The 72,089-nt window shown below is 44.0% G+C and overlaps 1 protein-coding gene across 1 annotated transcript; it reads left to right on the top strand.

The window, feature by feature from the left end:
• Window positions 1-47,985: 47,985 nt before the first annotated feature.
• Window positions 47,986-48,297, top strand: LOC123450321 (MFP1 attachment factor 1-like; the record flags this gene model as incomplete). The annotated part of the gene is made up of 1 exon (XM_045127637.1): window positions 47,986-48,297. A coding segment is annotated over one exon (312 nt), but the record flags the coding sequence as incomplete, so codon positions are not given.
• Between the last annotated feature and the right edge of the window lie 23,792 nt (window positions 48,298-72,089).

The raw sequence follows: 72,089 nt of genomic DNA on the forward strand, positions 1-72,089 counted from the left end.
CCGAATATCGCTATTTGGAAGGACTTTGCTGAACTTCATACCAAACAGTGAATTATTCTATTAGGAACTCCATTCCAGAACAACTTTCTAAAGTTCGATAGCGCATGCGTCTGTTATTACCAGGTAATGATGAAGCCATGGACCATGATTTCATCGTTACCTAGTAGAGAGAGGCGCATGATGCTATGAAGCTTTACAAAGTTGTTTTGTAACGGAATTCCGAATAGGATAATTAGCTTTTTGGTACGCAGTTCAAAAAGAGCCATCTGAATATTGCTATTTGGAAGGACTTTGCTGAACTTCGTACCAAAAAGCGAATTATTCTATCAGGAACTCTAGCTTAACCTACATCTAAAAGAAATTCACTTAAACATGTACAATCTACAATCTATTAATATTCTATAATTTACAAATATCACTTAAATCACTACAAATATCACTTAAGCATTTATATGCTTAACTAATTTTTGTAGTGATTTAAGTGATATTTGTAGATTGTGATAATTTGTATACGCTTAAACACTAAGTGTGACCTAAACTAAAAGACCCTAAACTAACTTACTTAAATTTACATAACCCTAAACCAGCTAACACTAACCTATTATAATTAACACTAATTAACTACCTAACCCTAATAATACGAATTTACATAACACAAAAATAACACAAATAACCTAATATACTAATTAAGCATCTACCTAATCTACAAATAACCTAATTAATCTACTAATTAAGCATCTAGCTAATTAAGCATCTACACGTACGTACGTATATGTAGCAATTGCATGCACGATCGACGATCGATCGAGAGAGGAGAGGAGAGAGGCTCACCGGTGGGGCGACGACTACGGCGAGGAGTGGCAGGGCCACGGCGATGGCGCGACGGTGACGGCGACAGCGACGGCGAGGAGAAGGACGGCAGGGCGACATAGGGCGCGACGGCGAGGAGGCAGGGCGACGGCGGCGACGAGCAGTTCGTCTGAGCGTGAGAGGAGAAAGAGAAACATCGGGCGATTTGGGTTGAAAATTTCCAAGTCCCGCTTAAATATGCGCAGCTTTAGTCCCGGGTCGTGGCTAGTACCGGGACTAAAGACCCCCTTTAGTCCCGGGTTGAGCCATGACCCGGGACTAAAGACCTCTTTTTGGCCGCCTGCCAAAAAGGGGTCTTTAGTCCCGGGTCGTGGCTCGACCTGGGACTAAAGGGGTTCTGTAGTCCCGGTTAGCGCCCCGACCCGGTATTAAAGGGTTGGCTGGCTCCGACGCAGCGCAACGCAACCTTTAGTCCCACCTTGCCTAGCGAGGAGCGTTGGCAGTGCTTTATAAGCACCGTTGTGTGTTCTCTTTTGAGCTCCTCTCTAAAGCAGGCTTACGGGCATAAACGCGCTTTGTGTGCCTAAATTTAAAAATTGAAAATATATGTGAATTTAAAAACGAGATTCAACCTAAATTCAAAGTGAGCTCACTTTGAATTTGGGTTGAATTTTCTATATAAGTTGTCATATATTTTCAATTTTGTTCCATTATTTTTGTTTTGTTCTTTGCTTTATTTATTTTGTTTTTTTCAACTTACACATAAATATTTAGTTTTCAAATTTGAATTCTTTGAAATTTGTGAACAACTTTACTTTCATTTTTTGTTATTAAAGATTTTTTTTCTCTTTTATTTTAGTTTTCTATTAAAGATTTTAACCAAAAAACTTTATGAAAATTCTTTTGAGTTGATCTTTTTTTGTTTCTTTTTTGTTAATGTTTTACTTGATCCTTTTTAACAAATAAGCACTTTGATAATTTTAGTTGATTATTTTTAATTCATTCATTTTAGTTAATGTTTTTGTTGATTCTTTTTTGTTGACTCTTTATTTTGTTTTCTATTAAATATTTTAACAAAAACACTTTATGAAATTTCTGACTTCATTTGGTATTTTTCGTGCATTTACTTTTTTATTTGAGCTAGTTGACCCTGAAATTGAAAAGCACTACAAATGAACTCTGAAAATGTTGAAAGTTTGCATGGTATCATCATTTCACCCACATAGTATGTGCTAAAAAGTTGAGATGGGTACGACAAAAACTGGATGCACTTCGTGTACAAAACGGACAATCTCTCTCGAAGTATCACGGTTTCGAACGAGAACTCATGTGTTACAAAAGGATTTCATTTTTTTGAAATTATTTGAACTCCATACTTTTTGTGTGTTCAAAATGCACCATTCAAAGGCACATCACAAATTTTTAACAATTTCTGACTTCGTTTGATATTTTTCGTGCATTTACTTGTTTTTTTAGCTAGTTGACCCTCAAATTGAAAAGCACTACAAATGAATTCAGAAAATATTGAAAGTTGGCATGGTATCATCATTTCACCCACATAGCATCTGCTAAAAAGTGGAGAGGGTTACGACAAAAACTGGATGCACTTCGTGTACAAAACGGACAATCTATCTCGAAGTATCACGGTTTCGAACAAGAACTCATCTGTTACAAGGTGATTTCATTTTTTGAACTTATTTGAACTCCATACTTTTTGTGTCTTCAAAATGCACCATTCAAAGGCACATCACAAATTTTCAACAATTTCTGACTTCATTAGGTATTTTTCGTGCATTTACTTTTTTTTAGCTAGTTGCCTTGAAATTGAAAAGCACTACAAATGAACTCTGAAAATGTTGAAAGTTGGCATGGTATCATCACTTCACCCAGATAGCATGTTCTCAAACGTTGAGAGGGTTACGACAAAAACTAGATGCACTTCGTGTACAAAACGGACAATCTCTCTCGAAGTATCAGGGTTTCGAACGAGAACTCATGCGTTACAAAGGGATTTCATTTTTTGAACTTATTTGAACTCCATACTTTTTGTCTGTTCAAAATGCACCATTCAAAGGCACGTCACAAATTTTCAACAATTTCTGACTTCATTTGGTATTTTTCATGCATTTACTTATGTTTTTGCGCTAGTTGACCCTGAAATTGAAAAGCACTACAAATGAACTCTGAAAATGTTGAAAGTTGGCATGGTATTATCATTTCACCCACATAGCATGTGCTAAAACGTTGAGAGGGTTACGACAAAAACTGGATGCACTTCGTGTACAAAACGGACAATCTCTCTCGAAGTGTCACGGTTTCGAACGAGAACTTATCTGTTACAAAGGGATTTCATTTTTTGAACTTATTTGAACTCCATACTTTTTGTGTGTTCAAAATGCACCATTCAAAGGCACATCACAAAGTATCATTAGTATACATCACATAAAGTTTAATACATTAGTCCACATCACATAAAGTTTAACACATTACATAGATTTATATTTCGATCCCTTGCCTATGATCGCTTTGGCCGTAACCATGGAGCATCTTCATTATTTAACGGGATGCTTGGCTCAATTCTCACTATGAAGGGCAGAATTTCATCAAACTCATTATAATCTACTGACATCTCTGTCTTGTCCTCGATCCCCACGATGTTTCTTTTCTCTGAAAGAACTATGTGACGCTTTGGCTCATCGTCCGATGTATTCATTTGCTTATTTTTCTTTTTTTGGTCTGGAGGACATGTCTTTCACGTAGAAAACTTGATCCACATCATTGGCTAGGACGAATAGCTCGTCTCTGTAACCAAGATTCTTGAGATCAACTATTGTCATTCCGTACAACTGGTCTACCTTTACCCCTTCTCCATTCATGTTCACCCAACTACACTCAAACAAAGGGACCTTAAAAATAGGTCCATAGTGAAGTTCCCATATCTCCTCTATGTAACCATAGTATGTGTCCTTTTTCCCATTCTCGTCTGTCGCATCATAGCGGACACCACTGTTTCAGTTGGTGCTCTTCTTTAGCTTGGGCGGTCGTGTAAAATGTATTCCCGTTTATCTCGTACCCTTGGAAATGTAATACAGTTGAAGAAGGTGACGCGGCCAACAAGTAGAGTTGATCTCCAACAGTGTTGTCATTCATGAGACGTGCACGCAACCAATTGTCGAAAGTATCCATATGTTTTTCTTCAATCCAGGAGATAGCCTTCCCCGGGAACTCGGAGCATACAAAATTCTTGTGCTCCTCGATATACGAAGCCACGAAGGTGGAACTTTTTAGAACCGTGTAGCACTACTGAAATTTAGAAATTTGTCATCTGCCATGGCAGACGGCAAAGGGGGCAACCACGGACGGCAAAGGCTTTGCCGTCGGTTAGCAGACGGCAAACTAGACCGTAGAAAAATCCGGTGAAGAGGTTCTTTGCCGTCTGCTTTTGTAAAGTGGACAACAAAGATTCTTTGCCATGAGGGGGCAGACGCCAAATTAACTGGGACGGCATATACTGCAACGTCCCCGTTAAGTGTTAATGGCAAGCGTCTTCTCTTTGCCGTCTGCCGTCCCCCCCTTTTCCATGTGGGGGCAGACGGCAAAGAGGGGAGAGAGGGGGGGCTGATTCACCCCTTTGTCGTCTGCCCACCCCCCTTTGCCATGTGGGGGCAGATGGCAAAGAGGGGAAACAGAGGGGGCAGATTCCCCCCTTTGCCGTCTGCCCACCCCCCTTTGCCATGTGGGGGCAGACGGCAAAGAGGGGAAACAGAGGGGAAGATTCCCCCCTTTGCCGTCTGCCCACCCCCTTTGCCATGTGGGGGTAGACGGCAAAGAGGGGAACCTGCCCCATTTTAATTTATTTTTTTATTATATCCAGCATTTTTAACAATAATCAGGATATATATATATATATATATTTGACATAAATAAATTTCTTTCCGTACTCATAACCATATTAAAGTAACTCTCATCCATAGTGCATACATATTATGCAAGTTGCATCCGTACCAAACCATATATTACACCAGTTTCATCCACATGCATACAAAGTTTCATGTATATCCATATACTACAATAGTTTCAATACAAGCCATGGTACAAGAAATCATCTTCAAGCATTCCATCAATATAATCCAAGCTTCCCGTGAAGTGAAGGTAATCTGCAAAATGACAAATAAGAAAGTTAGAAGAATAATACTAGATTAAGAAGTGTACATATAGGTTATTTCGGAGAGAAATTAGCTAAGTATAGACCATTTAGGAGCTAACTAAACTAATTATGTCATTTAGGTGGAACCCTAGCTAACTATAGGTTGTTTCGGAGCTAACTTGGGTAAAATACGTCATTACGGAGCAAACTATGCTTATTAAGCCATTTTGGATCTAGCTAGGCTAATTATAGGCCATTTAATACCTAAGTTAGGGGAATAGGTCATCTTGCAGCTACGTAAGCCTTATTATGTCATTTAGGAGAGAACTTAGCTAACTGTAGGTTTTTTTATTAAATAGGTCATTTTGGAGCTAACTAAGCTAATTATGTCATTTCGTAGGATAATTAGCCAATTTAGTCTTTCTTGGATGAGTCTAAGCTACGTAGAAGAAGAGAAAGAGAAGAAGAAGTAAAAGAAGGAGGAGGAGGAGGAGGAGAAGGAGAAGGAAGAGGAGAAGAAGAAGCAAAGAAGAAGGAGAAGGAGAAGGAGGATGAAGGAGGAAGAAGAAGGAGAAGGAGGAGCTCCTTCTCCTTCTTCTCCTCCTTCTTCTCCTTCTTCTTATGCTCCTCCCTCTCCTTCTTCTTCTTCTCCCCTTCTTCCTCTTCATTCCTTTCATTTTTCCTCTTTCTTCTCCTCTTGTCCCCTTCTTCGGGCTAAATTGGCTAATTATCATTTCCCTCATAGCTGGCCTTTCAAGATTGAACCATGCCTTTGGCTTCGCTATGCTTTGCTTTCCTTTCCGTTGTCGCAAGTTTTGCAACGGTCTATCACATAGAGCCTCCAGGTCGTTTCTAGCCTTAGGATTATCTTTTGACTTCCCCTCTATGCCGAACAATGTACCAAAAATGGCCTCCGCAATATTCTTTTCAGTGTGCATCACGTCAATGTTGTGTGGGAAAAGGAGGTCTTTGAAGTAAGGCAGATCCCATAAGCATGACTTGTGAGTCCAGGCGTGTTCCGTATTATACCCTTTGAAGTACCCTGGACGCAAAGGATCAGGCTCGAGAGCGTTTAACTGATCAAGGGTCTGTTGGCCTGTCAACGCAGCTGGTGCAGTGTTTTTGACAACTCTACCTTTGATGAAATTCTTCTTGTCATTTCTGAACTTATGGTCAGGATCCAGGAATTGTCTATGCATGTTGAAGCAAGAATACTTGCGACCAGCCTGCAGCCAACAAAACTGAAGAGCTGCCTTGCATGTGGTGCACGGGAACCTTCCATGCACACACCAGCCAGCGAATAGTGCAAACGCCGAACAATCATGCGTCGAGTACATGTACCACACATGCATTTTGAAATTTGTTTTGGTAGCCGCGTCGTAGGTCTTGATCCCATTATCCCAGGCTTCTTGCAACTCATCCTTAAGCGGCTCCATGTACACATTTATATTCTTCCCCGGATAGTTGCGCCTTGGAATTATCAACGTCAGGAAAATGTTCTTTCTTTTCATAATCTCTCCGGGTGGCAAATTTAGTGGAATGACAAATACAGGCCAACAACTGTATTGTGCTGCCGTCATACCATACACATTGAACCCATCCGTGCTGATGGCATCTCTAGGTTGCCTTGGATCTTCCGATTTATCCTTATGTAATGCATGGAAGTGCCTCCACGCAAAACTATCTGAAGTGTGTACCAGCATCTTGTTCCATCCGCATCTAGTTCGGTTCTTTTGCCCAATTTGTGCCATGTCATCTGTCTGGCCGTCACTTCGACCATGAAAAGACGTTGAAGTCTTGGTACGATTAGCAGATACCGAAGAACACTAATGGGGATTTTGATCTGATTCTTCTCACCCATGCCGTTGTCTACCACAATATACCTGGAAGAATTGCAAATGGGGCAATAGTTCAAGGCCGCATACTCAAGCCTAAATAAGGCACATCCATTCTCACAGGCATGTATCTTCTCATAGGGCATCTTAAGTACACGGAGGATTTTCTCTGATTGGTACAGGTTTGCAGACAGTACATGGCCTTTGGGTAGAAAGCGTCCAAATATCATCATCGTCGCGTCGTAGCATTCTCTGCCTAGGCTGAATTGAGCCTTCAGAGCCATTACTTGCGCGATGGCATCCAGCTGACAAAGCTCAGTCTGCTCGTGGAGAGGACGTTTTGAAGACTCCAACATTTCATAGAAGGCCTTTGCAGATTCCTCCATCTCACCTTCCGAATCCCGAGCATCATCAAAGTCTTGCACCATGTCTTCAATCCTGGTACCATGCTCGTCGGTGCGTCGACGAATCACCTCAGCTCTGGCATGTTGGTCAGACTCACCATGAAAAGTCCACACCGTATAATTAGGCATAAAACCCCACTTCTGCAGGTCTTTACCCATTTCAAACTCTGTCTGCTTTTTCCAGTTGTCGCAGTTGGGACACGGGCACCATGTTTTTGTTGGCCATTTGCAAATGCGGCTCTCACAAACCCCCTGGTTTTTGTTAACCATTCATGGGTCATGTCTTTCTGACTAGGGTGACCAATGTACATCCAAGAAAGATCACTCATGTTGCCTAGCTACCTATGGGGGCACAAGAAATAAATATATAATTCATCATCTATATTCATACGCTAATCAAGTTTGTCAGTTTTATTACGTCCATGAACCTACACGCTAATAGGTAAAGATAGGTCCTAATCCCACCCGACTATGTGTAGACTGGGTTCATTTTCCCATGCTCTGCTCCAGATGCGACACAGAATTTTAGGACCACCTCCCCGCTGTTCTCCTGATACACGTCTCGGCAATAAGCAGAGAGGATGTGTACCCGGAGAACAACAGGGGAGGCACTGACGAAATTCCGCATCGTATCCAGAGCACAGCATACGGGAAAACAAACCCAATCTACACATACTCGGGCTGTCCATGGATAATGTTGGACAATTCGAAAGGATGGCGGTTATAAATATGCAAAGAAATGCATATTTATAGATGTCGCCCTTTCGAATGGGAGACGCATACTGGTCACGCATACTCATGATTGAAGAAACCTATAGCTAGCAAGTTTCATCGGCACGAAGACCGGGACAGAGCAAATTAAGGGGGTAGGAGGAGAAGTCATTTGTGCTCACCAACAAACGCAAGGGCGGAGCTCGTCCAACGCACGTGGAGGTCGTCGAACAACTGCACATTGAAATTCACACGATCAACACAAATACGATGTTTTTATAATTAACATAATCGGAAAATATGTGACCTAACTCATAATTTACAAAACTATGACCTCGTGGGCCTCTGGAAGGCCGAAAAGCACCTTCTCGTTCAAAAGAAGGCAGAAGAGGTGTTGGGGGTCGGGGCTTAGTGGCGTCGGGAGTCAGTGCCGTCGAGGGTCGGTGGTGTCGGGTGTCGGTGGTCGGGAGTCGGGTTAAATGCGTCGATGGTCGGGGTCAGTGTCGTCGGGGGTCGAGGGTCACTAGCGTCAGGGGTTGGGGTATTTTCGATCAACAAGAGGCCAAAGATGTGTCGGGGGCCCGGGGTTGGGGGTTAGGGGGTCGGGGGTAAGGGGTCGGGGGTCGAGTGTTAGTGGCGTCAGGGGTCGGGGGTCAGTGGTGTCGGGCGTCGGGGGTCGGGAGTCGGGGGTCGGCGGTCGGCGGTCGGCGGTGTCGGGCGTTGGGAGTTGGGGGTCGGGGTCAGTGGTGTCAGGCGTCGGGGGTCGGGGGTCGGGAGTCGGGTGTAAGTGGCGTCAAGGGTCGGGGGTCGAGGGTCGGGTGTTGGTGGCATCAGGCGTCGAGGGTTGGTGGCGTCGGGCGTCAGGGGTCGGGAGTCGGGTGTCGAGGGTCAGTGGTTTCGGGTGTTGGGGGTCGGGAGTCGGGTGTCAGTGGCGTCGGGGGTCGGGGGTCGAGGGTCCGGGGTTGGTGGCGTCGGGCCTCGGGGGTTGGTGGCGTCGGGCGTCGGGGATCGTGGGCGGGGGGTCGGGGTCGGGGTCCTTTTCTTTCTTCTTCTCTCCTCTCCTCTTTTTCTTCTTCTTCTTCTTCTTCTTCTTCTTCTTTCTCCTCCTCCTCCTCCTCCTCTTCTTCTTCTTCTTCTTCTTCTTCTTCTTCTTCTTCTTCTTCTTCTTCTTCTTTTCTCTCCTCTTCCTCTTCCTCCTCCTCCTCTTCTTCTTCTTCTTCTTCTTCTTCTTCTACTTCTTCTTTCTCCTCCTCCTCCTCCTCCTCTTCTAACAGTAACCTAATTATAACTAAACTAATAGTAACCTAATTATCCTAAACTAACAATAACCTAATTAATATTAAACTAATAGTAACCTAATTAACCTAAACTAACATTAACCTAATTAACACTTAGAGTAACCTAAACTAACAGATGCACTAAAATGAAAAAAAGAAGAAGAAAGAAAGAAAATGAACTCACCAGGGAAGTTGCCGCGGGAGGGGTGTGGCCGCGGGGAGGGGGTGGCCGGGGGGAGGGGTGTGGCCGCCGGGAGGGGTGTGGCCACGGGGAGGGGGTGGCCGCAGGGAGGGGTCGTCGGGAGGGGTGTGGCCGCGGGGAGGGGGTGGCCGCAGGGAGGGGTCGCCGCGGTGAGTGGTGTGGCCACGGGGAGGGGGTGGCCGCGGGGAAGGGCCGGGGTGGCTGCGGGGAGGGGAGCGCCGCGGGGAGGGGGTCGCCGGTGGGAGCGAGGCGGGGCGGCAGCGACGGCGAGTGACAGTGAGCGCAAGGGGAAAGAGATAGTATTGTGGGGCCGGGGGGAGAGACAGATAGTGAGAGCGAGGGGGAGAAGACGGCCATTACACGGTCGGCCCCTTTGTCGTCCGCCCCCCGACGGCAAAGGGCCCCATGGCAGACGGCAAAGGCTGACCCATGGCAAAGTTAGCCTTCCGTCGGACACGTCAGGCATGGGACCCACCCGTGCTCTTTGGCGTCTGCCCTTGGTCCCTTTGCCGTCCGCTGGCAGACGGCAAAGGCCCGACACATGGCAAATAGTATTTTTGCCATCAATCAACCCTTTGTCGTCCGCCTTGCGCCAACTGACGGCAAAGAGCTTCTTTGCCATTAGCCAGCAGACGGCAAAGACATGGCTGACGGCAAAGAACTGGATTCCAGTAGTGTAGTGTGCTTGAGTGAAAGAATGCCCGTCCCTACATATCATTGCTTTCTTTCCTAGTGTGCCTTTTCTACTCAATCCCCCCTCATGCCACGATTCAGGAACACCATTCGGCTTAAGGTCAGGAAGAAAATTTACACAGAACCCAATGACCTCCTCCGTTCCATAGCCCTTGGAGATGCTTCCTTCTGGCCTAGCACGGTTATGAACATATTTCTTTAGGACTCCCATGACCTCTCGAAGGGGAACATATTGTGTAGAAATATAGGACCGAGAATGGAATTCTCGTCGACTAGGTGAACCAGGAGATGCGTCAATATTGAAGAAGGACGGGGGGAACACCAAGTCAAAACTGACAAGACATTGGACCGCATCCTTCTGTAGCCTTTCCAAACGTTCTCGATCGATTAACTTCTGAAATATTGCATTGAGGAATGCACATAGCTTCACAATGGGTAGTCGAACATTTTCCGGTAGAAGACCCCTCAATGCAACCGGAAGCAACTGCGTCATAATCACGTGGCAATCATGAGACTTCAGGTTCTGGAATTTTTTCTCTGCCATATTTATTATTCCCTTTATATTAGACGAGAAGCCAGCGGGAACCTTCATACTGCTCAGGCATTCAAAAAATATTTCCTTCTCTTCTTTGGTAAGAGCATAGCTGCTTAAGTATTGACACACTTTATCAATCTTCTTGTCGTATGGGTCTTTCATACATTGCTGCTCCTCCCGTTCTTCTGTTGTATCTTTTGTCTTTCCATACACTCCGAGGAAGCCTACGTGTATCACGTCGATTGAAGACCGGGCCTCTAGGTGTTTCCAATAGGGTAGCTTCCAAAATAAAGATTTCTTTTTCCACATGGGCACGTGTCCGGTATCGTCGTCTTCCGGAACAGATTGACCGCCAGGACCGTTTCCAAAGATTACTATTTGATCCAAATCCTTGGCCATAGCCAATAAATCATCACCAGTAGGAAGGTTAGGCTTCTTCCGGTGATCTGCCTCACTGTTGAAATGCTTGCCTTTCTTTCTTACGGGATGATTGGTCAGAAGAAATCGACGACACGCCAGGTAGACAACCTTCTTAGATTTTTTCAAATATGTACCTTTAGTCTTATCTAAACAGTGCATGCATGCATTGTATCCCTTGTTTGACTGTCTTCTAATGTTACTAAGAGCAGGCCAATCATTGATGGTTACGAACAACATTGCTCGTAGGTCAAATTCCTGTTGTCTGTGCTCATCCCACACACGTACACCTAGTTTGCCCCCCAACTGCAAAAGTTCATCAACTAATGGCCTTAGGTACACATCAATGTCGTTGCCGGGTTGCTTCGGTCCTTGGATGAGCACTGGCATCATAATGAACTTCCGCTTCATGCACAAGCAAGGAGGAAGGTTGTAGATACATAGAGTCACGGGCTAGGTGTTGTGACTACAGCTCTGCTCCCCAAAAGGATTCATGTCGTCTGTAATTAGACCGAGCCATAAGTTCCTTGGGTCATCTGCAAAATCCGGCCACTCCCTCTCGATTTTCCTCCACTGCGTTCCATCTGCGAGGTGTCTCAACTTTTTCCCATCTTTCTTATGCTCGTCTTTGTGTCATCGCATCAACTTGGCATGCTCATTGTTACTGAACAGACGTTTCAACCGTGGTATTATAGGATCATACCACATAACCTTAGCAGGAACCTTCTTCCTCGGGGGCTCGTCATCGCCCTCAACATCACCAGGTTCATCCTGTCTAATCTTGTACCGACATGCAGTGCATACCGGGCATTTATCCATATTCTCGTACTTCTCACCGCGGTACAGGAAGCAGGCATTAATGCATGCATGTATCTTCTGCACATCTAATCCAAGAGGGCAGATAGCATTCTTTGCTCCGTATGTAGTTTCAGGCAATTCGTTATCCTTTGGAAGATTCGGCTTCAATATTTTCAGTAACTTCTCAAATCCCTTATCGGATAAACCAGTTGTTGCCTTCCATTTCAACAGTTCCAGTGTGGTACCGAGCTTTGTGTTGCCATCTTTGCAATTTGGGTACAATAACTTTTTATGATCCTTTAGCATGGCCTGAAATTTCAGCTTCTCCTTTTCTGTCTCGCATTCTCTCTTTGCATCGGAAATGACCCGACCAAGACCATCAGCGGGCTCATCTGATGCCGGTTGTTCTTCACCTCCTTATTCTTCATTGTCTTTCATTGTAGTATCACCGTATTCTTCAGTGAACATAGGATACTTGTCATCATCATCTTCTTCTTCATTGTCTTCCATACTAACCCCTCTTTCTCCGTGCATGGTCCAACAATAATATGTGGGCATGAAACATCTCTGAAGCAAGTGGAGATGAACGTTTTTCAAGCTAGAGTACTCCTTCACGTTTTCACAGCCAACACATGGACAAGGCATAGAATTATCCACTTTGTTTGCCTCAGCCACACTGATAAATTTATGCAGGCCAAAAATAAATCTGGAACCACGTCGTTCCCCGTACATCTATCGCTTCCGTGCATCGATCTGGCATCATACATGAATAGTGGAATGACCACCGTACATTGACACATGCAATATTTTTGTATCAATTACAGATGGAAATGATAAGGTTGCTAACCTCGGTCTAGGATACCGTTTTGTGTGAACTTAAGTGTGACGCAGGCATTAGTCCTGGTTCGTAATGTACTCTGAGTGCGTCGGTGTCGGGACCCCGATCCTAAGCCATAGGAATCCAGCCTGTAACACATCGCATCCCTTTGTGGTCTCACGCACGGTTAACTCCACGGCTGCAGCCTTACCTTAGCCGGGACCGTTTGCGTCTTTTGACTCACGTATGCGATAGTGTCGCTAGCAATCCAATGTCAAAGAACCCGGATCGACATGTCTAGTCATAAACCGAAGTGGCAGTACTGCACAAGGACAGGCATACATGACCCAACAAAGCAGGTGTCGGTCATCAGCGAATGTAGACAAGTCGTAGCAAGCTACAAGGACTCCATTACATCGCGTGACATTTCCCCAAAGGGGACAGACACGGCAGCTAAGAAGGACACATGCCGGTCAACCAATGTGTCCGGAGCAGTAGCGAGCTACCAAGGCTCGTTGGATCACAAAGGGGCATTTCCTTGTAAGGAGTGCTACTAAAGTTCACGACTAGGTAATCGAACCCCATACATATCAAATACGACACACGTACGCATGGCATACCGATATGTATAGATACATCGATGGCATCACAACACAACCATAAACATACAAGCTTTATTTAAGAGGCTCGGAAGAGCCACACACATAATATTACACATTAAGGGTCTCACGACCCATAATAGCAGTCATTCAGTTACAAGCCAGCGGAAGAGTTATAAACTGTCTGAGTACAAACAGGGCAACTAGAAGGCACATGGCCTGACTATACTACAGACCAACGTAGGGCCAGATCGTAGCTGGGACACCAGCTACTCGTCGTCGTCGATGTCTACGAAGAACCCTCCATTAGGGTCATTAGCAACCTCTACAACATGTATTAAGCAAACATGAGTACGAAGGTACTCAGCAAGACTTTACGATAACTAACTACTCATGCAAGGTGTCAAAAGGTATTGTGGGGTTTCATGCGGAAAGCCAGCATTTGACTCGTGGCTAGACAACTTGCATTTTTAAATAATTTTGACAACTTGATTTCTCGCACACGAGTCCACTAACACCACAACAATACACTATCGTGGAATCATTCCGTCTCCGTATGAAAATGTCGTCCACGACACTCACGCTTATCTTGGCAATTTTATGAGTAGCCATTGAAGTTATCTATGAACAACATATGTCTCCAAGTAGTCCATATCCGTGGACGCGGCTATTCGAATAGATTCTAACCCTGCAGGGGTGTACTTCGTCACACACGCTCTCGCCACGTATCGCCATGTGCATGTCATGCACCTCGGCAACCTTCAAGCGGAGGCCCAGCGAGGGAGTCGGCCACGACCGTTAACCACACTAGTACCTAGTCCAGGTTTATCGCCTATCTGAGAGTAACCCGTACGGAAGTCTGGCCGAGGTTTCTGCCACGGCCTCAAACGATGTGCGCAGGGTTCCCAAGCCCTCCATCCGGGTGCCACTTGGTACACCGTGCCACTGCCTACCGCATCACGTCCAACCTCTCAGGTCAGCACCATGCACGGCCTCCAGCATTACTATAAACACCAGAAACTACTTGCAACTCCTGGACCGAGTACTAAGCGATTAATAAGTCAAGAGGGTCAATTAAGTATCCCAATGTGTGGTAGTATCTAGTCTTGGATTACATACACGAAACTCAGTTCCTAAGGACGATTCCAATGAAACAACCCGCCATGTACTCCTACACAGCCTTTCACCGGTACCTTTACCAAATCAGGTTCAACACACAATCTTTGCTTACCGAACACATTCTCACAATTCTGTTCATCTTCCAGATGACAGACCATACACAACTCTAAGCATAGCATGCATAGCAGGATAAGGCACATGACAGCTCAAGCAACTACCAGGTATGCTAGGTTGCAAGGTTCGGCTATTTACTGTGACAAGGTTAGGTCATGCAAAGGAAGTGGGTTCAACTAATCGTGGCAAAAGCAGTTGAAGCATTTGATCCTAATGCAATAAATAGGTGCAGGAGCAAGAACTTGTGATTTATCGGGATGATCAAAAGGGTTGCTTGCCTTGTTGCTCAGAGGAGGGACAATATCCGTCAGACGGATATTCGATGGAATCCGAGGGTGCGGAGCCTACCGAAATGAATGGCAACAATCAATAACAATCATATGCAAACAAGATGATGCATGAGCATGGCATGAGAATGCAAGGAGATATTATTATAATCAACATGTGTTAGGTTTGAAGTTGATTTGAATCACATTCAAAATCAATTCAAACGAAGTATTCTCGAATACCGATTTAATTGATTCGACCTGATGCTCAGATCAACTTGATGTTAACATGCATGAGATGTCATGTTATGGTACTGATTTGTAATTAGGACAGTGTGTGATCATGTCAAACAAAGAGAAATGTAATTACTTTTCATATTCCATTTATAAAGTAATTATAGGAATTGACTTATTCCTTAATCTACTTGTTTGGGTTCTGTAACTTTTTAAAACATGAAAGAAAATAGCATATTCAGATTCCATGAATTGTTTTGATACTTTTTCATATATAAATTGTTTTCATTGGAGTTACAGATTAATTTCTATGAATTTTTGAAGTTTTAATCATTTCTGGAATTATTTTTATACTGGAAAATACTTTTATTGCATCAGCATGACATCAGCAGGTCCATCTGGCCGTTGAAAGTCAAACCTGACCAGTGGGACCCACTGGTCAGTCTCTCTGGTCAATTTTAGATTAAGTTTAAACTTAATTAACTGATTAACCTTGCTGGACCCACATGTCAGTGACTGATTAACTTATTTGATTTATTTTACTAACTTTAAACTTGCCAGAGGCTGGCCCCACTAGTCAGTGGCTCAGGCCAGCCGAGATCCACCGGCGGCGAGGTCGTCCTCACCGGCGGGGAGCCTCCGGCGAGCACCAGAACCTCGGGGGGGCTCGGAAATGGCGCACAAAGGGCCAAACGCACGGCTGAGACCATGGAAGGAACGGCCACTCGATGGCGCGCACGATGGGACAAGCCCCAGGGGCTGGGGTAGCCGGAATCAACGCCGGCGACGAGCTTGGCGGCGACCAAGTTCGGTCATCGTCGAGGCCATCGGATACGGGGTCAAAACACTCGGGGTTGGGCACCTATCGCATCTACACAACGCCCTGAGGCTGTTGGTAGCCTCATACGGACCAACACTTCACCGGAGGGTTACGGGCGACGAGCTGCAGCGGCGGTCCTCGTCGGGCTCCGGTGAAACTAGGGCTAGAGGAGGGGATCGACGGGGAAAACTTAGGGGAAATGACCGCATGCTCACGGGGAGTGCAGAGCAGGGCTTAGACGGCTCGGGGAAGGCCTGGGGGCGACGAATCGAGCAGAGCTCACCGGCGGCCGAAGGTTGAAGACGACGGTGTCGTGGGCGTTGCAGGGCTCGGGGTGGCTTCGGCTTCTACAGGGAGGACCAGACTGACGAGGCAGAGCTAACGGCGTGCTCTGAGACGGGATCCTATGGCTAGGGGCACGGGCAGCTCGAGCTTTGCTCGGCTCCAATGGCGGTAGAAGGGGGAGGAGAGATCCGAGAGGAGGGGAAAGAACTGACGCTGGGAATGGATAGGGGTGGCCTCGGGGAGCTTATCCTCGGCCTTGCCAGCGCGAGGCGGCGGCCAGGCAGGCGCACAGGTGCGTGGCCGCGCCGGAGAAGGCGGCGGCCACCTCCTGCTCCTACTCGCGCGAGGGAGGAGACGACTCACGGAGATGGGCCGAGCCAGGCTAGGCGACAGGTAAGAGTTTCCCATTTTTTTTCTGTTTTTGTTTCTGTTTTAGCTACTGCAATATTTTGCTCTTTATTTCAGCTCCAAAACAAAATGTAAAAACTATGTTAAGCACCCTAGAATATTTGTTGGAATATTTCCAACCATTCCTAAAGTTTTCAACATTTTTGAAAGTTTAAAGTTTCTGATTTCAAATTTAAAATTTGAAACGAGTGGCTTTTTGCATTAATTTAAAATGCTTATAGTGTCAAGAAAATAGTTTTCTCCAATGCTCATTTACTTTTATGATTTATCAGAAAGTTTGAACATTTCTTGAGGCCATTTTGGGTTTATTGATTTTAACTAGTTTGAGATTTCCTTTATTTAAAGTAGTGGCTAGGGTTTTGAGTTTTTCCTTTGCCACTTTCTTGTTCTTGTTGAAAATTCTTAGATGCAAATGCAAAGAAGACATGAGCACAAGACTAACTTTCTTAAGGTGTCAGAGATGTGACAACTCACCTCCACTCAAAAGAATCTCGTCTCGAGATTTAGAAGTCGTCGGGAATAACGCAGGATACTCAAGTCGGAGACGATCCTCTCTTTCCCAAGTTGCCTCCTTTTCACAATGATTTGACCATTGAACTTTAAGAAACTTGAGGTTTCGACGTCGAGTGGTACGCTCATCTTGATCAAGAATACGCACGGGGTATTCTCGGTATGAAAGGTTATCTTGGAGATCAAGCATTTCGTGGTCCACTTCACGGATAGGATCCGAAAAGCAACGCCTGAGTTGCGAGACGTGGAAAACATCATGAACCTTGGAAAGATGCGGAGGAAGTTCCAACTGGTAGGCAACTTCTCCTCGTTTGGCAAGAATGCGAAAAGGACCAATGTAACGAGGAGCCAATTTGCCCCTGATACCGAATCGATGGGTACCCTTCAAAGGTGTAACCCGAAGGTAAGCCTTCTCGTCAACTTCAAAGGTCACAGCCTTATGATGACGATCATATTGGCTCTTTTGACGAGACTGGGCTGTTTTCAACTTTTCACGAATAATGCGAACCTGCTCTTCTGCATCCTGGATCATATCCGGGCCAAAGAGTTGCCTCTCTCCGGTTTCTGACCAATTTAGAGGTGTTCGACATCTTCGTCCATAGAGAACTTCAAAAGGGGCTTTGCCCAAGCTTGATTGGTAACTATTGTTATAAGCGAATTCGGCGAATGGAAGGCACTTTTCCCAATTCATACCGAATGATATAACACAAGCTCGGAGCATATCTTCTAGGATTTGGTTCACTCTTTCTACTTGACCACTTGATTGGGGATGGAAAGCAGTGCTAAAAGATAAGTGAGTCCCCATGGCATTTTGAAATCTTACCCAGAAGCGAGAAGTAAAGATACTTCCACGGTCCGAGTTAATCTCCAAGGGAACACCATGAAGAGACACTATTCGGGAGATATATAACTCTGCTAGCTGGCTAGCTGTTATACTCTCACGAACGGGAAGAAAATGAGCCACTTTGGAAAGACGGTCAATGACCACAAAGATAGCATTATTTCCTTTCTTGGTCTTGGGAAATCCGGTAATGAAATCCATGCTAAATTTATCCCATTTCCATTCAGGAATAGCTAGAGGCTGAAGGGTGCCAGCAGGCCTTTGATGTTCTGCCTTAACTCGACGACAAACGTCGCAGTTAGCAACGAACTCAGCAATTTCTCTCTTCATCCTAGTCCACCAGAACCTCTGGCGTAGGTCCTGATACATCTTAGTACTACCGGGATGAATGGTGAGAGGAGAATCATGAGCCTCCTTAAGGATCAATTGCCGCAGACGTTTGCTCTTGGGAACCACTAAACGGTTCTGAAAGAACACAACACCTTTCTCATTGATGGAGAAATCCCTAGCGTTGCCACTAGAGATATTCTCCTTGATCCGGGATATACCCTTATCATAGGCCCGCACGGCTATGATTTTATCCCTAAGAGTAGGCTTCGCCACCAGGGTAGAAAGGAATCCTTGAGGAACAATATGAAGATTCAACTTCCGAAAGTCCTCATAGAGATGTGGTTGACCTTGTTGTAGCATCAAATTGTTACAATAAGATTTACAACTTAGCGCATCGGCCATAACATTGGCCTTCCCCGAGGTGTAAGTTATCCCTAAGTCGTAATCCAAGATCAACTCAACCCACCGTCTTTGCCTGAGATTCAAATCCGGCTGGGTGAAGATATATTTCAGACTTTGGTGATCAGTGAATATTTCGCAACGATTACCCAGAAGGTAATGTCGCCAAGTTTTTAGTGCATGGACCACAGCTGCAAGCTCAAGGTCATGTGTGGGATAATTATCCTCATGTGGACGCAACTGTCGAGATGCGTATGCGATCACATGACGATCTTGCATGAGAATGCAACCTAATCCTTGTCGCGAGGCGTCGCAATAGATAACAAAGTCCTTAGAAAAATCTGGTGGTAGCAACACAGGTGCGGAAGTCGGGCGTCTTTTCAGTTCCTGAAAACTATGCTCACACTGTGGTGTCCACTCGAACTTTTTATCTTTCTTGAGGAGTTCAGTTAGAGGCTTTGCAACCTTGGAGAAATTCTCGACGAAGCGGCGACAATAGCTCGCTAGACCAAGAAAACTCCTAACTTGCTTAACCGATTCAGGTTGAGTCCAATCAAGGACAGCTTGAACTCTCTCGGGATTGACAGCAATACCCTTACCAGAGATTACGTGACCCAGATAGGTCACTTCTGGTAACCAGAATTCACATTTTGAAAATTTGGCATAAAGGCGATGCTCTGAAGTTTCATCAATACCAGCCTTAGATGCTCGGCATGTTCTTGTTCATTCTTCGAGTAGATGAGAATATCATCGAGGTATACTACGACGAATTTATCCAAATACTCCATGAAGATTGAATTCATCAGTCGAGAGAAGGTGGCTGGGGCATTGGTTAAACCGAAGGACATGACGGTGTACTCATATTGGCCATAACGAGTAACAAAATCCGTTTTTGGAATGTCCCCGTTCTTGATCTTGATTTGATGGTATCCCAACCTCAAATCCATTTTGGAGAAGACTGAGGATCCAGCGAGCTGATCGTACAGGTCGTTGATCCTGGGGAGCGGATACTTGTTCTTTATGGTGACCAGATTAACTGGTCGGTAATCTACAACCATCCGATCCGTTCCGTCTTTCTTCTTGACGAAGAGAATGGGGCAAGCCCAGGGAGAAGAGCTAGGACGAATGAAACCTTTGTTCAAGGCCTCATCTAATTGCTTTTTAAGTTCGGCTAGCTCCAGGGGTGCCATCTTATATGGTCTTCTAGCTATTGGGACAGTTCCCGAAACAAGATCTATCACAAACTCTACATCTCTGTCACGTGGAACTCCTGGCAGTTCCTCTGGAAAAACATCCGGGAAGTCACGGACTACCGGAATGTCTTCAAGTTCCGGAAGAGGGCTGGCATTTAGGGAATAGAGTTGGCATTTGGCAACTCAAGTAGAGACATTTACTATCTCACCCGAGGGATGGGTAAGCTGGACATTTCTAGAATGAGTATCAATCTTGGCATAGTGAGCTGACATCCAGTCCATGCCCAAGATGATATTAATATCCGAAGATTTCAATGCTATCAATGAGGCTAGAAAAACTAGCCTGTCTACTAGAATTTCATTGTCATAGGTTATCCTAGAGGTTTGCCATTTACTACCAGGAGTTTGGACAACCAATGGAATTGGCATATCACAAAAAGACATGTTATGCAACTGTGCATAACTTTCTGAAATGAAGGAATGAGAAGACCCAGTGTCAAAGAGAACAGACGTTGGGTGATGATTAACAAGAAGCGTACCCAGCATGACGTCGGGATCCTCTACAGCTTCTTCTGCTGACACATAGTTCACACGGCCACGTGCAGGAGTTGTCTTCACATAGTAAGCTTTGCCCGACTTGGCCTGCCCGACGGACTTTCCGGGTTGCTTGGCACCCACATTCTGAGGACACTCACGGGAATAGTGCCCTGGTTCTCCACACTTATAGCATATCACTTGGTTGGCACGTGGTGCAGCATTGCTAGCTGGACCACCATAAGCTTTTGCTGGAGGGTTGGCCTGATTCGTCTGAGGCGCCACGTAGGATGGCCTCGGAGTATACCTTGGCGGCAGAGAACTGTTCGGAACCCACAGCCTGCGTTTTGGAAACGCGGAACCAGAAGACGAGCCAAAGTCACGGGAGTGCTTCCTTGTGGCTTCGAAGTCAGTATGACCAGTCTCGGCACTGATCGCCTTGTTGACTAGGGCTTGAAAGCTTGCACACTCATGGAGGCGCAGATCACGACGAAGCTCAGGGCTCAGACCCTTACGGAATCTTGCTTGCTTCTTGGCGTCAGTAGACACCTCCTCTGTTGCATAGCGGGCGAGGTTACCGAACTCGCGGCTATAGGCATCCACAGACAACTTGCCCTGAGTGAAGGCACAGAACTCCTCTCTCTTTATGTCCATCAGGCCCTCTGGAATATGGTGCAGACGAAAAGCTGCACTGAAGTCTGCCCATGTGGCCACTGGTTTAGTGGGACGCATAGCTTCAAAGTTCTCCCACCACAGATTGGCGGGTCCTTCCAGGAAATACGCCGCAAAGGTCACCTTGTCGGCCTCAGACACATTCGCAGAGCGAATCTTGCGTGAGATGCTCCACAGCCAGTCATCAGCGTCAAGGGGATCGACGGAATGATGAAACTTTGGAGGATTCAGCTTCACAAAGTCATTGAGGGACACTGCGGCATTCCTAGGCTGTCGAGCTGTATTCTGCTCAATACGCTCTAACAGTCGGTTGGTCTCTCTTTTATTTCTCTCTGCCTCAAGCATCACTTCCACCAGAGAAGGCGGGTGAGGAAGGTCTTCCTGCGACGCTTGACTACCCTCGCCTTGCTCATGAGCAGGGGCACGGTTCAACCTGGTGAACACCATCCTGACAAACAAACTCACAGCTTAGACCAATATCATATCAATACTAGCTATGGATTAAGAATGTACTGAACACACGGAATGCGGAAATGAATATCCGAACAGCATGGTAACAAGCAACTGCTATATATACACCATGGTTCATACACACCCTTACATAGTTCAGTACAACCTTAACCGAAGAGCAAACTACTGAAATTATGAAACTACTCATCAGAGGCTTACAAGCTTCCTATACATTATTTATCTAGGCCTCCGGAATTCATTTCACATCACCGGCATACTTCACAAGTCACGCAGGACTGTGAATGTACGGCTACTACCATCCTATCCTTCCACTCACAGCTCAGGCATCCGCATAGAACATCTCATAGAGATTACCTCCATGACCTGGAAGCTTAACCTGCGGATCAGGAAACACTCTAGCCTGAGATCCCTGGGATCCATAAGGACACGGATGTGGCCTTGGTCCCCTGACTGGTGGTAAGAGGGGTCCCCGAAGAGGTGTGACTCCTCCTATAGCTGGCCAGTCAACGTGAGCCGGAAGATGGGTCCTAACAGGGTTCAGCATCTCCATCTCTCCATACCCTGTCTGGACTACCGGTGCCAGCTGCGTCAAAGCCGTCCACAGACGGGCACGGGTAGCATAAAGCTCCATACGGAGAGCACGAGCATCCCTGTCTCTGTTCTCTAGCATCTCAATAGTGGACTGCAGTAGTGGATCCTCCATAGAAGAATCAAAATAGACTCCACTGAGGTATCCCTCTTCACCAGGCTGAGAGGCCGGAACATAGCAGAACTCTGAATTCTGCAGCAGTGCATGTCTCGCTCTCATAATGGTCAGCATTGAATAGGCAGCATCTTGTACTGCCATGTCAACAGTGACTCCCAACCCATAGGACCAATGGATTGGCTCCTCAGCTCCAGGGTAGTCTGGAAATACCCTAACAGTGCAGATGTACTGGCTCTGGTTGAAGTCTCGGTATTGTTCCTCCACTGTGTACCCGGGGTACCAGCGGTAACCGCACACCGACATCACCCTGACCAGCATGGCCGTATGACCCGGCACATCAATGCACCTGGTCAGACGTACCACCTGACAAGAAGGACGGCCAGGCATCTGTAATTAGAGAGTAATGCAAAAGCATTAGAGCTCTGAATGAAAAATTGGGCAGCATAACGGCTGTAAATGCTCAAAAACAAATTTTGAGACAACCCAAAATGGAATAGCGTAACCACTCAACTATCAAGTTCAACTCTCTGATCATCAAACTTACTTCCTTTTTCCTAGGAATAAAAGAAACCCAATATCTCTTGACCCGTAGTCCTATAATCTACCGATCAGAAACATGAGCCTAGGAGAAGATGAGTAACCTAGTCCTTAATTCCTGCAGAAAAGACAAGGATGACCAGAATAGAATAACTTGACAAGAGAACAAGAGTCTTACGTTCCCTTCCACAAACAATTCCCTTATATATAACTAAAGCAATTCTAGACTCAACTTCGACCAGTTTGGCTTAGTAATCCTACAGTCAGTCAGGCTCTGATACCAACGCTGTCGGGACCCCGATCCTAAGCCATAGGAATCCAGCCTGTAACACATCGCATCCCTTTATGGTCTCACGCACGGTTAACTCCACGGCTGCAGCCTTACCTTAGCCGGGACCGTTTGCGTCTTTTGACTCACGTATGCGATAGTGTCGCTAGCAATCCAATGTCAAAGAACCCGAATCGACATGTCTAGTCATAAACCGAAGTGGCAGTACCGCACAAGGACAGGCATACATGACCCAACAAAGCAGGTGTCGGTCATCAGCGAATGTAGACAAGTCGTAGCAAGCTACAAGGACTCCATTACATCGCGTGACATTTCCCCAAAGGGGACAGACACGGCAGCTAAGAAGGACACATGCCGGTCAACCAATGTGTCCGGAGCAGTAGCGAGCTACCAAGGCTCGTTGGATCACAAAGGGGCATTCCCTTGTAAGGAGTGCTACTAAAGTTCACGACTAGGTAATCGAACCCCATACATATCAAGTACGACACACGTATGCATGGCATACCGATATGTATAGATACATCGATGGCATCACAACATAACCATAAACATACAAGCTTTATTTAAGAGGCTCGGAAGAGCCACACACATAATATTACACATTAAGGGTCTCACGACCCATAATAGCAGTCATTCAGTTACAAGCCAGCGGAAGAGTTATAAACTGTCTGAGTACAAACAGGGCAACTAGAAGGCACATGGCCTGACTATACTACAGACCAACGTAGGGCCAGATCGTAGCTGGGACACCAGCTACTCGTCATCGTCGATGTCTACGAAGAACCCTCCATTAGGGTCATTAGCAACCTCTGCAACATGTATTAAGCAAACATGAGTACGAAGGTACTCAGCAAGACTTTAGGATAACTAACTACTCATGCAAGGTGTCAAAAGGTATTGTGGGGTTTCATGCGGAAAGCCAGCATTTGACTCGTGGCTAGACACTTGCATTTTTAAATAATTTTGACAACTTGATTTCTCGCACACGAGTCCACTAACACCACAACAATACACTATCGTGGAATCATTCCGTCTCCGTACGGAAATGCCGTCCACGACACTCACGCTTATCTTGGCAATTTTATGAGTAGCCATTGAAGTTATCTATGAACAACATATGTCTCCAAGTAGTCCATATCCGCGGACGCGGCTATTCGAATAGATTATAACCCTGTAGGGGTGTACTTCGTCACACACGCTCTCGCCACGTATCGCCATGTGCACGTCATGCACCTCGGCAACCTTCAAGCGGAGGCCCAGCGAGGGAGTCGGCCACGACCATTAACCACACTAGTACCTAGTCCAGGTTTATCGTCTATCTGAGAGTAACCCGTACGGAAGTCCGGCCGAGGTTTCCGCCACGGCCTCAAACGATGTGCGCAGGGTTCCCAAGCCCACCATCTGGGTGCCACTTGGTACACCGTGCCACTGCCTACCGCATCACGGCCCACCTCTCAGGTCAGCACCATGCACGGCCTCCAGCATTACTATAAACACCAGAAACTACTTGCAACTCCTGGACCGAGTACTAAGCGATTAATAAGTCGAGAGGGTCAATTAAGTATCCCAACGTGTGGTAGTATCTAGTCTTGGATTACATACACGGAACTCAGTTCCTAAGGACGGTTCCAATGAAACAACCCGCCATGTACTCCTACACAGCCTTTCACCGGTACCTTTACCAAATCAGGTTCAACACACAATCTTTGCTTACCGAACACATTCTCACAATTCTGTTCATCTTCCAGATGACAGACCATACACAACTCTAAGCACAGCATGCATAGCAGGATAAGGCACATCACAGCTCAAGCAACTACCAGGTATGCTAGGTTGCAAGGTTCGACTATTTACTGTGACAAGGTTAGGTCATGCAAAGGAAGTGGGTTGAACTAATCGTGGCAAAAGCAGTTGAAGCATTTGATCCTAATGCAATAAATAGGTGCAGGAGCAAGAACATGGGATTTATCGGGATGATCAAAAGGGTTGCTTGCCTTGTTGCTCAGAGGAGAGACAATATCCGTCAGACGGATATTCGGTGGAATCCGAGAGTGCGGAGCCTACCGAAATGAATGGCAACAATCAATAACAATCATATGCAAACAAGATGATGCATGAGCATGGCATGAGAATGCAAGGTGATATTATTATAATCAACATGTGTTAGGTTTGAAGTTGATTTGAATCACATTCAAAATCAATTCAAACGAGGTATTCTCGAATACCGATTTAATTGATTCGACCTAATGCTCACATCAACTTGATGTTAACATGCATGAGATGTCATGTTAGGGTACTGATTTGTAATTAGGACAGTGTGTGATCATGTCAAACAAAGAGAAATTTAATTACTTTTCATATTCCATTTATAAAGTAATTATAGGAATTGACTTATTCCTTAATCTACTTGTTTGGGTCCTGTAACTTTTTAAAACATGAAAGAAAATAGCATATTCAGATTCCTTGAATTTTTCTGATACTTTTTCATATATAAATTATTTTCATTGGAGTTATAGATTAATTTCTATGAATTTTTGAAGTTTTAATCATTTCTGGAATTATTTTTATACTAGAAAATAGTTTTATTGCATCAGCATGACATCAGCAGGTCCATCTGGCCGTTGAAAGTCAAACCTGACCAGTGGGACCCACTGGTCAGTCTCTCTGGTCAATTTTAGATTAAGTTTAAACTTAATTAACTGATTAACCTTACTGGACCCACATGTCAGTGACTGATTAACTTATTTGATTTATTTTTACTAACTTTAAACTTGCCAGAGGCTGGCCCCACCAGTCAGTGGCTCAGGCCAGCCGAGATCCACCGGCGGCGAGGTCGTCCTCACCGGCGGGGAGCCTCCGGCGAGCACGAGAACCTCGGGGGGCACGGAAATGGCGCACAGAGGGCCAAACGCACGGCTGAGACCATGGAAGGAACGGCCACTCGATGGCGCGCACGATGGGACAAGCCCCAGGGGCTGGGGTGGCCGGAATCAACGCCGGCGACGAGCTTGGCGGCGACCAAGTTCGCTCATCGTCGAGGCCATCGGATACGGGGTCAAAACGCTCGGGTTGGGCACCTATTGCATCTACACAAAGCCCTGAGGCTGTTGGTAGCCTCAGACGGACCAACACTTCACCGGAGGGTTACGGGCGACGAGCTGCAGCGGCGGTCCTCGTCGGGCTCCGGTGAAACTAGGGCTAGAGGAGGGGATCGACGGGGAAAACTTAGGGGAAATGACCGCATGCTCACGGGGAGTGCAGAGCAGGGCTTAGACGGCTCGGGGAAGGCCTCAGGGCGACGAATCGAGCAGAGCTCGCCGGTGGCCGAAGGTTGAAGACGACGGTGCTGTGGGCGTTGCAGGGCTCGGGGTGGCTTCGGCTTCTACAGGGAGGACCAGACCGACGAGGCGGAGCTAATGGCGTGCTTTGAGAGGGGATCCTATGGCTAGGGGCACGGGCAGCTCGAGCTTTGCTCCGCTCCAATGGCGGCAGAAGGGGGAGGAGAGATCCGAGAGGAGGGGAAAGAACTGACGCTGGGAATGGATAGGGGTGGCCTCGGGGAGCTTATCCCCGGCCTTGCCAGCGCGAGGCGGCGGCCAGGCAGGCGCACAGGTGCGTGGCCGCGCCGGAGAAGGCGGCGGCCACCTCCTGCTCCTACTGGCGCGAGGGAGGAGACGACTCAGGGAGATGGGCCGGGCAAGGCTAGGCGACAGGTAAGAGTTTCCCATTTTTTCCTGTTTTTGTTTCTGTTTTAGCTACTTCAATATTTTGCTCTTTATTTCAGCTCCAAAACAAAATGTAAAAACTATGTTAAGCACCCTAGAATATTTGTTGGAATATTTCCAACCATTCCTAAAGTTTTCAACATTTTTGAAAGTTTAAAGTTTCTGATTTCAAATTTAAAATTTGAAACCAGTGGCTTTTTGCATTAATTTAAAATGCTTAAAGTGTCAAGAAAATAGTTTTCTCCAATGCTCATTTACTTTCATGATTTATCAGAAAGTTTGAACATTTCTTGAGGCCATTTTGGGTTCATTGATTTTAACTAGTTTGAGATTTCCTTTATTTAAAGTAGTGGCTAGGGTTTTGAGTTTTTCCTTTGCCACTTTCTTGTTCTTGTTGAAAATTCTTAGATGCAAATGCAAAGAAGACATGAGCACAAGACTAACTTGCTTAAGGTGTCAGGGATGTGACAGTCGGTCACCGTAGATCCATTGGCAGTTCATCTCTATTATGAACTTAAGTATATCAAAAAACCATCGCAGAACATCATGAATAGAGAAATGACCAAATTAATACAAGTTCATCATCACATTAAAACCAAAGCACAATAGTGACCAAATGTTCTTATTGCAAAAAATAAATACATAAATTTCTCTCATAAAACAACATACAACTATGTAAAAAATTTAAATGCAACAACAAAAGCGATCAAAATCGGAACTAAGGTAACAATTGATCCAACAGCATAATGATACCAAGCCTCTTTATCAATGGCATATTTTCTAATATTTCTAATCTTCAAGCGCATTTCATCCATCTTCAAGTGCATTGCAGCCATCTTCAACCGCATCGCATCGATATTCATCTTGCGATCATTGATGACATCGGCGACATGCAACTCTAGTTCCATATTCTTCTCCTCAATGATTTTCAATTTTTCCTTCAAGTATTTGTTTTCTTTTTCAACCAAATTTAACTTCTCAACAAGAATTTCAATGTGGGTTCGAATTTCCGGTTCACATACCTCCTAGATTAAAAAATATATGTCACGATGATCGTCATAATTGTCATAAACACTAAATAAAACAAATAGTTATAGAAGGTAATATATACCACATCCGAATCATAGACACGACGAGGACCGACGGAGGTGGATAGCAAAATCATCGCACTATATAATAACGAAAAATAATGAAAGTAAGTAATTTATACAAGTATGTATCTAAATCATACAAGTAAGAAAAAAATTTCTTTTAAAAGGAAGATAATAACAAGAGGCTCACCACGGTGGTGCTCGTGACGAGATCGGCACGGACGATCGACAACGGTGAGGACGGGCACGGGACGACACCCTACATATGTGCAGACTCTAAGAAGTTAATTTGAGCATTTGAAATGAACTAAACTAGCAGTCACAGATGAAAGGATGAAGTAGCCAACTTTTTAAAACACTTGTGCAGTTGGTGCACGGCCAAACCTGGATAAATATTACGGAAAATGGAGCTAGGAGGTCGAGCTTGGAGAGGAGAAAGCTTAAGTAGTGTGGCTCGGGCATTTCATCGAACACCTCATGTGCATGAACTAGAGTGGCAAGAGCATGGCATGATCACACTTCAATAGTCAAAAAAACAGAGGAGAGGGTGGGTAGCGGCGAGGGTTTATATAGGCAACACTTTAGTCCCGGTTTTTGTCTACAACCGGGACTAATAGCCTACCCTTTAGTCCCGGTTCTTGTCATAAACCGGGACTAATGCTCCGTGGCACGCCACGTGGCAGTCGCTGGATCTTTAGTCCCGATTTTTGTCCCGAACCAGAACTAATGAGGTGAACCGAACCGGGACCAATGCCGTGGCAAACTGAATAAGGACCAATGGCTGGCATTGGTTTCGGTTTTTGTTTGAACCGGGGCTAATGTGGTTTTCGGCTTCGGCAGAAAGACCCATTTTCTACTAGTGTAGCTAGCTTCTGTATGCTTTCATGAGCTGTTATATATAAGGTGAAAATCAATAGACATTATTCAGTATGGTCCTCATTTATATATGTAGTCCGTGAAATAGCATGGCTCTATTTAAAACACAAACACAGGAAACAAGCTACTTCACATTCATTTATTCCACGTCATCTCTCTCAAGTGCTACATTCTCACTATAAATGCTCCAGCCATATGTGGAAGTGGAGCGGTGGAGTGAAGTGAGGCTAGCCCGGTGGGTGAAAGAGGATGATGGAGAGCTTAAAAATTATGTTGTTATGTGTTGAGATTAGTTCGGCATTCTATAGTTTTACATGGGAGTGGGATGCATCGAGAATAAGAGGTCAACTCTACCAGCACTTGAATGGATGTATTTCGATGGACATTTTCCCCAAGCATTTCATCGGGCATGTCGCCACTGTATCTCCTTGGGATCGTGAGAGTGCACGGATATGGCAAATCCGTATGACATTAAAGACACGGCGAGAGGCAACAGCGCAAAGGAGGATCGAAGTAGACCAATCACTATGGCCAGCCCTATCGTGTCCAGTTGGGCATCCTCGAGACAATGTCTAAGTGCATTGCTTTGGTACAAAAATTTGAGGGCAAAAGAAATGGGATTCACACACCTACTAAGGGAACATGGAAAACTTAGAAAGAGGCAGATGCCGGAGAAATTTGTATTGTTGTATAAAGATATGAGTGTATTTCTTTATTGCAATGTATAACTCATTCATGAACAAATATTTAATCTTCATTTAGTATATAGATGTAGTAGCTAGAATTATATAAGTATTGGTTCTTTGAATACTACACGTACTTTGATCCATGTGTCATCTCAAGTGCTCTTACAGTCACTTTTGCGTCGACCCCGAACCCACGTCTCATCGGCTGTAACAACACTGTTGTTACTACAGAGGATCCCAACCCCTGCTGGATGGCAGGAAAGCCACCCGCATCATGAGGCATCATGAGGCCTTGCTTGATTACTTCAGATTCGAAGGGGTTTGAAGAGGATTGAAAGGGATTAAATCCCCTACAAGTCAAATTTCACCTCAATCCCCTCCAATCCTCTCCAATCCTCTCGTGGAAGGGATTAACCGAACAAGCCGTGAAGATCCGGGAAACCCATTCCATGGAGCTAACATCACAAATGAACCCATTCCGGAGCAGCCGCCCCTCCATCCTCCATTCGACGTGGGATCGATTGCTGAAAAACCTCTACGCAAATTAAACAAGAAAAGGTATTATATTTATCAGGGACAGAGGGTGTACATATGACTGATGTCAAGGACCTGCGTGCTAGTGATTTGTAGTACTATCTCCGTCACAATTTAGAATACACGTACGTGTACCTAGGTTGTTAATTTGACTTATATAAAATCTATTGTTTAATATAAAAATTATATCATTAGAAAATAAAACATCTAAAGTTTTTAATGATATATTTTCTGTAATATATGATTATCATTAAGTTGGTCAAATTGACGACCTACATACATGTATCGGACTTATAAACTGAGATGGAGGGAGTAGTTCTGTAGACCGGACCGGAACATCTAGAGAGAGAGAGAGAGATTTTTGAAAAATGACATGAAACTTTTAGTTGTAAGTCATCTTCACCCCCTCCGTGCGTTGCTCCCGCGAGCGACGCGGGGAAACCATATCCTCCTCCAGTTCACACCTCCCCTCCCCTTGCCTAGGCGACGAGCAAAGCTCGTCAGCAGCGATGGGGCCTCATGTCCTCTCTGCGATGGGGTAGGTGGTGTAGGATTGCCGGCAATCGGGCGCCAAATTCGGGCATATCTGGGGTAGGCTGCGTATACACCCGGATCTGGCGCCTGGTGGCTGCTACGGCAACAGAAATCCTTCTGCTGCCTCTTGAGCTTGCGTTGGTTTTTCCCTTGAAGAGGAAAGGGCGATGCAGCACACGAGCAGTAAGTATTTCCTTCAGTTTGAGAAACCAAGGTATCAATCCAGTAGGAGAATCGCGCCAAGTCTAGAGTACCTGCGCAAACACAAAAGAGCTTGCACCCAACGCTATAAAGGGGTTGTCAATCCCTTCAAGATTGATTGCAAAGTGAGATCTGAAGGCGGAAAGTGCAACGAAGTAAAATTGTAAGGCTGAAAATATGGTGTGAAGTAGACGCGGGGGCCATAGTGTTCACTAGAGGCTTCTCTCAAAATAGAAAATAATACGGTGGGTGAACAAATTACTATCGAGCAATTGATAGAATCGCGCAAAGTCGTGACGATATATAAGGCAAAGACCATACATATAGGCATCATGTCCGAGACAAGTAGATCGATACTTTCTGCATCTACTACTATTACTCCACACATCGACCGCTATCCAGCATGCATCTAGTGCATTGAGTTCATGACGAACAGAGTAACGCTTTAAGCAAGATGACATGATGTAGAGGGATAAACTCAAACCAATGATGAAAGCCCCATCTTTTTACCCTTGATGGCAACAACAGGATGCGTGCCTCGTGATACGTCTCAAACGTATCTGTAATTTTTGATTGTTTCACGTTGTTATCTTGTCTTCTTTGTATGTTTTATGTATCTTTTTATATCTTTTTGGGGACAAACTTATTGCTTCAGTGCCAAGTGCTAGTTCCTGTTTTTCCGTGTTTTTGACTCTTTTCAGATCTGATTTTTGAATGGAGTACAAACGGAATAAAATCACTGAAATGATTTTTTCCTGAACGAAAGAAGACCAGGGAGCCTTTGGGCCAGGCCAGGTGGGCCCCAGGGAGCCCACAAGCTTGCACCACACCACTAGGGGGGAGGCGGCGGTGGGCAAGCTTGTGGCTTCCCTGGCCACCTCCTGACCTAGGTTTTGCGCCTATATATTCCCAAATATTCCGCAAAAAATCATGGGAGCCTCGAAAATACTTTTCCGCCGCCGCAAGCTTCCGTTTCCGTGAGATCTCATCTGGAGACCCTTCCCGGCGCCCTACCGGAGGGGACTTTGGAGGTGGAGGGCTTCTTCATCATCATCATCGCCCCTCCAATGACTCGTGAGTAGTTCACTTCAGACCTACGGGTCCGTAGTTAGTAGCTAGATGGCTTCTTCTGTCTCTTGGATCTTCAATACAAAGTTCTCCACGATCTTCATGGAGATCTATCCGATGTAATCTTCTTTCGTGGTGTGTTTGTCGAGATCCGATGAATTGTGGACTTGTGATCAGATTATCTATGATATATATTTGAGTCTTTGCTGATTTCTTATATGCATGATTTGATATCCTTGTAAGTATCTTCGAGTCTTGGGTTTTATTTGGCCAACTAGATCTATGATTCTTGCAATGGGAGAAGTGCTTGGTTTTGGGTGCTGCCATGTGGTGACCTTTCCCAGTGACAGTAGGGGCAGCAAGGCACACATCAAGTAGTTTCTATCAAGGGTAAAAAGATGGGGTTTCTATCATTGGTTTGAGATTGTCCCTCTACATCATGTCATCTTGCTTAAGGCGTTACTCTGTTCTTATGGACTTAATACACTAGATGCATGCTGGATAGCGGTCGACGTGTGGAGTAATAGTAGTAGATGCAGAAAGTATCGATCTACTTGTTTCGGACGTGATGCCTATAGAAATAATCATTGCATAGATATCGTCACGGCTCTGCACAGTTCTATCAATTGCTCGGCAGTAATTTTTTCACCCACCGTCTACTTGCTTTCATGAGAGAAGCCACTAGTAAACACTACGGCCCCCGGGTCTATTCACATCCATCGTTTACATCTCCGCTTTTACTTTGCTTTGTTACTTTGTTACTTTCAGTTCTCACTTGGCAAACAATCTATAAGGGATTGACAACCCCTTCATAGCGTTGGGTGCAAGCTTTTGTGTTTGTGCGGGATCTTAAGATACTCTTCCGCCGGATTGATACCTTGGTTCTCAAACTGAGGGAAATATTTACCGTCATTGTGCTACATCACCCTTTCCGCTTTGAGGGAATACCAATGTGTCGTAGTAGGAGTATTTCTGGCACCATTGCCAGGGATACACAACAAACATCAGAAGTGTTTCTGGCGCCGTTGCCGGGGAAGAGGATCGCTTGCCGAGGAGGATCGGGAAGAATATTCTCCTGACAACACGCCTATTTCTGGCGCCGTTGACGGGGAGGGGAAATCAAGATCTATGCAAGTAGGTCTCACAAGCTCTTCTCTTGCATTTACTTTTGTTGCCAGTTGCCTCTCGTTATCCTCTCCCCCACTTCACATTTGCCGTTTTCATTCGCCTTTCTCCTTCGCCCTTTTCTCTCGCTTGCTTTCTGTTCGCTTGTGTGCCATGTGCCCTCAGTATGCTTGCATCTTCGCTTGTTGAAAATCTAGTGATATGGATCCTCATCCACTTGCTAATCTCTTTAAGAGACCCACTCGTGTGGAACAAATTGCTATTGAGTTGAGGGAAATTGTCTATTCCTTTGGAGTTTTGCGTAAGATGCGTGAATCTGAAAATTGTGAGGAAGAAATTCATGAAGTGATTCACGAGGGCTCCTTGGATGAAAAGCATGATTGCAATGATTTCACTACAAATCCTATTACTGACAATCATGCTAAATGCAAAACCCTAAGCTTGGGGATGCTAGTTTTGCTATGTCCTCTACTTGTTGCAATAATCATGATTGGGGTGATGATCTTTCTTATGATCTTGAAAATTTGTTCAAACCTCATGACGAATATGATATTTGCAACAACACTGAAAGTGGGATTGGAGAAGTCATGACTTTGTTTGATGATAATCCCACTATTTTTTAAGAGCGTCAACTTTGCATGCATGTGGATCATGAAAAGAATATCCTATGGGATAGCTATATTGTTGAATTTAAATATGATCCCACATGTAATTGCTATGAGAGAGTAAAATATTTTGGTAGAAACTTTCATGTTACCAAATCCCCTCTCGTGATGTTGAGATTGCTCTTGTCTCTTTCTTCTTCCTTGCATATGGCAACTATTGGTTGTCTTGATAATCTGTTTTCCTATAAAATGCCTATGCATAGGAAGTATGTTAGACTTAGATGTGATTTTCACATGCTTTAGGATGCTCTCGTTGTGCTTCAATTCTTGTCTTTTGTGTGAGCATCATTGAAATCAATGCCTAGCTAAGGGCGTTAAACAAAAGCGCTTGTTGGGAGGCAACCCAACGAATCTATCCTTTTTATTTCTGTTTTGTGTTTTTCACACTTTCATAATTCTGTTATGATTGTGTTTTTTGTGTTTCTTTTTGCATTTGTGCCAAGCAAAACCGTTATGATTAGTCTTGAGGATGATCGTTTGGTCATGCTGGGAAAGACAGAAACTTTCTGCTCACGAAAAGAATTTTCATATTTTTTTTGTAAGAGCTTTTGAGTTGATTCTTTTTGCTTATAATTGCTATGCAAATTCTTCAGACTATAGTAATTTATCAGGATTGTTGAAGTAACAGAGGTATACGAAACATACAGATTGCTACAGACTGGTCTTCTGTTAACAGATTCTGTTTTTGTTGTGTTGGTTACTTATTTTGATGAAACTATGGATAGTATCGGGGGTATTAGCCATGGAAGATTGAAAGTACAGTAACCCAACATCAGCACAAGTAGAATTTAAGTTTGCTACTGTACCTAAGGAAGTGGTGGTTTGCTTTCTTGTACTAATGTTATCACGAGTTTCTGTTTAAGTTTCGTGTTGAGTTGTCAAGTTTTGGGTGAAGTTCTTATGGACAAAAAGATAAAGAGTGGCAAGAGCTCAAGCTTGGGGATGCCCAAGGCACCCCAAGAGATTCAAGGATGCGGTAAAAGCCTAAGCTTGGGGATGCCCCGGGAAGGCATCCCCTCTCTCGTCTTCAATCCATCGGTAACGTTACTTGGGGCTATATTTTTATTCACCACATGTTATGTGTTTTTGCTTGGAGCATCTTGTATCGTAGGAGTCTTTTATTTTTGTTGTGTCACAATCATCCTTGCTGCACACCTAGAGAGAGAGACATGCACATGCCATGATTTTGTCGAGCTTCACTTATATCTTTTGGTAGACAATTCAGCTCACATGTGCTTCACTTATATCTTTTAAGCTAGATACTTTTGCTCTATGTGCTTCACTTATATCTTTTAGAGCGCAGCGGTGCATGGCTTGGTAGTTGATCTATGCTTTGAAAGTAGTCTCAAAAGGGGTAGTTATCCAAAGGGATACAAAAACTTCCTCCTTCATGTGCATTGAATAGTTAGAGAAGTTTGATTCATCTCAATTAGTTTTGAGTTGCGGTTATGGTAATATTAAAGTCATGCTAGTAAGGTGTTGTGGATCTAGAAATACATGTGTTGAAGTTAGTGATTCCCGTAGCATGCACGTATGGTGAACCGCTATGTGATGAAATCTGGGCATGATTAGTATATTGATTGTCATCCTTTGCGTGGCGGTCGGGATCGCGCGATGGTTTATTCCTACCAACCCTTCCCCTAGGAGTATGCGTTGAATGCTTTGTTTTGATTACTAATAAAACTTTTGCAACAAGTATATGAGTTCTTCATGACTAATGTTGAGTGCATGGTTTAGATGCACTTTCACCTTCCACCATCACTATCTTCTTAGTGTCGTGCAACTTTCGCCGGTGCACAAAACCCACCATTAGCCTCCCTCAAAACAGCCACCATACCTACCTACTATGGCTTTTTCAAGGTCATTCCGAGATATATTGCCATGCAACTACCACCATGATATGTGCCACCACGTCTACATTGCCATTGCATGATCGTAAGATAGCTAGCATGATGTTTCCATTGATGTCTATGCCTTGCTAGATCGTTGCCACGGTACACTACCGAAGGCATTCCATATAGAATTATAATTGCTCTAAGTTTTGAGTTGAAAGTGTGATGATCATCATTATTGGAGCATTGTCCCATGTGAGGAAATAAAAGAGGCCAAAGAAGCCCATAAAAAAGAGGCCAAAGAGCCCACCAAAAACATGAGAGAAAAAGAGAGAAGGGACAATGCTACCACTTTTTCCACACTTGTGCATTTTGAGCACCATGATCTTCATGATTGAGAGTCTCTCGTTTTTTCACCACCATATAGGTAGTGGGAAATTCTCATTATATAACTTGGCTTGTATATTCCAATGATAGGCTTCCTCAAAATTGCCTTAGGTCTTCGTGAGCAAGCAAGTTGGATGCACACCCACTAGTTTTCTTTAAGAGCTTTCACATACTTGTAGCTCTAGTGCATCATTTGTATGGCAATCCCTACTCACTCACATTGATATCTATTGATGAGCATCTCCACAACTCATTGATATGCCTAGTTAATGTGACTATCTTCTCCTTTTTGTCTTGCAATCTCCACCATATTCCACACCATATATAGTGCTATAACCATGGCTCACGCTCATGTATTGCGTGAGAGTTGAAAATGTTTGAGAAAGTAAAGGTGTGAAACAATTACTTGGCCAATACCGGGGTTGTGCATGATTTAAATTCGTTGTGCAATGATGATAGAGCATAGCCAGACTATATGCTTTTGTAGGGATAACTTTCTTTTGGCCTTGTTATTTTGAAAGTTCATGATTACTTTGCTAGTTTGCTTGAATCATTATTGTTTCCACGTCAATAGAAAACTATTGTTTTGAATCTAATGGATCTGAACATTAACGTCATATAAGAGGAATTACAAAGGACACCTATGCTAGGTAGCATGAAAACATCAAAAATTCATTATTTTCACTTCCCTACTCGAGGACGAGAAGGAGTTAAGCTTGGGGATGCTTGATACGTCTCAAACGTATCTATAATTTTTGATGGTTTCACGCTGTTATCTTGTCTTCTTTGTATGTTTTATGTACCTTTTTATATCTTTTTGGGGACTAACTTATAGATTCAGTGCCAAGTGACAGTTCCTATTTTTCTGTGTTTTTGACTCTTTTCAAATCTGATTTTGGAACGGAGTCCAAATGGAATAAAATCCCCTAAATGATTTTTTCCCGAACGAAAGAAGACCAGGGAGCCTTTGGGCCAGGTCAGGTGGGCCCCAGGGAGCCCACAAGCTTGCACCACGCCACCAGGGGGGAGGCGGCGGTGGGCAAGCTTGTGGCTTCCCTGGCCACCTCCTGACCTAGGTTTTGCGCCTATATATTCCCAAATATTCCGCAAAAAATTAGGGGAGCCTCGAAAATACTTTTCCGCCGCCACAAGCTTCCATTTCCGCGAGATCTCATCTGGAGACCCTTCCCGGCGCCCTGCCGGAGGGGACTTTGGAGGTGGAGGGCTTCATCATCATCATCATCGCCCCTCCAATGACTCGTGAGTAGTTCACTTCAGATCTACGGGTCCGTAGTTAGTAGCTAGATGGCTTCTTCTCTCTCTTGGATCTTCAATACAAAGTTCTCCATGATCTTCATGGAGATCTATCCGATGTAATCTTCTTTGGCGGTGTGTTTGTCGAAATCCGATGAATTGTGGACTTGTGATCAGATTATCTATGATATATAGTTGAGTCTTTGCTTTTTTCTTGTATGCATGATTTGATATCCTTGTCAGTCTCTCCGAGTCTTGGGTTTTGTTTGGCCAACTAGATCTATGATTCTTGCAATGGGAGAAGTGCTTGGTTTTGGGTTCTGCCATGTGGTGACCTTTCCCAGTGACAGTAGGGGCAGCAAGGCACACATCAAGTAGTTGCCATCAAGGGTAAAAATATGGGGGTTTTATCATTGGTTTGAGATTATCCCTCTACATCATGTCATCTTGCTTAAGGCATTACTCTGTTCTTATGGAATTAATACACTAGATGCATGCTGGATAGCGGTCGACGTGTGGAGTAATAGTAGTAGATGCAGAAAGTATCGGTCTACTTGTTTCGGACGTGATGTCTATAGAAATAATCATTGCATAGATATTGTCACGACTCTGCACAGTTCTATCAATTGCTCGGCAGTAATTTGTTCACCCACCGTCTACTTGCTTTCATGAGGGAAGCCACTAGTAAACACTACGGCACCCGGGTCTATTCACATCCATCGTTTACATCTCCGCTTTTACTTTGCTTTGTTATTTTGTTACTTTCAGTTCTCACTTGGCAAACAATCTATAAGGGATTGACAACCCCTTCATAGTGTTGGGTGCAAGCTTTTGTGTTTGTGCATGATCTTAAGATACTCTTCTGCCGGATTGATACCTTGGTTCTCAAACTGAGGGAAATACTTACCGTCTCTGTGCTACATCACCCTTTCCGCTTCGAGGGAATACCAACGTGACGTAGTAGGAGTATTTCTGGCACCATTGCCAGGGATACACAGCAAACATCACCTCGCTACCCCTTCTGTCACTAGGTGAGGTCACCGCACGGTATGAACCCAAAACCAAGCACTTCTACCATTGCAAGAATCATAGATCAAGTTGGCCAAACAAAACCCACAACTTGAAGAGAATTACAAGGATATGAAATCATGCATAAGAGAGATCAGAAGAAACTCAAATAAGATTCATAGATAATCTGATCATAAATCCACAATTCATCTGATCTTGACAAACACACCGCAAAAGAAGATTACATCATCTTCATGGAGAACTTTGTATTGAAGATCCAAGAGAGAGAAGAAGCCATCTAGTTACTAGTTATGGACCCGAAGGTCTATGGTGAACTACTCACGCATCATCGGAGAGGTCATGGTGTTGATGAAGAAGCCCTCCGTATCCGAATCCCCCCTCCGGCAGGGCACCAGAACGTGCCCCAGATGGGATCTTGCGGAGACAGAAGCTTGCGGCGGCGGAAAAGTATTTTCGTGGATCTCTCTCGCAGTTTTGGAATTTTTTTGAATTTATAGGCGGAAAAGGTAGGGAAGACGAGCCACAGGGGGCCCACAAGCCTGCTAGGCGCCCCCCTGGCCGCGCCTAGGGGCTTGTGGGGTCCCCTGTTGGCCCCTGTCTTGGTTCTCAAGTCTGGTGCGTATCTTCTGTTCCGGAAAAAATATTTTCGGAAGTTTTATTCCGTTTGGACACCGTTTAAAATCCTCCTCTGAAAAGGGTCAAAACACGGAAAAATCAGGAACTGGCACTTGGCACTGAGTTAATAAGTTAGTCCCAAAATAGATATAAAAGGCATACAAAACATCCAAAGTTTGACAAGATAATAGCATGGAACCATAAAAAATTATAGATACGTTGGAGTCGTATCAGTGGCTAGCGGGCGGTTTGGAGATTAGTGGTTGCACAGACCTTGTTTGATGCTTCGATATGGGTTGCAACGACGTGGTGCCAGCTCATGGTGGGGTTGTCGTTCGTGTCATGGCTAGACTTGCTCAAGTTTTAGCCCATTGGCGTGCAACCCTTTGATGTGGTGGGAGTGATGGGTGGCACCGATGCGGTCGGGTGGCCCATCGCCAACAGAGCTATCGGTCGTTGACATGGTCCGCTCCCATGTCACTTCTTCGAAATGGTGGCTTCCTGATAGATCTGATCGTTCCGGTTGTTGGCATTGTATCGATGGCCGGTGCATGCCGGTCGGTTCATTACTTGCGGCCATACAGGCCCTATGAAGCATCGTGTTTCCTGGGTGGCGGCTCGGGTGGTGGGAGTTGCGGTGCTCGTGACCTAAGATCACATCTCTGGTGCGGCTGGCGTTTTTACGTTTCGTGGAGGTGTGTTAATGTGGTACTCCTGGATGCACCTTGGGCGAAGGCGAATCATGTTTGTTGGGGTGAAAACCCGGCTTAGGACAGGCCGACGGAGACAGTACCCATGGGCGTCATCATCTTCCTGAAATCTCTATCGTGGTTGATCCTTTATCTACGTGGTGCACCGTATAAAAAACTAGATACCTGGACTGAGCCGCGTCGATACTTCGGTGTCGTGTCCTTCCTGAAGGCACCTCCTTAGAGCTCGCGGTGTCGTCGACCCTCAACTTCACCTCTTCGCGGTATCTTCGGGAAGTGCGTTGGCGGCTCCATAGTGATGCTTTTCGCTGAAGAAAAACCGTGCCTTTCGCGGAGGCAAAACCGTGCCTCTCGCAAAAAAACAGAAAACAAGTTTTTTCCCTATTCGAGAAGCACGGGTGTGCCTCTCGCGAATGTAAAACCATGCCTTTTCCAACAATCTGCAACGGAAAGGCGGAACAGACCGCCACATTCATAACCTTTTCCAACAAATAGTCCATATTTTGTAACAACTACTTTATTAGACTGGAAGACCAACTTAAACCCTTCTCTACACATAAGGGAGCCACTAACACGATTCTTCTTGATGGCGGGGACATGTTGCACGTTCTTGAGCTACAGGATCCTTTCGAAGTAAACTTCAGATCGATCGTGCCAACACCAAGAACCGAAGCACTCGCGCCATTCCCCATCAATACGGACCCTCAATCTGTGGCCTGGTAAGAGAGAACAATGAGATGTCAGCACACACATGAATATTTGCACCTGTGTCCACCCACCAATCGGTAGATCGAGAAATAGAAAACACAGTAAACAAATTACCGTACCGAGATGAACCACTTTTATTGTTGCTCACAATCATATTGGCAGACTTGGAGTCCTGCCCTGGCTTCTTGTGCTTGTTTGGGAACTTGTTGGCCCAATGTTCCTATCAACCACAATTGAAGCAGCCATCTCCCTTCTTGTTCTTCTTGAAGGTCTTCTTACCCTTCTTCTTAAAGTCAGTATTTTGTTCGACAGAATTCTTCCCCTTGCGCTTGTGGGAATTGAAGCTGCTCTGATGTACCATATTGGTAATAAAAGGACATTCGACCGTTTTTCTGTGCGAGTCCTTTGCCCTTGAGTTCTGCTCAACACTCAGATTGTCGATGATATCCTCTACTGAGAATTCACGCCTCTAATGTTTCAGAGTGGTAGCAAAGTTCCTCCGGGAATTAGGGACCTTAGCGATTATACACCCCGCGACAAATTTGCCCAGTAAATCACACTTCAGAACCTCAAGTTCTTTAGCAATGCATATTATCTCATGAGCTTGTTCCAATACAGGACAGTTCTCAACCATTTTGTAATCATGAAACTGCTCCATAACATACATCTCGCCAAAGTTCAGGAAATCGGTAACTCGTAGCTACTCGGTCGGCTTGGAGTAGTGATTAATCCGTTAATGGGCCTATTAACTGGATTAATCGGTCGACCAGTAATCGGTAGATTAAATAGAAACTTTACACCTTATATCTAGATTTTCTATGTATTATATGATCTCGCTCCCAGCATCGGTGGCCCCGAATTTAGATTTGAGCGCCTCCCACAGCTCCTTGGCAACATGCACATGTAAATATGCATCAACCAGCTTATCTCCTATCACGCTTAAAACAGCTCCAAAGAAGAACACGGTGGCCCCGATGAACGTCTTCTCCGGTTCAGGAGTGAGAGTTCCCGTAGGACTCACACCGACTACTGATACGTCCCAAACGTATCTAGAATTTCTGCTTGTTCCACGATCTTTTGGGTGACATTGTTATATGTTTTCCTACACTTTTATATCATTTTACACATATTTGGACTAACCTACTAACTCAGTGCATCCAGTGCCAGTTTCTGTCTGCTGATGTCTATTTTACACGGACTTTTACCCAATTTTCCGAAGCCCGAAAAAATCCAGAAAAAATATATATATAATCAGCAAAACAGAAGCTTCCAGATCACCGAAGGAGGGCCACATGGGGGCCAGGGGCTTCCCAGGCGGCCTGCTAGCGCGGCCAGGCCCTATGTCGCGCCAGGAGGTTGCGTGGGTGGGTCCCACCTCTTCCGGTACCCTCCTTTGGCCTATATTTAGAGTCCATAGAGGAAACCCTCGCAGACTTTCAGGAATCGCGAGTTTCTCCATCGTTCCGCCGCCGCAGCGCTTCCGAGATCAGGAGCGTCAGGGGACCTATTCCCGGCACCCTGCCAGAGGGAGGATTTACCTCCAGGAGCTTCTCCACCACCATGGACGCTTCCCGGATGTTCCCTGAGTAGTTTCCCTTGGACCATGAGTCCATGACCAGTAGCTATGTGATGTCTTCTCTCCGATCTTGTGCTTCAATGGTTAGTCCTTGTGAGCTGCCCTACATGATCAAGGCATCTATGTAATTCTCTTGCTATTGCTATGCTCGTTTGGTTGGTATCCGATGGATTATGAGATTATGTTCAGATTGTTATGAGTTATATATTTGATTATCCTTTTATATTATGTTCCTTAGTGATTCATGCATGTTCTTCGTTGCTTTTTATTGCTTTGGCCAAGTAGTAGATCGTAACTCCAAGAGGGAGCGTTATGCATGATTGTGGGTTCGGGCCCCTCGATGTCTAGCTTGAGTGACAGAAACATGAGACTAGGGGATGTGCTTGTTGCCACGAGGGAGAAAACAATGGTGCATGTGACCACGGTTGCAAGGATTGTTTACCTTACGCATAGTTCGTTAATGTACTTGTTCGTTTCTTTCAGTTTACACTTTGGGTGGGACTCGCAACTTAATACCGGAGAGATGTTCTGGATAGATATCTCAAGGTGGGTGATTAGTAAGTAGATGTTGATGAATAAACGGTCTACTTGTCTTGACGTATTGCCCATTACTATCGAACCTCTAACTATCAAGGAGCATAATTAGCATTGCGGTGCAATCATAATTCTCTCAATTGCCCAACTGTGATTTGTTTACCCTAGCATAGTTGTTTATCGTATTTTGGGAGAGATACATCACTAGTGAATGTCATGTGACTCTGGTCCATATCACCATCATTGTTTACACCTCCATCATTTACCGCTTTATTTACTTTTCCGTTGCAATCACTATTACCTTCCCGCTTGTGTTTTGAGCCTTTGCAAACTACAAGGTCGGAGAGACTCACAACCTCTCTATACTCGTTGGGAGCAAAGTTATTTGTTGTGTGTGCGGGTCCACGTATTCTACTTGACACGGGTGGGAGACACCTACTTGTTGATCCTAGGAGTCCTACGGGTTCGATAAACCTTACAGTCTCTGTGTGAGGGAAATTTGCTGCTGACTATATCTCCTCCTTCCACTTGGGGTCCAACGAGGGGCGAGAAGTATATACATCACCTCGTCATCAGCTACCCAGAACACGTTCATAGCCATGAGCCATAAGGTGGTTCTTGTCTGCCAACGCTTGAAATAAGTACCTTTAAACTTATCCGATTTGAGTGCAGCAGGAAAACCACTAGTTGAAAAATTCCTGCACACATTAGGTTTTTCGATTGTTGAGTAAATAGGCAATATTACGAATAGAATAATCCATGAAACAATCACTAACATGGCATTGACTAGGTTCATGACATACTGATTACGGAGCAGACTAGCAAGTACTACGCATATAGCACGAACATCTGTGCATATAGCTAGTACTACTAGTTCTGAAATAAACAGGAGGGGGATAAATGAACTATACCCTCCGATCTGCCAGTTGACCGTAGCAGCAGCGGTGGCGGCAGCAGCGGCAGCATCCTCTGTCGCCTTCTTCTCGGCTTAGGCCTTCTCGCGGACGAGACGGTCGGCCTCGGTTAGTGAAGTCATGGCGATGACGAAAGCGGCGTGGACGAAGCAGACGGACGTAGGCGAGCAGACACGTGATCACTCCCCAAAAACCTAATCGCCCCTCTCCCGTACAGAATCCGTAGAGGCGGGTTTTCGGAGGCCTGCTCTCCCATCGACCGTGTACATGGTGAACGTGACAGAGTCCCCCTACTTATATAGGCGGTTGGGCGAAGAGACGCGGGCTGGACCCATGTCCAAGTCGGTAATAACCCATGATCCGACGTCTCGGATCGTGGCGCCTCTCTTACATATTCTCCATTCGTGACCGGTAAAAATAAGCGCGTAGGTATGAGCTCGGCTTGGCTCATTCCCGTAACCCGCGTCGTGGCGTGGCAACGCATGGCAAGGCGGGCGGCGAAGGAGGAGTGCGCGAGGGCCTCTTCTCTTCCCATGCTCCAATAGCGTGAAGAAGAGAGACCCTTATAAATGGGTCCAACTCCTTCTCCACTAGAGGTGTGGGACTACACTTCCCACCACCACCTTGTCATGCCACCACCTACATGGGCCCTTAGAGATTTTCTGAAATTGTCTTATGGGCTTTGGGCCCATCTCAGATTTCAACAATCCCCCACCAGATCTCAAGGGCACATTATGTTCTTTCATTCCAATCACTGTTTTGATATACCAGCATTTTAGTGAAGACCTATTAAGGTTGAGCTTCACCTAGAGCAAGCAGCTACACTCCTTTACAACTGAACAATGGACTATGCCTTGAATTGTCAGTTTGGCATAAAGAAGCTTCACCACAAGTCTTAGTAGTACTAGGCTTCCGAAGGCTGACCCCTCGGGTGTAGCATATTAGTCACACTCCTAACCTATTCATGAGTTTACTAGAGATCACCCCAATCTCATAGACTGTGACTAGCAGTCGGGCTCATATAGGTGTGTTCCTCCAAAGATCGCCCTGTAGGACAGCATCTTGTTTACACATAAGCTTTAGAACACATTAAGACAGTAGTCATCCTACCATATAGTATCCGAGAGTATTGCATCTCCAATGGAGTGGGTAGGTAAAGTTACTCTCATTAGTTCACCACTGGCTTGATTTCCCAGGTCCTACTTCACGGGATCTCCGATCATATAGGTTGGGTTACTGCCATGGCAACTCATGTGGGTCTCATACCCATCTCCCTCGATGCACTATCTATCACAACACGTGATAGCCCTTTAGTAAAGGGATCTGCCAGATTCTTAGCCGTTTGGATGTAATCCAACGCTATCACTCCGGAGTTTCTTAAACGTCTCACAGACTTCAATATCATTCTTATATGTTTGTTGCACTTCATGTTGTCCTTTGAACTCTTCACTTTGACAATAACTGTCTGATTATCGCAGTTCCTAAGGATAGCCGGAACCGGCTTCTCAACCACACGCAAGTCCATCAAAATATCTCGAAGAAATTCTGCTTCTACACCAGATGTGTCTAATGTTGTTAATTCTGCTTCCATTGTCGATCTCGTTAAGATCGTTTGCTTGCAAGACTTCCAGGAAACAATACCACCTCCAAGAGTAAACATATACCCAGTAGTGGCCTTCATCTCATCAGCATCAGAGATCCAATTCGCATCACTATACCCTTCAAGTACCGACGGGTATCCCGTATAGTGATGTCCGCGGTTGATAGTACCTTTCAGATAACGCATAATTCTTTCAACAACACGCCAATGAACATCACTCGGATTGGCAACAAATTGGCTCAGTTTGCTCACAGCAAACGCAATGTGAGGCCTTGTTGCGCTAGCTAGATACATAAGTGAACCAATAATTTGAGAGAATCTCAATTGATCTATAACTGAGACATTGAACTTTCGAATCAGCACACTTGGATCATATGGTGTTTGAGAAATTTTGTAGTCTGAATATCCAAAGCGACTCAAAATCTTCTCAACATAGTGGGATTGCAGAAGTGTAATCCCACCCTCATCATCTGTCAAGAGCTTGATGTTTAAGATAACATCAGCCACCCCAAGGTCCTTCGTCTCAAAGTTCTGATACAGAAAAGACTTAGCCTCCTCAATCACTTTGAGGTTGGTTCCAAATATCAGTATGTCATTAACATACAAGCACGATATAACTCCTTCGCCCCCACCATGGCGATAGTATACACATTTTTCAGCTTCATTAACAATGAAGCCAACAGATGTCAAAGTTGTATTAAACTTCTCATGCCATTGCTTAGGTGCTTGTCTGAGACCATATAAAGATTTCAACAACTTACACACTTTTCCTTCCTGGCCATCTATCACAAAGCCATCTGGCTGTTGCATATAGATTTCCCCGTCCACCTCTCCGTCTAGGAAAGCTGTCTTAACTTCCATTTGATGAACAAGAAGACCATGTGAGGCTGCCAACGAGAGTAGTACTTGAATGGCGGTCAGTCTGGCCACAGGTGAATAAGTGTCAAAGAAATCTTATTCTTCTTTCTAGGCATAGCCCTTAGCCACAAGCCTAGCCTTGTACTTTTCGATTGTACCATCGGGCCTAAGCTTCCTTTTGAACGCCCACTTGCATCCCAATGGTTTGCAACCATAGGGACGATCAGTAATTTCACATGTCTCATTAGCCATGATGGAATCCATCTCGCTACGGACCGCAGCTTTCCAGTAATCAGCATCTGGAGAAGCATACGCTTGTGAAATAGAAGTGGGATTATCATCCACGAGGTATACTGTCAGACCCCAAAAATTTAATAACATTTTTCTGAACTAAAATATTGCCTAAAATAATTTTTTTGAGAAATAAATTGCTTCATAACTCTTTTCAAAGCCTCTTTCGAAAAAACTTTTCTCTTCAAGTGGCATTTTAAAGATCATTTAGTACTTGAGCCCTTACTTGAGACCATTTTTAATCCTTGATTTATTCAAATGGGGTTATTCTTTTAAAATTGGCTATGTTTATTTTTAAAATCTGAATTTTTGGATTTCAATTTATCTTTGAACCACCCCTTTTCCCTAATGATAAAATTCTTCCCCAAGTAAATGTTTTTGAAAATTTTGTTGGAACCTGAGGGCTTGCATCAATATATTTCTTTTCTTTTGACACATTCATTGGAGATTTTCTTTTAATATTTTGCCGAGGTTAATTTTATTCATAACTGACTTTTACATTTCTTTAAGGGCCTGTTTTGCACTACAACCTTTTGATAGCTTCTTCTGAAAATTCTACAAAAACTTGAAGATGACCTATGATGTTCCTGGATCATATTTTTGTAGAAACTTATTCCAATGTTTTGAAAAATTTGAGCACATTAACTTCTTTTTTATGCTGGCCCAAATTTGAGTTTGGACTGCAACCCCTAGTTTTAATCTTTCAAAAATTCTGTAAAAAATTGAGTTTGTACCGCAACCCCTAGTTTTAATCACATGCACGCTCTTTGCTTTGATTGGATTTTTATGAAAAAAAATTGGCTAAGACAGAGACAGTAAAAGAAACTACTGATGATCTTTGATTTTTGTTTACAGATAATCCGTGTATTATTGGATTGATTCTTGATCAAAGTTTATTTTATATTGTCCCAATTACTTTTGTCTTATATTGTTCTTTGAGGTAACGTCTTAGGCTCGTCATAATGGGAGTAACTTAAGTAGTATCATAATTTTGGGACTAGTAAACATGTTGATGTGGCAGACAATTAAACAAGAGAGAGGGGGTTAAAGTAACATAGGTAGATACCGTAACATGTTAAATGCTATGCTACTATGTGTCTTGCATGTCAATAAATGAGACCATCTATGATACTAGTTTATGATACTATGCATTATAAAGATAGTATCATATCATAGTATCATATGCATGATACTACTATATGATACTTCTCACTATGGTCAGCCTTATATATCTGGCTGGAGGTGTAATAATTATGGAAATAAGTAGTGCTCAGACTGATGCGAGAGGTTTATGCTCCCATGATTGCTAAAGAGATCGAATTAACTAGTAGTAGTAGTATATTAGGGATACAAATTACTCAGACTGATGCGAGTAGTAGTAGTATGCAGCTCATTAGTTAGTTTGGACGTCAGCCTGTTTCTATCACAGGACCGGTAGTTCATAGACTAGAGTTTGTTTAATCTAGGAAAACGTTTCTGGCGGGTGTGCGGGCTGGCCGCACGCGACCGGTGCTGAGCGCTGATTAGGCATGCAATTTTTTTCTATCTAAATTTATTGTAACCAGTGTTCATATTTGCTATAAGCGTTTTTTATTTACTACATTTGTCCAGTAAAAAAGCTGCATATATGTTTGGTTATAACTTCAGTTCGTTTAATTTTTCGTCAGAATCGGTGTTTTTTTATTTTTGCTACAACCGTGTTAATTTTTGCTACAACCAACATCATTTTTTGCTGCAACCATTCAGTAAAAAAGTTGCATCCACGTTCACGTAAATATTTTCTACAACCGGCGTTTAACTTTTGCGGCCACGCACCATCAGCTTCGTTTTTTTGCTACGATCATGTAGATTTTTTTTTTTGCTACAATTTTTTTTTGTTGCAACCTTTGACGAAAATTGTTGCATCGCGTCGAAATTTTGCTGCATCGGGGAAAAAGTGTTGCATGAAGATCTAACGATGCGGACGCGCGGCGGCTGGCGGATCGTCGGGCCCATGCGCGGCCGGCCGAAAGTTTCGCTTTCGCGCCGGCGTAGAGCACTCGCCTTTAATCTATCTGTAAGAAGTCGATAACTTTTTATACTCTCCCTAATAATAAAACACCGATGTCTTCTGTCATCCTCGTGACGTTTTTCCAAAAACATCCCTCTATTTCCTGGAAATCAACCCGCGGTCCTTTTATAAGTTAAAAAATCGTTTCATGTCTGGTGGATACCCTAGCCGGCGACACCCTCCTCTGCAAGCGCTACGGTGCTGTGCCGGCCGTCGAGGTCAAGCCCGTCGCCCGCGCCATCGAGGCTGAGGCCTTCGACGCCGCCGTCGTCGCCGGCGGGGCTGCCGCATCCATCGAGGAGGGCATCGAGGCGCTGCAACTCTACTCCAAGGAGGTCAGCCGCCGCCTCCTCGACTTCGTCAAGTCCCGCTCTGCCGCCGCCAAGGCCAAACCGTCGGAGGCGCCGCCGTCCGTCAAGGCCGATCCTGATTTCAAACCTCAAAAGAAGGAAGATGAATGATTAATTCTGATAAAAACAGATAATACACATGCATGAAGGAGCACGGGCTGGGAGCAGCGGATGCAACAGCTCCCGGTGGAGCGCGGATAGGAGCACGAGGAGGTGCTGGGCTCCTGAGGCCATGTTGCGGAAGGTCGGATCTAGCCATGAGGACGGCGCAGGCCGAGAATCCATGGAAAAGACAATGGAGAGAGGGTGTGACGTAATGGGGATGGAGCCTACGGAGGCGGCACATCCCGAGGGGACCTGCTGGCTATCAGGGTCTCGGATGTATAACTGTTTCTTTATTTTATTATTTGGGACAGAGTTTTTTATTTTGTGCTTAAAACAAGTACGATCGATCTTATTTCTTGAATATCCAATCCATACATTCCCGGCGGCGGCGAAGGATGGATAACATGCATTCAAGTTCTATACGTGCATGCTATAGTACCTGCTTACATAATTTTGAAAAATGTCTACATGCTTTAAAAAAATGGTTGTGTAATTTAAAATGTGTTTGCGCTTTTTGAAAAAAAGGTCAATTTTTTAAAAAGTGCACTTGCATTTTAAAATGGTTGTGTAATTTAAAATGTGTTTGCGCTTTTTGAAAAAAAGGTCAATTTTTTAAAAAGTGCACTTGCATTTTAAAATGTTTGTATTGTTTTTCAAAAAAGTGTTTATGTATTGAAATATTGTTTAAATTTTTTTAAAACACTCTTTCTAAAAATGTATTCATGTGATTCTAAAAGTGTTTGCATGTTAAAATATGTTTGTAAATTTAAAAAGGTTATGTGATTCAAGAAAATGTTCGTGTGTTTTAAAAAGTTGAAGAAAATAAATTAAAAGTGAGTTGGATTAAAAGGAGCAGTGTATGGAATAGGAATAGGTGCATGGTGTAGCTCGTGTAGGGCGGCCCTACAGTGTATGAATTAGTTTAGAAGTTTTAAATACTCCTTTGCGTTGGTGCAGTTCAGTGATAAATATGTTGTGTGGTGGTCAAGATTGAAGGGGATTCTTTTTTCTCTTACCCACACATGGACTCCAAATTCGTGACTAGTTTTTCTTGAAGAACCGCTAATTGAAGTTGTCGAATAACATGTATTAATTTGTTTCTTGATCCATCCTGTATGAGATTAATCCTTAATGGCTTTTCACATATTTTCTCTTCATATCGGATGTGATATGCATATATACTTTTGTCTATGGTATTTGCTCGCAATGTGAAACACCTGTAATGATTAGAATCCGTTCAATAAAAGAAGATTTGAATTCATGCACATGAATTATGAATCTTGTCATTCAATATATAACGACCACCGCAAATATATGTCACAGTCGGTGAAATTTTTTTCAATTACTCACATCAATATACTAATCTAGATACCGTCAACAATCTAGATATTGTCCCTCATCCGATTGTTTTATTGGACTCATACCAAGATATATGCCATATGTGACCTGAATTAAATGTTGCCAACTCTGATATCAGCTTGATGAGGTCATTGGAATGTCATTCTTAAGTAAAAGTTTCCTGTCATTTTTTTAATCATTTTGTTAGCAGCATCCTTACAAGTTTAGAGCAGCAACCTTACCCGATATAGTGTTATATGTATTTTTTATATTTTCGTTGTAACGTACTAACATTTTTGCAAGTTAATCCTGTAAGTCATTAGTTAACCTATATGAAATATTGGTACGTGTCCACCCGTTACGTATGGAGAATTGGACTCTGGTGTGATTGGACCAACGCAACATCAATAAATCACAGATCAACACAACCGGTTAATTACTCTTAAATTATTTGTAGTACCGTGGAAAGCCACCAAAGAAAAGGAACTTATCTAAGTAAATAAACTCCTGCAGGCTCCATGAATACAGTTAAGGTGGAAAGCCACCAAAGAAAAGGAGCACCACGCGCCGTGTATTTATTTGTAGTACACTAGCAAAATGGCCCGTGCGTTGCAACGGAAGAAAAATAATAATCTTCAATGATGATGACCACATTATGTTCACACATCATTGCTTAATTTTAAAATTTTGTTCACAAATGCAAGAAAATACTTCTTCTTTTAAATTTATTCACAAGTTGAAGCAATCTTTACATTTTCAAAAAACAAATCATGGTTGTCAAAAATCTTGATAACTCAAAGAATTATTCTTAATTTCAAGTTTTTTTAGTAAACATACAATAATAATCTGATCCATCCGACAGTTAATTCTTCAAAAATCACACGGGTATTTTTTCACAAAGACTTAGAAGCATTAATGTTTAACTACATACATTAGATCTTTCATGAACAATTTTAAAATCAAGAACATTTTTTACAATTTACAAACATTTATTAAAAATCGTGAATATTTTTTATATTTCAAACGGGTTTAAATATTTTCTTTTGAATTGGCGACCAATTCTTGAAAAAGACGAACATAATTTTTTATGTTGGAGGATTTTACTTTAAATTCACAAACATTTTTTAAAACGCATGAAGTTTTTCTGAATAAACAAACATTTTTATAAGTCAGTAATACATTTATTAAATTCACGAACATTGTTTTGGAATTTGCAAAAAAAATATAAAAATCCGACGCCTTTTTCGAATCCACAAATATTTTATGTTTTCGTCAACATTTTAATTCAAAATTCCTATTTTTTAATATGCAAATGCTTTTACAATTCTAAATTATTTAAATTATTAGTGAACAAAAATGGTACGGAAAAATTTAAATAAAAAAAGAAACTATCAAAACAGGCATTAACTATTTTTAAAATTTTAGGACATTTTTTAAATGCATTAACATATTTTGAATTAGAAAGCATTTTGTTAAATGTTTTTAATAATTTTTCATACATGGAGTTTGATTTGAAATCATGGATTTTTCTTATTTACAAACATTTTTTCAAACTTGCAAGCATTTTATTGTATATGCGAGCATTATTTACAAAAACTCCGAACAGTTTTTGAAGTCACAAACATTTTATTTTCTAAATATGTTGATTTAAAATTTTAAGTTTATTAAAAGTTTAAAGGTTATTTGAAGTTTTAAATTATTTAAAATAGAAAAATAAAATGAAACTGAAGATAAATAAATAAACGGAACTAAAAAAACTGGTGCCTGTGCATGGACCGGCCCATACGGTGTGCTGGATATTCTCCCAGGGTGCTGAGCGTAATATAGGAGGTTTTTACATGAGCCGGCCCAGTTTGGGATTTTTCGCTTTGTGAAACGTTTTCTATTACTTCTCGGTAGCATGGTGGGTAATTTATGCAAACTTCTGGTCAATTTTCATGACGTATCACAGAAGCGATAAGTGCTTTATTAATAAGTAAAGATACATATTAGCACGCACGCACGCACGCACGCATATAACTTATACCATATACAAGTACAATAACAGTACTGGTACAGTAGCAACTCATGCCCTAGTTTGATCCTTGAGTGCCACGATCCTGGCTGCATCGTTTTTATCCTATAGGACTACCTTCTCGAGAGGGCGAGAGTGCTCAGGTACGTCATGTTCACGATGCTTTCAGGGATCGCGCCTGAGAAACTGTTATTCGAGAGATCCAGGTAGGTTACATAGGGCATCTGCTCGGAGATGTGTTCCGGCAGCAGCCCTGAGAAATTATTGCCTGACAGGTCAAGAGTGGTCATGGAGGCGCAAAGCTCGAGGTCTCCAGGGAATGGACCTTCGAGTCCTAGGTTGCCGAAGCGCGAACTGAGAACCCTGTTCTCATTACAACATCACTAGTAATGCCCTCAAATTCACAAATTCTCAAACCAGTTTAAGGATTAAAAATTGATATTTTCTAACAGTTTGAAGAGTTGAAAAATAGGGGCAAAGACTAGAACCCTCAAACTCAACCCTTAAATTGGTTTGAGGATTTGTGAATTTAAGGGCATTATTAGTGATGATCATTCCGTTATAACGGTTGAGTTTGATGGTTCTAGTCTTTGCCGCAACCCCAATCCTTAAAACTGTCATTTGACATATCACAATTTTCATCATCTCAATAACGATTTGAAGAAAATAATAATCATTCTAGTTATTATTACAACACCGAATAGTACTTTCAAACACATAATAATCATTTAAGTTATTACAACAATGTATTCAAGCAAATTACAATAATTGTTCGAATCAAATAGGACATAAAAAAGTAAACAAAGATACATCATGGACCTTGGCGCCGCCCAGCCAACTGCCACTGGTGCTCTACTAGATTATCCCGAAGCTGACCATGAGTGTTTGCATCCTCAATATGACAATGTGTTTGAAGAAAAACTTGTACGCGACAAGGGTTTCTTTCGGTTTCTGCCCACAATTCCTCAATGTCCGAATCGTCCGATGACGACCAACGGGAATCATCGGACAACGCCTCCGTCTACACAACACAAAACAAAAAATTGTGAGTGCCAACAATGAATCAAAAAGGAAAAAAATTAAACAAAAAAAAGAAAAAATGCATACCCACGGGTCGGCAAGGAGAGCACGGGGCGGCGCGGGGGCGGGAGGCGGAGGGCGGAAGGCGCGGGGGTGGGCCGGCCTCTTGCCACGAGAGGCGGAGGGCGCGGCCGCCTCGGGTGGGCCTGCGGAGGGCGGAGGGCGGGAGGCGGAGGGCGACCAGGGGGTGGGCCGCGGGTGGGAGGGGGTGGAGGGGCGGGCGGCGGCCGGGGGGCGGGGCGGGGCGAGCGCGGGCGGGAAGAGGTGAAGGAGAGGCGGCCGGCCTACTACGGGCGGAGGGCGGGCGGCGACCGAGGAGGTCGAGGGGAGGCGTGGGGCGGGCGCGGCAGCCGGCCTGCTGCACGCGGTGGCCGGGGAGCGGGCGGGGCGGGCTCGGACGGGAGGAGAGGTGCTATCCCACAGACAACAGCGCCAGAAATAGACACGTTGACAGAGGCTGGGCTTGCGTTGGTTTTTCCCTTGAAGAGGAAAGGGTGATGCAACACAGGAGCAGTAAGTATTTCCCTCATTTTGAGAACCAAGGTATCGATCCAGAAGGAGGGTTTCGTCAAGTCCAGAGTACCTGCGCAAACACAAATAAGCTTGCACCCAACGCTTCAAAGGGGTTGTCAATCCCTTCAAGATTGTTTGCAAAGTGAGATCTGAAGGCGGGAAGTGTAACGAAGTAAAAAGTATAAGGCTGAAAATATGGTGCGGAGTAGACCCTGAGGGCCATAGTGTTCACTAGAGGCTTCTTTCAAAATAACAAGTATCACGGTGGGTGAACAAATTACTGTCGAGCAATTGATAGAACCACGCAAAGTCATGCCGATATCTAAGGCAATGATCGTACATATAGGCATCACGTCCGAGACAAGTAGACCGATACTTTCTGCATCTACTACTATTACTCCACACATCGACCGCCATCCAGCATGCATCTAGTGTATTGAGTTCATGACGAATAGAGTAACGCTTTAAGCAAGATGACATAATATAGAGGGATAATCTCAAACCAATGATGAAACCCCCATTTTTTACCCTTGATGGCAACAACACGATGCTTGCCTCGCTACCCCTTCTGTCACTGGGTGAGGTCACCGCACGTTATGAACCCAAAACCAAGCACTTCTCCCATTGCAAGAATCATAGATCTAGTTGGCCAGACAAAACCCACAACTCGAAGAGAATTACAAGGATATGAAATCATGCATAAGAGAGATCAGAAGAAACTCAAATAAGATTCATAGATAATCTAATCATAAATCCACAATTCATCGGATCTCGACAAACACACTGCAAAAGAAGATTACATCGGATGGATCTCCATGAAGATCATGGAGAACTTTGTATTGAAGATCCAAGAGAGAGAAGAAGCCATCTAGTTACTAGCTATGGACCCGTAGGTCTATGGTGAACTACTCACGCATCATCGGAGAGGTCATGGTGTTGATGAAGAAGCCCTCCGTGTCCGAATCCCTCCTCCGGCAGGGCACCAGGACGTGCCCCAGATGGGATCTTGCGGAGACAGAAGCTTGCGGCGGCGGAAAAGTGATTGCGATGATCTCCTAATTTTTTTTAGAATTTATGGGAATATATAGGCGAAAGACCTAGGGCAAAGGGCGTCCAGAGGGCCCACAAGCCTCGATGGCGCAACCCCCCTGGCCGCGTGGTGGGGGCTTGTGGGGCCCCTGGGCTCCTTTGCCTTGGCTCCCAAGCTCCCCGATCTTCTTCCGTTCCAAAAAAAATCTTTTCGGGGATTTTCTTCCGTTTGGACTCCGTTTCAAAATCTCCTCTGAAAGGGGTCAAAAACATGGAAAAAACAGGAACTGGCACTTGGCACTGAGTTAATAAGTTAGTCCCAAAAAATATATAAAAGGCATGCAAAACATCCAATGTTTGACAAGATAATAGCATGACACCATCAAAAATTATAGATACGTTGGAGACATATCAAGCATCCCAACGCTTACCTCATGCTCGTCCTCGAGTAGGGAAGTGATAAAGAATGAATTTTTGATGTGGAATGCTACCTAGCATAGTTGTCCTTTGCAACTTCTTTCACGTGACATGAATATTTAGATCCGTAAGATTCAAAACAATAGTTTGCTATTAACATGAAAACAATAATACTTCAAGCAAACTAGCAAAGTAATCATGAACTTTCAAAATAACAAGGCCAAAGAAAGTTATCCCTACAAAATCATATAGTCTCGCTATGCTCCATCATCCTCACACAACTAATGTAAATCATGCACAACCCCGGAATTGGCCAAGTAATTGTTTTCGCACTCTTACTTTCTCAAACTTTTTATAACTATCACGCAATACATGAGCGCGAGACATGGATATAGCACTATAGGTGGAACACAGTGTGGTGGTGGTTGTGAGACAAAAAGGAGGAGATGGTCACACTAACTCGGCGTATCAATAGGCTATGGAGATGCCCATTAATAGATATCAATGTGAATGAGTAGGGATTGCATACAAGAGATGCACTAGAGCTATAAGTATGTGAAAGCTCAAAAGGAAAACTAGTGGGTGTGCATCCAACTTGCTTGCTCACAAAGACCTAGGGCAATTTTGAGGAAGCCCATCATTGGAATATACAAGCCAAGTTATATAATGAAGATTCCCACTAGCATATGGTAGTGAAAAAGCAAGAAGCTCTCAATCATGAAGAACATGGTGCTATCATGAAGCACAAGTGTGGAAAAAGATAGTAGCATTGTCCCTTCTCTCTTTTTCTCTCTTTTTTCATTTGGGCTCTTAGGCCTCTCTTTTTTCTTCTTTTTTTTCTCTTTTTTTTGTTTTTGGGATCTTTGGCCTCTTTTTTTCTCACATGGGACAATGTTCTAATAATGATGATCATCACACTTTTATTTACTCACAGCTCAAAGATCACAATGATGATGACTCCATAGGAAATGCCTCCGGCAGTGTACCGGGATGTGCAACGATCTAGCATGGCGTATGACGTTGAAACATCTCCCTAGCTATCTTATGATCATGCAATGGCAATATGAGAGTGACGGCACAAGTCATGAGACGGAACAGTGGGAGTTGCATGGCAATATATCTCGGAATGGCTCTGAAAATGCCATAGTAGGTAGATATGGTGGCTGTTTTGAGGAAAACAATTGGTGGGTTTGTGCACCGGCGAGAATTGCGCGGCACTAGAGAGGCTAGGAATGGTGGAAGGTGAAAGTGCAGCTATACCATGGGCTCACATTAGTCATGAAGAACTCACATACTTATTGCGAAAGTTTTTATTAGTAATCGAAACAAAGTGCTAAACGCATACTCCGAGGGGAAGGGTTGGTAGGTGTAAAACATCGCGCAATCCTGACCTCAACACAAAGGATGACAATCAATAGATCAATTATGCTCCGACTTCCTAACATAGCGGTTCACCATACGTGCATGCTACGGGAATCACTAACTTCAACACAAGTATTTCTAGATTCACAACACCCTACTAACATAACTCTCAATATTACCGAATCCATGTCTCAAAACTAATTAAGAGGAATCGAAACTTCTCTTTCTACTCAATGCACATGAAGATGGAGGTTTTTGCATCCTCTTTGGGTACCTAGCACATTTGGGACTACTTTCATAGCATAAGCCAACTACCAAATCACACACCGCCGTGCTCTAAAGATATAAGTGAAGCACAAGAGCAAAAGTATCTAGCTCAAAAGATATAAGTGAAGCACTATGAGCATTCTAGCAAAATCACGATGAGTGCATGTCTCTCTCTCTCAAAAAGGTGTGCAGCAAGGATGATTGTGACACAACAAAAAGAAAATACTCCTAAGATACAAGACTCTCCAAGCAAAACACATATGATGTGGTGAATAAAAATATAGCTCCAAGTAATGTTACCGATGGATTGAAGACGAAAGAGGGGATGCCTTCCCGAGGCATCACCAAGCTTAGGCTTTTTGGTGTCCTTGAATTTGGCTTGGGATGCCCTGGTCATCCCCAAGCTTGAGCTCTTTCCACTCCTTATCTCTTTGTCCATGAGAACATCATACAAAACTTGAAAACTTCACAACACAAAATTTAAACAGAAACTTGTGATAACATTAGTACAAGAAAACAAACTACCACTTATTTTGGTACTATAGCAAACTTGAATTCCATCTATATTAATGATGGGCTACTGTATTCTCACTTTTCCATGGCTAGTACCCCCGATACTAACCATAGTTTCATCAAAACAAGCAACCAACTCAACAAAAACAGAATCTGTCAAAAACAAACCAGTCTGTAGCAATCTGTATACTTCGTATACTTCTGGTACCTCAAAAACTGTGAACACTTACGAAGGCCTGGGTAAAATGAATATCAATCAGCAGCAAAAAGAATCAACTCAAAAGCTCTTTCTGAATAAAAATGAAAAATCATCTTGTGAGCAAAGTTTCTGTCTTTTTCCAGCAGGATCAAACAACCATTACCAAGACTAGTCATAAAGGCTTTGCTTGGCTCAAACACAAAAAGAAACACAAAAAACACAATCGCAACAGAATTGTAACGGTGTGGACGCAACAAAACAGAAAGAAAACGATAAATTCATTGAGTTGCCTCCCAACAAGCGCTATTGTTTAACGCCCTTAGCTAGGCATAGAAGCGATAGAATCACGTATCGTCGTCTTTGGTGCTCAAACCATAAGTGGTCCTCATCATGGATTCATAAGGCAATCTTAGTTTCTTTCTAGGAAAGTGTTCCATGCCCTTCCTTAAAGGAAATTGAAATCTAATATTCCCTTCCTTCATATCGATGATAGCACTGATAGTCCTTAGGAAAGGTCTACCAAGAATAATGGGGCATGAAGGATTGCAATCAATGTCAAGCACGATGAAATCCATGGGTACATAGTTCCTATTTGCAATAATAAGAACATCATTGATCCTCCCCATGGGTTTCTTGACCGTATAATCAGCAAGATGCAAATTAAGAGAACACTCTTCAATCTCATTAAAACCCAGAACATCACACAAAGACTTTCGAATCGCAGAAACACTAGCACCCAAATCACACAAAGTATTGCACTCATAGTTTTTTATTTTGATTTTGATGGTAGGTTCCCACTCATCATGAAGCTTTCTAGGGATAGAGACTTCCAATTCAAGTTTCTCTTCAAGAGATTTTATCATAGCTTCGACGATATGATCGGTAAAGGCTTTGTTTTGGCTATAAGCGTGTGGAGAGTTCAACATGGATTGCATCAAAGAAATGCATTCAATCAAGGAGCAACTATCATAATTGAATTCCTTGAAATCCACGGTAGTAATTTCATTACTACTCAAAGTTTTAACGTCTTCTACTCCACTTTTAATGCTTTTAGCATCAAGATAGATGGACTCCGAATCATTGATGCACTTTTCAACCACACTGGATTCATATCCAGCCCCATAATCATTGGGTTTGACACAAGAAAACAAAGATTCAATGGGAGTCACACCAAGCACTTTAAGGTCTTCATGATTCTCATCACGAGAACACGCCTTTTGAAGCCATTCATGTCTAGCACAAATTTGGGCGGTTCTTTCTTGGCTCTCAATCATGGAAACACGCATAGCTTTCAAAGTTTCATCCATGTAGATTTTGGGAGGAGCACATCTAACTTTCAAAGCATCAACATCACTAGACATTCTATCATCGCTCTTAGCCAAATCGTCAATTTTGAGTAGTTTTTCCTCTATGGACGCATTGAAAATCTTTTGCGAGTTGATAAACTCTTTGATATTACTCTCTAGATCAGAGGGTAATCTATTGTAATTTCCATGAGTATTGTTGTAGGAGTTGCCAAAGTTATTAGAGGAGTTACTAGGAAAAGGCCTAGGAACATAGTTTCCTCTAAAAGCATTGTTGTTGCCAAAGTTATTCCTACCAACAAAATTAACGTCCAAGCTAGCGTTGCTACTCTCGATCAAAGAAGACAAAGGCATATCATTAGGATACAAAGGAGCACTTCTACTAGCAACCAAATTCATCAACTCGTCCATCTTAGCACTTAACGAGTTAATTTCTTCTATAGCGTGTACCTTCTTACTAGTAGGTGACCTTTGAGTGTGCCATTGAGAGTAGTTTGTCATGATGATGTCTAAGAGCTTTGTGGCTTCCCCTAACGTGATTTCCATGAACGTTCCATCTGAGGCAGAGTCCAAGATATTTCTAGAAGCGAAATTCAAGCCAGCGTAAAAGATTTGAATAATCATCCAAAGGCTCAAGCCATGAGCGGGACAATTTCCAATCATTAATTTCATTCTCTCCCAAGCTTGTGCAACATGTTCATGATCAAGTTGCTTGAAATTCATGATATCATTACAGAGAGAGATGATCATAGCCGGCGGAAAATACTTGGATATATAAGCATCTTTGCACTTATCCCAAGAATCGATACTATTTTTGGGCAAAGAAGAAAACCAAGTTTTTGCGCGATCTCGCAACTAGAAAGGAAAAAGCTTCAATTTAATCACTGTTGGAATTATGCCCTAGAGGCAATGATAAATAAGTTATTATTATAATTCCTGTATCAAGATAATCATTTATTATCCATGGTATAATTGTACTGAATGAAGACTTAGATACATGTGTGCATACATAGACAAAACATTGTCCCTAGCAAGCCTCTAGTTGGCTAGTCAGTTGATCAAGGATAGTCAGGGTCTTCTGACTATGTACAAGGTGTTGTTGCTTGATAACTGGGCCACATCATTGGGAGAATCATGTGATGGACTAGACCCAAACTAATAGACGTAGCATGTTGATCGTGTCATTTTGTTGCTACTGTTTTCTGCGTGTCAAGTATTTATTCCCATGACCATGAGATCATATAACTCACTGACACCGGAGGAATGCTTTGTGTGTATCAAATGTCACAACATAACTGGGTGGCTATAAAGATGCTCTACAGGTGTCTTTGAAGGTGTCCGTTGAGTTAGTATGGATCAAGACTGGGATTTGTCAATCCGTGTGACGGAGAGGTATCTCGGGGCCCACTCGGTAATACAACATCACACACAAGCCTTGCAAGCAATGTGACTTAGTGTAAGTTGCGAGATCTTGTATTACGGAACGAGTAAAGAGACTTGCCGGTAAACGAGATTGAAATAGGTATGCGGATACTAACGATCGAATCTCGGGCAAGTAACATACCGAAGGACAAAGGGAATGACATACGGGATTATATGAATCCTTGGCACTGAGGTTCAAACGATACGATCTTCATATAATATGTAGCATCGAATATGGGCATCCAGGTCCCTCTATTGGATATTGACCGAGGAGTCCCTCGGGTCATGTCTACATAGTTCTCGAACCCGCAGGGTCTGCACACTTAAGGTTCAATATTGTTTTATGCGTATTTGAGTTATATGGTAGGTTACCGAATGTTGTTCGGAGTCCCGGATGAGATCACGGACGTCATGAGGGTTTCCGGAATGGTCGGGAGATGAAGATTGATATATAGGATGACCTCATTTGATTACCGGAAGGTTTTCGGAATTACCGGGAATGTACCGGGAATGACGAATGGGTTCCAGATGTTCACGGGGGGGGGGGGGGCAGCCCTCCCCAGGGAAGCCCATAGGCCATAGGGGTGCCGCACCATCCCTTAGTAGGCCGGTGGGCAAGCCCAAGAAGGCCCGTTCGCAAGGAGATAAGAAAATCGAAGAGAAAATAAAAAAAGGAAGTGGGAAGGAAAGGAAGGACTCCACCTTCCAATCCTAGTTGGACTAGGATTGGAGGAGGAATCCTCCTCCCCCCTTCAGCCGACCCCCTTGGAGCTCCATGAGCCTGAAGGCAAGGCCCCTCCCCTCCCACCTATATATACGGAGGTTTTATGGCTGATTTGAGACAACTTTTCCACGGCAGCCCGACCACATACCTCCACGGTTTTTCCTCTAGATCGCGTTTCTGCGGAGCTCGGGCCGAGCCCTACTGAGATTAGATCACCACCAACCTCCGGAGCATCGTCATGCAGGATAAAGAAGGCCAAGATCATCGTCGAGTTGTACGTGTGCTGAACGCGGAGGTGACATCCGTTCGGCACTAGATCGGAGCGGATCGTGGGACGGATCGTGGGACAGTTCGCGGGGCGGATCGAGGGACGTGAGGACGTTCCACTACATCAACCGTGTTTATTAACGCTTCTGCTGGGTGATCTACAAGGGTACGTAGGTATGAAATCCCCCTCATAGATGGACATCACCATGATAGGTCTTCGTGCGCGTAGGAAATTTTTTGTTTCCCATGCGACGTTCCCCAACAGTGGCATCATGAGCTAGGTTCATGCGTAGATGTCATCTCGAGTAGAACACAAAAGTTTTTGTGGGCGGTGATGTGTGATTTGCTGCCCTCCTTAGTCTTTTCTTGATTCCACGGTATTGTTGGATGAAGCGGCTCGGACCGACATTACTCGTACGCTTATGAGAGACTGGTTTCATTGCTACGAGTAACCCCGTTGCTCAAAGATGACTGGCGATTGTTGGTTTCTCCAACTTTAGTTGAATCAGATTTGACCGAGGAGGTCCTTGGATGAGGTTAAATAGCAATTCATATATCTCCGTTGTGGTGTTTGCGTAAGTAAGATGCGATCCTACAAGATACCCATGGTCACCACGTAAAACATGCAACAACAATTAGAGGATGTCTAACTTGTTTTTGTAGGGTATGCTTGTGATGTGATATGGCCAACGATGTGATGTGATATATTGGATGTATGAGATCATCATGTTGTAATAGTTAATATCGACTTGCACGGCGATGGTACGACAACCGGCAGGAGCCATAGGGTTGTCTTTAAACTAATGTTTGTGCTTTCAGATGTGTTTACTATATTGCTAGGATGTAGCTTTAGTAGTAATAGCATGAGTAGCACGACAACCCCGATGGCGACACGTTGATGGAGATCATGGTGTGGCGCCGGTGACAAGAAGATCGTGCCGGTGCTTTGGTGATGGAGATCAAGAAGCACGTGATGATGGCCATATCATGTAACTTATGAATTGCATGTTATGTTAATCGTTTTATGCACCTTATTTTTCTTAGAACGACGGTAGAATTATGAGGTGATCTCTCACTAAAATTTCAAGATGAAATTGTGTTCTCCCCAATTATGCACCGTTGCTACAGTTCGTCGTTTCGAGACACCACGTGATGATCGGGTGTGATAGACTCAACGTTCACATACAACGGGAGCAAAATAGTTGCACACGCGGAACACTCGGGTTAAGCTTGACGAGCCTAGCATGTGCAGACATGGCCTCGGAACACATGAGACCGAAAGGTCGATCATGAATCATATAGTTGATATGATTAGCATAGGGATGCTTACCACTGAAACTATCCTCAACTCACGTGGTGATCGGACTTGAGCTAGTGGAAATGGATCATGAACCACTCAAATGACTAGAGAGATGTACTTTTTGAGTGGGAGTTTAGCAAGTAATTTCATTAACTTAAACTCTAATTATCTTGAACATAGTCTAAGTCCACTTTGAATATATTTGTGTTGTATATCATGGCTCACACGACAGTCACCCTGAATTTTAATACGTTCCTAGAGAAAGCTAAGTTGAAAGATGATGGAAGCAACTTTGTAGACTGGGCTCGTAATCTTAAGTTGCTCCTGCAAGCTGGGAAGAAGGATTATGTACTTAATGCTGCGCTAGGAGATGAACCACCCGCTACGGCTGACCAAGATGTTAAGAACGCTTGGTTAACACGTAAGGAGGACTACTCGGTAGTTCAATGTGCAGTCTTGTATGGCTTAGAGCCAGGACTTCAACGTTGCTTTGAGCGTCATGGAGCATATGAGATGTTCCAGGAGTTGAAGTTTATCTTTCAGAAGAACGCCCGGATCGAGAGGTATGAGACCTCTGATAAATTCTATGCTTGCAAGATGGAGGAGAATTCGTCTGTCGGGTACTCAAACCGTCTAGCTAAGTTGGGGATTGGGTACTCCCACAAGAGGCTATCAGTGACAGAATTCTTCAATCACTGCCGCCAAGCTATAAGGGCTTTGTGTTGAACTACAACATGCAAGGGATGAACAAGTCACCCGATGAGTTGTTCGCGATGCTGAAAGTCGCAGAGTGAGAACTCCGTAAAGAGCATCAAGTGTTGATGGTGAATAAGACCACTAGTTTCAAGAGATACGACAAAGGAAAGAAGGGTAATGCAAAGAAGAGCGGCAAGCCTGTTGCCAATTCGACGAAGAAACCCAAAGCTGGACCTAAGCCTGAAACGGTGTGCTATTATTGCAAGGGTATGGGTCACTGGAAGCACAACTGTCCCAAGTATTTGGCTGATAAGATGGCGGCCAAAGAAAAATCAGGTATATTTGATATACATGTTATTGATGTGTACTTGACTAGCTCTCATAGTAGTGCGTGGGTATTCGATACCGGTTCTGTTGCTCATATTTGCAACTCGAAACAGGAACTGCAGAATAAGCGAAGGCTGGCAAAGGATGAAGTGACGATGCACGTGGGAAATGGTTCCAAGGTTGATGCAATCGCCGTCAGCACAGTTTCACTTCAGTTACCATCAAGATTAGTTATGAACTTAAATAATTGTTATTTAGTGCCTGCGTTAAGCATGAACATTATATCTGGATCTTGTTTATTGCGAGACGGTTACTCATTTAAGTTAGAGAATAATGGTTGTTCTATTTCTATGAGTAATATATTTTATGGTCATGCACCCAATGTGAGAGGCTTGTTCATATTCAATCTCGATAGTGATAATACACATATACATAACATTGAGACCAAAAGAGTTAGAGTTAACAATGATAGCGCCATGTTTTTATGGCACTGCCGCTTAGGTCATATTGGTGTAAAGCGCATGAAGAAACTCCGTACCAATGGACTTTTGGAGTCACTTGACTTTGATTCACTTGACACGTGCGAACCATGCCTCATGGGAAAAATGACTAAAACTCCGTTCTCCGGAACAATGGAGCGTGCAAGTGACTTGTTGGAAATCATACATACCGATGTGTGTGGTCCGATGAGTGTGGAGGCACGCGGCGGATATCATTATTTTCTCACTTTCACTGACGATTTGAGTAGATATGGTTATGTCTACTTGATTAAGCACAAGTCTGAAACATTTGAAAAGTTCAAGCAATTTCAGAGTGAAGTTGAAAATCATCGTAACAAGAAGATCAAGTTCCTATGGTCTGATCGTGGGGGTGAATATCTGAGTTTCGAGTTTGGTGCTCACTTAAGACAATGTGGAATTGTTTCACAGTTGACACCGCCTGGAACACCATAGCGTAATGGTGTGTCCGAACGTCGTAATCGTACTTTATTAGAGATGGTGCGATCTATGATGTCTCTTACCGATTTGCCGATATCGTTTTGGGGTTATGCATTAGAAACAGCTGCATTCACTTTAAATAGGGCACCATCAAAATCCGTTGAGACGACATCATACGAACTGTGGTATGGCAAAAGACCAAAGTTGTCGTTTCTTAAAGTTTGAGGATGTGATGCTTATGTCAAAAAGCTTCAGCCTGAAAAGCTGAAACCCAAAGCGGAAAAGTGCATCTTCATAGGTTACCCAGAAGAGACAGTTGGGTATACCTTCTATCTCAAATCTGAGGGCAAAGTGTTTGTTGCTAAGAACAGAGCTTTCCTCGAGAAGGAGTTTCTCTCGAGAGAATTGAGTGGGAGGAAGACAGAACTTGATGAGGTTGTCGAACCTCTCATCCCTCTGGATGGTGGCACAGGGCAAGGGGAAACCCCTGTCGTTGCGACGCCGGTTGAGGAGGAAGTTAATGATGATGATCATGAAACTCCGGATCAAGTTCCTGTCGAACCTCACAGGTCAATGAGACCACGTACTACTCCAGAGTGGTACGGTATTCCCGTCTTATCAATTATGTTGTTAGACAACAATGAGCCTGCGAATTATGAAGAAGCAATGGTGGGCCCGGATTCCAACAAATGGATGGAGGCCATGAATTCTGAGATAGGATCTATGTATGAAAACAAAGTGTGGACTTTGTAAGTACTACCTGAAGGCCGCAAGGCTATTCAGAACAAATGGATCTTTAAGAAGAAGACGGACGCTGACGGTAATGTGACCGTTTATAAAGCTCGACTTGTGGCAAAGGGTTTTTCACAAGTTCAAGGAGTTTACTACGATGAGATGTTCTCACCCGTAGCGATGCTTAAGTCCGTCAGAATCATGTTAGCAATAGGTGCATTTTTCGATTATGAAATCTCGCAGATGGATGTCAAAACAGCGTTCCTTAATGGTTTCCTTAAGGAAGAGTTGTATATGATGCAACCCGAAGGTTTTTTCGATCCAAAAAATGCTAACAAAGTGTGCAAGCTCCAGCGATCCATTTATGGACTGGTGCAAGCATCTCGGAGTTGGAATAAACGCTTTGATGAGGTGATCAAAGCATTTGGGTTTATACAAGTGGTTGGAGAATCTTGTATTTACAAGAAAGTGAGTGGGAGCTCTGTGGCGTTTCTAATATTATATGTGGATGGCATATTGCTGATTGGAAACAACGTGGGTTTTTTGGAGAGCATAAAGGATTACTTGAATAAAAGTTTCTCTATGAAGGACCTAGGAGAAGCTGCTTACATTCTTGGCATTAAGATCTATAGGGATAGATCGAAACACCTGATAGGACTTTCTCAAAGTACATACCTTGATAAAGTTTTGAAGAGGTTCAAAATGGAACAGTCCAAGTAGGGGTTCTTGCCAGTTTTACAAGGTACGAGATTGAGTAAGACTCACTGCCCAACAACTGATAAAGATAAAGAGCATATGAGCACCGTCCCCTATGCTTCAGCCATAGGTTCTATCATGTATGCAATGTTGTGCACTTGACCGGACGTTAGCCTAGCCATAGGTATGGCAGGCAGGTTCCAGAGTAATCCAGGAGTGGATCACTGGACGGCGGTCAAGAATATCCTGAAGTACCTGAAAAGGACTAAGGAGATGTTTCTCGTGTATGGAGGTGACGAAGAGCTCGCCGTAAAAGGTTACGTCGATGCAAGCTTTGAGACAGATCCGGACAACTCTAAGTCGCAGACCGGATACATATTTATTCTTAATGGGGGTGCGGTAAGCTGGTGCAGTTCCAAGAAAAGCGTCATAGCTGATTCTACATGTGAAGCAGAGTACATGGCTGCCTCGGAGGTGGCTAAGGAGGGTGTCTGGATGAAGAAGTTCATGACGGATCTTGGAGTGGTGCCAAGCGCACTGAATCCAATAACCCTGTTTTGTGACAACACGGGTGCCATTGCCTTAGCAAAGGAACCACGGTTTCACAAGAAGACCGGACACAGCAAACGACGCTTCAACCTCATCCGCGACTACGTCGAAGGGGAGGACGTAAATATATGCAAAGTGCACACGGATCTGAATGTAGATAACCCGCTGACTAAACCTCTTCCACGGGCAAAGCATGATCAACACCAGAACTGTATGGGTGTTAGATTTATTACAATGTAATTCAAATGGTGATGTGAGGGCTAGATTATTGACTCTAGTGCAACTGGGAGACTGCTGGAATTATGCCCTAGAGGCAATGATAAATAAGTTATTATTATAATTCGTGTATAAAGATAATCGTTTATTACCCATGCTATAATTGTATTGAATGAAGACTTACATACATGTGTGGATACATAGACAAAACACTGTCCCTACCAAGCCTCTAGTTGGCTAGTCACTTGCTCAAGGATAGTCAGGGTCTTCTGACTATGTACAAGGTGTTGTTGCTTGATAACTGGGCCACATCATTGGGGGAATCATGTGATGGACTAGCCCCGAACTAATAGACGTAGCATGTTGATCGTGTCATTTTGTTGCTACTGTTTTCTGTGTGTCAAGTATTTATTCCTATGACCATAGATCATATAACTCACTGACACCGGAGGAATGCTTTGTGTGTATCAAACGTCACAACATAACTGGGTGGCTATAAAGATGCTCTACAGGTATCTCTGAAGGTGTCCGTTGAGTTAGTATGGATCAAGACTGGGATTTGTCACTCCGTGTGACGGAGAGGTATCTCGGGGCCCACTCGGTAATACAACATCACACACAAGCCTTGCAAGCAATGTGACTTAGTGTAAGTTGCGGGATCTTGTATTACGGAACGAGTAAAGAGACTTGCCGGTAAACAAGATTTAAATAGGTATGCGGATACTGACGATCGAATCTCGGGCAAGTAACATACCGAAGGACAAAGGGAATGACATACGGGATTATATGAATCCTTGGCACTGAGGTTCAAACAATAAGATCTTCGTAGAATATGTAGGATCCAATATGGGCATCCAGGTCCCACTATTGGATATTGACCGAGGAGTCCCTCGGGTCATGTCTACATAGTTCTCGAACCCGCAGGGTCTGCACACTTAAGGTTTGACGTTATTTTATGTGTATTTGAGTTATATGGTTTGTTACCGAATGTTGTTCGGAGTCCCGGATGAGATCACAGACGTCACGAGGGTTTTCGAAATGGTCCAGAGACGAAGATTGATATATAGGATGACCTCATTTGATTACCGGAAGGTTTTCGGAATTACCGAGAATGTACCGGGAATGACGAATGGGTTCCGGATGTTGAGAGGGGGGCAGCCCACCCTGGGGAAGCCCATAGGCCTTAGGGGTGCCACACCAGCCCTTAGTGGGCTGGTGGGCAAGCCCAAGAAGGCCCCTGCGCAAGGAGATAAAAAAATCAAAGAGAAAAAAAGGGAAGTGGGAAGGAAGGGAAGGAATCCAGCTTCCAATCCTAGTTGGACTAGGATTGGAGGAGGAATCCTCCTCCCCCCTTTGGCCGACCCCCTTGGGGCTCCTTGAGCCTCAAGGCAAGGCCCCTCCCCTCCCACCTATATATACGGAGGTTTTAGGGCTGATTTGAGAAAACTTTTCCACGGCAGCCCGACCACATACCTCCACGGGTTTTCCTCTAGATCGCGTTACTGCGGAGCTCGGGCCGAGCCCTGCTGAGATTAGATCACCACCAACCTCCGGAGCGCCATCCCGCCGCCGGAGAACTCATCTACCTCTCCGTCTCTCTTGCTGGATCAAGAAGGCCGAGATCATCATCGAGCTGTACGTGTGCTAAACGCGGAGGTGCCGTCCGTTCGGCACTAGATCGGAGCGGATCGTGGGACGGATCGCGGGACGGTTCGGGGGGCGGATCGAGGGATGTGAGGATGTTCCACTACATCAACCGCGTTTATTAACGCTTCTGTTGTGCGACCTACAATGGTATGTAGATCTGAAATCCCCCTCGTAGATGGACATCACCATGATAGGTCTTCGTGCGCGTAGGAAATTTTTTGTTTCCCATGTGACGTTCCCCAACAATCACGTCATTATGCACATCTTTTTTCTTTTGCATATCGCAAAGCTCAATGAACGTATTGAGATGGGATGCGGCATCTTCACTAGGAAGGCCAGAGAATTGCTCTTTCATAACAAGATTCAGCAAAGCGGAATTGATTTCGTATGACTCCGCACTAGTGGCGGGAGCAATCGGAGTACTAATAAAATCATTATTATTAGTACTCGAGAAGTCACAAAGTTTGGTGTTTTCGTTCATGGTGACTTCAGCAAGCAAGCAAGCACACAAGAAAACAAAGAGAAGGCGAAAAAAGGGCGAACGAAAAAGGCAAACGAAAAAGGCAAATTGGTGAAGTGGGGGAGAGGAAAACGAGAGGCAACTCGCAAACAAAGTAAATGCAAGAGATGAGTTTGCGACACCTACTTGGATGAGTTCTTGACTTGATCTTCCTCCCCGACAACGGCGCCAGAAATTCTTCTGCTATACCACAGACAACAACACCAGAAACTGACACGTTGACAAAGGCTTGGCTTGCGTTGGTTTTTTCCCTTGAAGAGGAAAGGGTGATGCAGCACAGGAGCAGTAAGTATTTCCCTTAGTTTGAGAACTAAGGTATTGATCCAGAAGGAGGGTCTCGTCAAGTCCAGAGTACCCGCGCAAACACAAACAAGCTTGCACCCCACGCTTCAAAGGGGTTGTGAATCCCTTCAAGATTGTTTGCAAAGTGAGATCTGAAGGCGGAAAGTGCAACGAAGTAAAAAGTGTAAGGCTGAAAGTATGGTGTGGAGTAGACCCTCGGGGCCATAGTGTTCACTAGAGGCTTCTCTCAAAATAGCAAGTATCACGGTGGGTGAACAAATTATTGTCGAGCTATTGATAGAGTTGTTGGAAATATGCCCTAGAGGCAATAATAATTAGTTATTATTATATTTCTTTGTTCATGATAATCGTTTATTATCCATGCTATAATTGTATTGATTGGAAACACAATACTTGTGTGGATACATAGACAAAACATTGTCCCTAGTAAGCCTCTAGTTGACTAGCTCGTTGATCAAAGATGGTCAAGGTTTCCTGGCCATAGGCAAGTGTTGTTACTTGATAATGGGATCACATCATTAGGAGAATCATGTGATGGATTAGACCCAAACTAATAGACGTAGCATGTTGATCGTGTCATTTTGTTGCTACTGTTTTCTGCGTGTCTAGTATTTGTTCCTATGACCATGAGATCATATAACTCACTGACACCGGAGGAATGCTTTATGTGTATCAAACGTCGCAACGTAACTGAGTGACTATAAAGATGCTCTACACGTATCTCCGATGGTGTTCGTTGAGTTAGTATGGATCAAGACCGGGATTTGTCACTCCGTATGACGGAGAGGTATCTCGGGGCCCACTCAGTAATACAACATCACACACAAGCCTTGCAAGCAATGTGACTTAGTGTAAGTTGCGGGATCTTGTATTATGGAACGAGTAAAGAGACTTGCCGGTAAACAAGATTGAAATAGGTATGCGGATACTGACGATCGAATCTCACGCAAGTAACATACCGAAGGACAAAGGGAATGACATACGGGATTATATGAATCCTTGGCACTGAGGTTCAAATGATAAGATCTTCGTAGAATATGTAGGATCCAATATGGGCATCGAAGTCCCGCTATTGGATATTGACCAAGGAGTCTCTCGGGTCATGTCAACATAGTTCTCGAACCCGCAGGGTCTGCACACTTAAGGTTCGATGTTGTTTTATGCGTATTTGAGTGATATGGTTGGTTACCGAATGTTGTTCGGAGTCCCGTATGAGATCACAGACGTCACGAGGGTTTCCGGAATGGTCCAGAAACAAAGATTGATATACAGGATGACCTCATTTGGTTACTGGAAGGTTTTCGTGCATTACCGGAAAAGTTTCGGGCTCATCGGTAGTGTACTTGGAGTGCCGGGAGGGATGCCGGGGACCATCAGGAGGGGTGTCACGCCCCAAGGGGTCTCATGGGCTATGGGAGTAGATAAACCAGCCCCTAGTGGGCTGGAATAAGTTCCCACTAAGGCCCATAAGGTTTGAGAAGGAAAAAAACACAAGGTGGAAAGAGTTTCCAAGTGGGAAGGTGGAATCCTACTCCAAGTAGGATTGGAGTAGGACTCCTCCACCTCCAATTTCGGCCAAACCTTTAGGTTTTGAGGCTGCCTCCTCCCCTCCCTCCCTCCTATATATAGTGGGGTTTTAGGGCTGATTTGAGACAACTTTTGCCACGGCAGCCCGACCACATACCTCCACGGTTTTACCTCTAGATCGCGTTTCTGCGGAGCTCGGGCGGAGCCCTGCTTATATTAGATCACCACCAACCTCCGGAGCGCCGTCACGGTGCCGGAGAACTCATCTACCTATCCGTCTCTCTTGCTAGATCAAGAAGGCCAAGATGATCGTCGAGCTGTACGTGTGCTGAACGCGGAGGTGCCGTCCGTTCGGCACTAGATCGGATCAGATCGTGGGACGGATTGCGGGACGGTTCGTGGGACGGTTCGCGGGGCGGAGCGAGGGACGTGAGGACGTTCCACTACATCAACCGCGTTTCTTAACGCTTCTGCTGTGCGATCTACAAGGGTACGTAGATCGGAAATCCCCACTCGTAGATGGACATCACCATGATAGGTCTTAGTGCGCGTAGGAAATTTTTTGTTTCCCATGCAACGTTCCCCAACAGTGGTATCAGAGCTAGGTTCATGCGTAGATGTAATCTCGAGTAGAACACAAAAGTTTTTGTGGGCGGTGATGTGCGTTTTGCTGCCCTCCTTAGTCTTTTCTTGATTCTGCGGTATTGTTGGATCGAAGCGGCTCGGACCGACATTACGCATACGCTTACGAGAGACTGGTTTCACCACTACGAGTAACTTCGTCGCTCAAAGATGACCGGCGAGTGTCGGTTTCTCCAACTTTAGTTGAATCGGATTTGACCGAGGAGGTCCTTGGATGAGGTTAAATAGCAATTCATATATCTCCGTTGTGGTGTTTGCGTAAGTAAGATGCGATCCTACTAGATACCCATGGTCACCACGTAAAACATGCAACAACAATTAGAGGACGTCTAACTTGTTTTTGCAGGGTATGCTTGTGATGTGATATGGCCAACGATGTGATGTGATATATTGGATGTATGAGATGATCATGTTGTAATAGTTAATATCGACTTGCACGTCGATGGTACGGCAACCGGCAGGAGCCATAGGGTTGTCTTTAAACTAACGTTTGTGCTTGCAGATGTGTTTACTATATTGCTAGGACGTAGCTTTAGTAGTAATAGCATGAGTAGCACGAGAACCCTGATGGCGACACGTTGATGGAGATCATGATGATGGAGATCATGGTGTGACGCCGGTGACAAGAATATCGTGCCAGTGCTTTGGTGATGGAGATCAAGAAGCACATGATGATGGCCATATCATGTCACTTATGAATTGCATGTGATGTTAATCCTTTATGCACCTTATCTTGCTTAACGTCGGTAGCATTATGAGGTGATCTCTCACTAAAATTTCAAGACGAAATTGTGTTCTCCCCGACTGTGCACCGTTGCGACAGTTCTTCGTTTCGAGACACCACGTGATGATCGGGTGTGATAGACTCAACGTTCACATACAACGGGTGCAAAATAGTTGCACATGCGGAACACTCGGGTTAAGCTTTACGAGCCTAGCATGTGCAGACATGGCCTCGGAACACATGAGACCGAAAGGTCGAGCATGAATCGTATAGTTGATATGATTAGCATAGAGATGCTTACCACTAAAACTATTCTCGACTCACGTGATGATCGGACTTGAGATAGTGAATTTGGATCATGTACCACTCAAATGACTAGAGAGATGTACTTTTTGAGTGGGAGTTCTTAAGTAATATGATTAATTGAACTAATTGTCATGAACATAGTCTAATGGTCTTTGCGAATTACGATGTAGCTTGCGCTATAGCTCTACTATTTTTAATATGTTCCTAGAGAAAATTTTGTTGAAAG

Source organism: Hordeum vulgare, chromosome 4H (genome assembly GCF_904849725.1).
Source record: "Hordeum vulgare subsp. vulgare chromosome 4H, MorexV3_pseudomolecules_assembly, whole genome shotgun sequence".
In the NCBI taxonomy this organism is placed as follows: Eukaryota; Viridiplantae; Streptophyta; class Magnoliopsida; order Poales; family Poaceae; genus Hordeum; species Hordeum vulgare.